Source organism: Primulina tabacum, chromosome 18, assembly GCF_025594145.1.
Source record: "Primulina tabacum isolate GXHZ01 chromosome 18, ASM2559414v2, whole genome shotgun sequence".
Lineage (NCBI taxonomy): Eukaryota > Viridiplantae > Streptophyta > Magnoliopsida > Lamiales > Gesneriaceae > Primulina > Primulina tabacum.
Genome location: NC_134567.1, coordinates 3,830,299 through 3,895,294, shown reverse-complemented (window position 1 = coordinate 3,895,294; position 64,996 = coordinate 3,830,299). Strand labels below are relative to the sequence as shown.

General features: G+C 36.4%; 3 protein-coding genes, 1 long non-coding RNA gene and 1 pseudogene across 5 annotated transcripts; 2 read left to right on the top strand and 3 right to left on the bottom strand.

The window, feature by feature from the left end:
- The first annotated feature begins 12,763 nt into the window (after positions 1-12,763).
- On the top strand, positions 12,764-22,573 carry LOC142532579 (uncharacterized). 2 transcript variants are annotated; one of them, XR_012816561.1, is made up of 3 exons: positions 12,764-12,909; positions 12,989-13,093; positions 21,733-22,573. It is a non-coding gene; the product is annotated as an uncharacterized LOC142532579 (long non-coding RNA). The 2 variants fall into 2 exon arrangements; XR_012816560.1 differs by lacking the exon at positions 21,733-22,573 and adding an exon at positions 13,822-14,038.
- LOC142532577 (histone-lysine N-methyltransferase ATX4) lies at positions 13,599-21,349 on the bottom strand. The gene is made up of 23 exons (XM_075638880.1): positions 19,631-21,349; positions 19,429-19,484; positions 19,119-19,332; positions 18,813-18,935; positions 18,646-18,714; positions 18,471-18,539; positions 18,276-18,364; positions 18,090-18,185; positions 17,850-17,985; positions 17,543-17,648; positions 17,329-17,428; positions 16,854-16,978; positions 16,556-16,701; positions 16,231-16,335; positions 15,911-15,975; positions 15,626-15,833; positions 15,385-15,468; positions 15,193-15,249; positions 15,017-15,106; positions 14,397-14,483; positions 14,172-14,246; positions 13,976-14,076; positions 13,599-13,890 (listed from the first exon to the last, which is right to left on the bottom strand). Exons 1-23 carry the CDS (start codon positions 20,528-20,530, stop codon positions 13,800-13,802), a joined length of 3,192 nt encoding a protein of 1,063 aa, XP_075494995.1. The 5' UTR covers positions 20,531-21,349; the 3' UTR covers positions 13,599-13,799.
- Positions 22,574-23,237: 664 nt separating the features above from the next.
- LOC142533950 (uncharacterized) lies at positions 23,238-26,727 on the bottom strand. Its single transcript, XM_075640885.1, has 4 exons — positions 26,414-26,727; positions 24,148-24,657; positions 23,721-23,867; positions 23,238-23,622 (listed from the first exon to the last, which is right to left on the bottom strand). The coding sequence occupies exons 1-4, from the start codon at positions 26,516-26,518 to the stop codon at positions 23,554-23,556; spliced, it is 831 nt and encodes a 276-aa protein (XP_075497000.1). The 5' UTR covers positions 26,519-26,727; the 3' UTR covers positions 23,238-23,553.
- Positions 26,728-38,277: 11,550 nt separating this feature from the next.
- On the bottom strand, positions 38,278-41,486 carry LOC142533337 (protein BOBBER 2-like). Its single transcript, XM_075640077.1, has 6 exons — positions 40,920-41,486; positions 39,643-39,815; positions 39,506-39,554; positions 39,004-39,170; positions 38,734-38,817; positions 38,278-38,645 (listed from the first exon to the last, which is right to left on the bottom strand). Exons 1-6 carry the CDS (start codon positions 41,323-41,325, stop codon positions 38,607-38,609), a joined length of 918 nt encoding a protein of 305 aa, XP_075496192.1. The 5' UTR covers positions 41,326-41,486; the 3' UTR covers positions 38,278-38,606.
- Positions 41,487-64,268: 22,782 nt separating this feature from the next.
- LOC142532882 (GDSL esterase/lipase At4g10955-like) overlaps positions 64,269-64,996 on the top strand; it is a 2,059-nt pseudogene continuing 1,331 nt past the window's right edge.

The following is a 64,996-nucleotide window of genomic DNA, read 5'->3' as shown; positions in this document are numbered from 1 at the left end:
GCAAATCAATATTTCAGTCGAGCCTTAACTTTGCATAAAAAATTCAAGGAAAAAAAGTTGATAAAGAAGGTAATAGACCATATTTTAATACAAATCATATTTCATAGGTTTTTTCTAATACGCATCATTTAGAATTGTCTATTAGAAATGATTTTACTGAAATACCTTAAATATTTGGAATAGGGAGTGTGAGGTTGCGGTCTACAATTGAGAATGTGCTAGGAGCTTCAATTAAATAATAGATAAATCATACAATTAAATATGCATTGTTGAACCATTTTATGTATTCTTCAAATACCAAAATATTACATACCAAGTGTTTGATAAAATGCTTCAACCAAATTTTTTTTTACCATTTAACTTGCATATATTTAAAATGCTTTACAATTTATTTATTCGGTTTCTACAAAAATTATATTGATTGTCTTCCTCTTGGCTTGAAAACCAAACTCGATTTAATTCATCGGTGTTCAATATTTCAAGAACCGATGTAACGCCCCAAAAATTTGAAAGTCTACGCGAACCACATGCATGCAATTATTAAATTCTTTGTGTATTTTAATTAAATATTTTAATTGCATGGATTAATTATGTGATGCATATTTGCATTTTTAAAATATATTTTCTGCATGGTTGAATTAAAATATATTTTTAGGGATTATTCAAGTTGCGATCGAGGAACGGAGACCGAGGGCTGAAAAAACGTAAAATGTTTTTATTAAATAATTGTTTTTAATTATTTAAAATATGGGTGTTGGTTTTTCATATTTTTTAAAATAAGGAGTTTTGAGGTGATTTTATACGCCGGGACGTAAATTTTATCGGTGTTGGTTTTTCAACAAAAATACGAACTTTTTAATAACCCGGTTATTAAATTGACAAACTTATTTTAACAAAACTATTTTATATTTTTAATTAAATCCTAATTAAGACTAATGGGCCTAAATTATGAGCTTATTAGGCCTAAAGCCTTGTTAGTATTTAATTAGCTATATTATGTAAATCACCCAAAACCCTACACCATTCAATTCACGCCACTTTTCAGAATAGACACCCCAACACACACGACACACACACCACACTTAGAAAGCAAGGAAAAAATCGAGAAACTTCAAGGGAAAATCCTAGCCAAGGTCTTGCTCTGTTCTTCGCCAATCATCAACGAACAATCGTGCGTTTAAAATGCAAAGGCACGTCATATTTCTTCATTTTTTCATCTTTCACACCATATTAATTATTTAAAATTTTTTTGCATGAAAAACAAGGAGCACTTGGATATATTTTCGTTTTTCAAGCATATGTGATTTTTAAAGCATGGATTTTGATCCAAAAATCATGAATTTCATGTAGCTAAGGGGCTGCCATGATTAGGAATTGAAAGGGGTTGATTTTATACAAGTTACATGGTCCTAGATCACACATGAAAAGGCTGCACACAAGGAATAATAAACTGAAGCCGTGGGCCTAAGTATGGAGAGAACCGTGAGTTTGTTTTGGTGTGTCAAGGTGCAAGGTTCTTATGCATGAGGCTAGGTGGCTCGACCAGGGCTGGTTCAGGGGCAAAGGTGGTCTGGGTCTAGGGCTGGGTTGGGTCCTAGGGTGCCTAGGGTTTGAGCTTGGGGCTGGGGAAGAGTCCACGTGAAGTGGGACTCTCCCCCAAGGTGCTGTACGCTGCTGGGCTTCGGGAGAAGGGGCAGCGTGGCTAAGAGCGAGTCAGGGTAGGTCCATCAGTGTCCAAGGGTCATGGGCAGGGGTCGAGCTAGAGGTTGGTGCGGCTGGGTCGCAGCTGGATCGAGGAAAGCTGTAACCGTGAAGAAGCTCAAGAACGCGCAGGTTGCTTCCTAGGTTCAGAAGCTTCGTGCTTGAGTTTTGGAGCTTGGGTTGGTCTGGATATGGTCTGGGAGTGGTCCAGGGAAGGTTAGGGACAGGTGGGCTCGGTGGTGGCTTGTCTGGGAGAGTCCTAGTTGGGTTAGGAGTCCTAGACACAGGGGCGGAGACAGAAATATGGCTCTGCCTGGGCTAGAATTTTTAACTCTAGAATCTTTTAATATTTTAAATTGATCTACCCGCGCTAATATCATATTATTCCAAAATTATACAAAATTTACATATAAATTTTTTTAAAAAAATTGAGCCGCCCGGGCTAAAGCCCGGATATATAAGTACATAGCTCCGCCCCAGCCTAGACATACAAGGAAGCACACTCACACACATGCAGAAACATGAGTCGAGTTCCAGCAAGTATTTGAGCGGGTTAGGTTCATGTTCTTTGGGCTGGGCTTGGTCAGGAGGGTGCCTAGATGGGTTGGCTAAGTTTTGGCTCAAGGTGGCTCGGGCGTGGCTCGAGTAAATTGGGAGATGGCTCGGTGTGTTCGATAAGGTGTCTATTTCGAAAATTAAAAGGCTAAAAATGAACCCATGGGTCCATGGGAGTGGCTCATGACTTGGAAGGGTAGAATAAATCATAAAAATGCTAAGTTTAAAATTTGGGATCAAAATAACAAGTTTTAGATTTACTCGGAATTTAATCACCGCACGGAACGTTAATTAACGAATTTACTGAAAAGCCTAGTTTTAAGCTTTATAAAATTATGAAAAATTATAGTTAAGGTCAAATAATCATTAAAAGGCTAACTTTTTAATTTGGGAATTGTAACGCCCCGAAAATTTAAAGGTCCACGCAAACCACATGCATGCAAATTATTAAATTCCTTTGTATTTTAGTTATATGTTTTAATTGTATAAATTAATTATGTGGTGCATTTTGACATGTTTAAAAAATATTTTTCTACATGATTGCATTAAAATATAATTTTTAAAGGTTATTCGAGTTGCGATCGAGGAACGGAGACCGAGGGTTGAAAAATAGAAAATGTTTTTATTAAATAATTGTTTTTAATTATTTAAAATATGGGTGTTGGTTTTTCTTATTTTTGAAAATAAGGGGTTTTTAGGTGATTTTATACGCCGGGACGTGAATTTTATTGGTGTTGGTTTTTCAACAAAAATACGAATTTTTTTGACAACCCGGCTATTAAATTCACAAACTATTTTTACCAAACTATAATAATATTCTAATTAAATCCTAACTAAGATTAATGGGCCTAAATCGTTAGCTTATTAGGCCTAAGCCTTATTTAGGGATTTAATTAGTATATAATATGTAAACCCTTCCCAAACCCCACACAAATAACACGCCACACACGCCTCACTTTTCTGAAAATTCACCAAAGTCACGGCACACACACACCCTCAATTTGGGAAGGAATTTTCGTGAGGTTCAAGGAGAGTTCAAGCCAAGATTCTTGCCCCGTTCTTCGTCATCGTCAACGAATAATCGTACGTTAAAAACGCAAAGGCACGCCATATTCTCCTTTTACTCATCATCACACCATAGTAATTGTTTATGCATAATATTTGAGGAAAAACATGGCACACACGTTGAATTTTCGTAACTTCATGCATATGTGTTTTAAACTTGTGTTTTTTATTTCAAAAATCATGTTTTGTATGTGTTAAGGGACTGCCATGATATAGGTTATGATCAAGCATTGTTTTATATGAGTTTTGTGCCCTAGAACATCACCATAATGCTGCACACGTGAATTAAACAAGCTGGACTGAATTCTGGTATGGGTTGTGAGCTTAGGGGTTCGGTTGTTTGGGTTTTGTGGCTTTTCTGGGTCTTGGCTTGGGACCAGGGCTAGCTAAGGACGTGGTTGAGTCAAGGAAAGAGTCCTAGCCATGCTAGGACTCGAAAACCAGGGGCTGGGAGGAGTCCTTGCCAACAAGGACTCCACCCGAGAACAAGCTGTGGAAGTTGTGCAGGTTGGCAGCTGTTGCAGGGAGGAAGGGGCTCGGCCTGGGGGCTCTGGGCTGGGCTAGGTCAAGTGGTTAGGGTCCTAGGAGAGTGCCTGAGGGGATGTTTCAAGGGCTGGCTCGATGGTTGGGTGGCTAGCAACAGAAAACAAGAGTCCTAGCAGGAGTGAAATTTGTTGGGATATCAGGGAAATAAACGAGGTAACATCGCAGCGGAACATCATAAGTGATATCAACAATGAATAAGATGAACACCAATATTTATAGTGGTTCACCCCAAGATTGGGCTACGTCCACTCTAAAACTCTCAAGGAGATCACTTCTTTATTAATGACAAAGAAGACAAGAGAATTGAGAATACAAAATATTTCACTCAAAACACTCTGATTTTAACACACTTTCTCTCCACTAATCATATTCCTTCCAAGGATAAACACTCCTTAAGAAATCTCACACTAAATCCTTTGTCTCACTTCTACACTTATGATTGTAGATGAGATGATTTTGTGTTTTGATGTGTTTTTTAAATGCAGAATGGATGGGTATTTATAGGTGAAGTTTAGGGAAGAAAACAAAATTAAAACATCATGGCTTACCTCATAATTTTTTACTAATCAACACATGTGTTTAAAATTCAAAAATGGTGTTCTTTGAATTCAAATTTAGGTGGCTTTGAATTCAAAGATTGCTTGCTTGATTACATAGCAATTCTCCCCCTCAAGCCCATTATTTGAATTCGATCAAACCTGCAACAGCTCTACAGTATTCCAACTTCCATTTCCGCAATGTCTTGGTCATCATATCAGATCCATTTTCATCAGTGTGAATCTTTTCAAGCTTTAACAATTTCTTATCCAATACATCTCGTATCCAATGATAGCGAACATCAATATGCTTTGATCTTGAATGCATTGAAGGATTCTTTCCAAGATGAATTGCACTCTGACTGTCACAGAACAATTTGTATTGATCTTGCACAAAACTTAATTCATCCAAAAACCCTTTCATGCATAACATTTCCTTGCATGCCTCAGTTGCTGCAATGAACTCTGCTTCAGTGGTTGATAATGCTACACATTTTTGCAACTTTGACTGCCATGACACAGCTCCCCCTGCAAATGTAATCAGGTATCCTGATGTAGATTTTCGGGAGTCAACATCTCCTGCCATATATGCATCTGTGTAGCCTACAAGCTCAAGTCTGAATCCTCCAAAACTCAATCTATGTTTAGAGGTTCCCCGTAGATATCTGAATATCCATTTTAGTGCAGCCCAATGTTCCTTTCCCGATTTTGAAAGGAATATACTCACTACACCTACTGAATGATCTAAATCCGGCCGAGTACATACCATGGCATACATCAGACTTCCAACAGCTGAAGCATATGGAACACCTTTCATTTATTCTTCCTCATCCTCTGTAATAGGACTCTGTTTTGAGTTCAACTTGAAGTGGTTAGCAAGAGGACATCCAACTGCTTTGGCCTGGTCCATGTTGAATCTCTGAAGTATCTTTTCAATATACTTTTCCTGCGACAACCAGGTCTTCTTGGCATACCTGTCTCGATGAATTTCCATTCCAATAATTCTTTTTGCTGGCCCCAAGTCTTTCATAGAAAAAGTCTTGCTTAGTTGCTTTTTTAAGCCTTTGATTTCAGAAGCATCTTTGCAAACAATCAACATGTCATCTACATAGAGCGGAAGCACCATCAAATCATCATCAGAGGTATCTTTGACACACACACAATGGTCTACAGTGGTTTTCTTGAATCCCTGTTGAGTTATCACTGATTCAAACTTTTTGTACCACTGTCTTGGTGCTTGTTTGAGACCGTACAAACTCTTCTTTAATCTGCACATGAGATCCTCTTTTCCCTTCTCTGCAAACCCCTCTGGTTGCTCCATGTAGATTTCTTCCTCCAAATCCCCATGAAGGAATGCGGTCTTGACATCCATTTGTTCCACCTCCAGATCGAGCTCTGCTGCTAACCCTAGCACAATCCGGATGGATGTCATCTTCACCACAGGTGAAAATATTTCATCAAAGTCGACCCTATGTTTCTGTCCGAAACTTTTGACGACAATCCTAGCTTTGAATCTTGGTTGACTACTGTGTTCTTCGTGCTTCAATCTGAACACCCACTTATTCTTCAAAGCTTTTTGCCTTTCGACAACTTCACCAACTCAAACGTATCATTATCATGCAATGATTGCATTTCTTCTTGCATAGCCTCCATCCACTTATCCTTGTGTTCACCGGTAATAGCTTCCTCGAAGCTCTCTGGTTCTCCCCCGTCAGTTAGCATGATATATTCATTGGTGGAATATCTGGTTGAGGGTCGCACTTCTCTTCCAGAACGTGTGGTCATTGTACCACGAGAACTTTCTGCTTGTGGTTCACTGTGAACACGGATATCATCATCCTCATGATCGTTCTGTAATTCTTCATCTTCAACCGGTTGTGGATTTACCGTTGAAGGCCACCACTCCAGATCATGTTCAGATCCAGAATTCTCCTTTTCCGTAGTCTCCAAGAATTCATTCTCCTGAAATATGGCATCACGACTTCTTATAGGCTTTTTGAGATCTGTATTATAAAACTTGTAACCAAGTTGATCCTCGCCATAGCCTATAAATATGCACTTTCTTGTTTTGACATCCAACTTCTGTCTTTCATCCTTTGGTATATGAACATAAGCAACACAGCCAAATACCCGCAAATGATTATAGGAAACTTCTTTGCCTTGCCAAACCTGCTCCGGGACATCATAATTGAGAGGAACACAAGGTGAGCGATTCAATATATATGCAGCAGCAACCACGGCCTCACCCCAAAATTTTTTAGTCAACTTTGCATGTGAGAGCATGCTTCTGACTCTTTCTGCCAAAGTTCTATTCATCCTCTCAGCTAATCCATTGAGTTGTGGTGTCTTTGGTGGTGTTGTTTGATGTCTGATTCCGTTCCTTTTGCATATCTCATCAAAGGTTCCAATGTATTCTCCTCCATTTTCTGTTCGAATACATTTGAGTTTAATGAATGTTTGCCGTTCAACCAAGTTTAGAAAATTGTTGAACGTTTCCGCAACTTGGTCCTTGGTTTTGAGTGTCCACACCCAAATTTTCCGAGAATGATCATCGATAAAAGTGACCCAGTACCTCGCTCCTCCGAGCAACAATGGCATCGGACCACATAGATCTGAGTGCACCAGATCTAGAATTTTATCGGCTATGCTAGGAGGTGAACTTTTGAATGATATTCTGTTTTGTTTTCTGGCTAAGCAGTTTGTGCATTGTTTCATATGAACCTGCTTTATACCGGGTAGAACTTGCTTGCTTACAAGGCGTGTAAATTCTTTTCACTTATGTGACCAAGACGTCGGTGCCACAACTCTGTTGAGTTTTCTTCCCCTGCGTAGTTCACTCCTTCAGAATGATTTTCCTGAACTACATATAGCTTTGACATCTTTAATCCCTTTGCCACCACAAGTGATCCTCTTGAAATCTTACATACCCCATTTCGGAAGGTTGTACAGAAACCTTCTTCATCGAGTCTTTCGACCGATATCAGACTCAGGCGCATCTCTGGCACATGCCTGACGTCTTTCAGGATCAGTGTAGAGCCATCCACGGTAGTCAAGCTCACATCTCCTTTTCCCACAACTCTGGATAAGTCGTTATTCCCCATCCTCACCACACCAAAGTCCCCTTGTGTGTAGGATGTAAATCATTCTCTTCGAGATGTGACGTGGACTGTTGCTCCACTATCGATCACCCAACTAGTTACTTGAGTTGCCAAATTTACGGACTCCTGCTCTAGCTCGTGAACAACATTGAATTCATCAATGACGTTTGTTTGCTCATCATCAGTTTCATGTTTGTCTTTCGATTTTCGGCAGTATTTTTTAATATGTCAGCTTTCTCCACAGTGATAACACTTTACGTTAGCATATCTCCCCGAGGACTTGCTTCTTCTTGGCTTCTGATTTGTGTTTTTCTTGATCTTGCTTCTACCCCTTGACTCAGCAGCCAAAACATCTGACTGTGAGGTAGAGGAACCTTGAGATCTAAGCCTCATCTCTTCATTTAAGATGTCACTCTTGATGAAATCCATACTCACGACTCCTCCTGGTGCTGTGTTCGTGAGTGATACTTTTAGAGTCTCCCAAGACTCTGGCAATGAAGCTAACACAATCAGTGATATGACCTCGTCATCAAGTTTTATGCTCATACTTGATAACTGCTCCACGAATCCTTGAATCTCGTTCAGATGATCTGCGACCAGAGTTCCTTCTTTGTATTGAACCTGGACAAGCTTGCTCAAATAGAATAATTTGTTGTTGACACTTTTGGAGGCATATAGTGTCTCCAACTTCGTCCAAAGTGTACGAGCATGCGTCTCGTTACAAATATGATTGTACACGTTGTCATCGACAAATTGTCGGATGTACCCACAGACTTGCTCGTGCTCGAAGTTCCATTCGGCATCTGATTTATCATCTGGTTTAGACTCGTTGAACACCGGTAGGTGCATCTTGGTGACGAATAAAAGATCTTTCATCTTACTTTTCCAAAGTTGATAATTAGAGTCATTAAGACTAATCATCTTGCTTGTGCGTACCTCCATCTTTTGTGACTACTACCAACGAATTAATTGTCAAAGCCTGAACACAAAAGAACCACTTCCCTAATACTGTCTAGAAAGCCTTTTCTGATGTGGAAGTTCAGACTAAGCTGCAACCACAGAGCATACGAGGACTTACTATAGTATTTGAGAATCTAGCTCTGATACCAGTTGTTGGGATATCAGGGAAATAAACGAGGTAACATCGCAGCGGAACATCATAAGTGATATCAACAATGAATAAGATGAACACCAATATTTATAGTGGTTTACCCCAAGATTGGGCTACGTCCACTCTAAAACTCTCAAGGATATCACTTCTTTATTATTGAAAAAGAAGACAAGAGAATTGAGAATACAAAGTATTTCACTCAGAACACTCTGATTTTAACACTCACTTTCTCTCCACTAATCCTATTTCTTCCAAGGATAAACACTTCTTAAGAAATCTCACACTAAATCCTTTGTCTCACTTCTACACTTATGATTGTAGATGAGAGGATTTTGTGTTTTGGTGTGTTTTTGAAATGAAGAATGGATGGGTATTTATAGGTGAAGTTTAGGGAAGAAAACAAAATTAAAACATCATTGCTTACCTCATAATTTTTGACTAATCAACACATGTGTTTATAATTCAAAAATGGTGTTCTTTGAATTCAAATTTAGGTGGCTTTGAATTCAAAGATTGCTTGCTTGATTACATAGCAAAATTCTCGGCCATGACAGGTGCTGCTGGTGTAGCTTCAGTTTTAGGGGCTTGGTTCGTTTCAGGGCCTGAGGCAGTGGTTATGGTAGTACCTTAGGGTCCTAGGTTGAGTCTTGTGATGGTGTTTCATGGGCTGGATGGTCGGATAGAGCGCTAGAACCAGAAACTCGAAAGCTGCACAGAAATTGGCCTCACATGAGGGGCTGTCACGTTTCTGATTTTTGGGACTTAGGCGCTGGTTCTGAGTAAAAAAGGGCTTAACCATGGTCTTAATTTGTGTCTAAGGGTAACATCTAGGGCCTGGTTTGGGTCCGGTTCGAGTCGGTTTAAGCATGAAGTGGTTAGAAGCATGTATGTCTCGTTTGCTCAAGGGTGCCTAGGTGGGTTTTGGGCTGTTTCTTCAGCTTAGGTGTTGCTTCGGTTTTGGAGCTTAGGTTCAGGTCCAATGGGTTCTAATGGTTCAGTAGGGTCCCTAGGTGGGTTGGCTAGGTTTTGGCTCAAGGTGGCTCGGGCGTGGCTCGAGTATTTTAGGAGATGGCTCGGTGTGTTCGATAAGGTGTCAAAAACGAAAATTAAATTGGACATTTAAAAGATATGTTGCATGCTTGGTTTCAAAATTGGATGATATTATATGCATGTTTTTATTAAGTGATGAAAATACGAAATGTTGAAAAACGTGAAGAGATTGTGACTACTACATGTTGGAGATATTGTGAGGGTTATGGTCCCAGTGGGAGCCCGACGATCGTGTTTCCTTGGATACGGATACGAATACTAATACGTGATACGAATACGAATATGTTGATACGTTGGCCAAGGCCCAGTTGACGGGTGAGAGCGTCGCTGGTGTCCCCGTCGCCCAGTACTGTGGTTTTCTTTAGATGGATCCATCGCCCAATACGATCAAGAATACGAGTCACAATCACGATCTGAATTCAACAAACACGAACATGAACATGAATATGAATATGAATATGGACACGAATATGGATATGAATATGAATATGTTTATGTGATATGTTTATGTTTTTTAAAATGTTTAAGTTTAAATTTTATGCATTATTAAGAAAATGATATTTTAAGTACAAGTATTTTTCACTGTTATATGTTAACTGTATTACGTATTACTTGTTATCAAGGGTAGGACGTGTTGAGCCTTTAGACTGACTAGGTGTGTATGATGAAGGTAATGCTAATAACTATGATACTGGAGGTCTTGATGAGTGACTTGCTGGACTGTCGGTGCACATAACCCGAGGAGCAGCGCTTCTATTTCCTCAATTAAGTTTATGATTTTAAGTTAAAAATTTTTACGACATAGTGTTGCTGGTGTCCCCCACCGCCCAGTACTGCGGTTTCATATAGATGGATTCATCGACTTTTGAGGTTTAAGGAAAGTCACAATTAACGATCTGAATTCAACAAAGGAAAAGGAAAATGTGTATGATCATGTCAAAAGGTTTTATGTTATGTCATGTTGAGAAAAAAGAAAAAAGTTAAGGTTTATTTATGCATGTCATGAAATGTTATTTTTTCGTAAAAGTATTTTCACTGTTGCATGTGGTTTTATACGTATTATTTGTTCTAAAGATTATGGTGTGTTGAGTCTTTAGACTCACTAGGTGTGATGGATGCAGGTGAGTTTGATGGAGGTCTTGATGGATGATTTGACTGGACTGAAGGTGCACACAACCCGAGGACCAACGCTTCTACTTCTTCCGCATTTACGATTTATGATTCATGATTTACGTTAAAAATTTTAAGACTATTTATTTATGCTTTTGAGAGATTTTTGAGAGGTTTAGTATGAGCTATACTTTTCAAATTTATTGCTTTTTAGGTTTGGTAAAACAGTTGACAATTTCATTTTATGACTATTGCACTTGATACTTGTTGGTTGGTTTATTTAAAAAAAGAGTGCAAAATATTTTATAAAAATATTTATGCATGTGTGAGGTTCGGTCGATGGTGCTTAGTTTAAAAAAAAAATTCTAGTACTTTTAAAGCAATAAAAAGGACAGACGTTTCAACCGAACTATTGTAACTCAACGATGATCCCACAAACGTTCGGATCACATGGTTTGGTTTAGTTTGGAATTCTGTAAAAACAAATTAAATATGGTTTAGTTCGAATATATCTAAATCCGAACCAAAGGGGTTGTTTTTTCTGATATAACCAAATCGTAGTTGAACACTCCTATATGCACGTATTAAAATGAATTATAATAAAAAAAAATTAAAATATTGTCATTATATACAGACAATATGTAAATCTCCCAGCTAGCTTAACAAGTTGTTAAACAAAATACCTTACAATAAAACTTTTGGTGTGAAAATGAGTTCAAGGTATACTAACCATAAAACTAGTTGCTCTCATGAGCAAAAATCTGCTTTAAAAAATATATCAGATTCAGATTATCCGTCATCTATTAAACTAATTAAGAAATGCTTACTATATGGAAAAAGTTTTGAAGTGAATTCAATGTTTCCTTATCTAAACAAAATATAATAATAATACTTTTAATAAATATATATAATCAAACGTGATACTCACGGGAAATTTAGGATCCGATTCCTGCAAGCGTCACTAGTACAGACGCAGGGTTTTGAAAGTGTCATGGGCCTGAAATCGCGAAGAAGACCGTTAGAAGGGGCCGGGAGGGTGTCCTGGCGTAGCCCCTTCGACGCTCAAGTCAGTGACCGATGATATATGGGGGGAGCAGCTAAGGGTGCTCCTGAAAACAATATATTGAATCCATAATCATACGCTCAAACCTGGTATTTATAGGAGAATACATGGGCTTGTTATGGGCCATTCACCTGTGGGCCTTAGAGATGGGCCAGGAGTTTGGGCCGGATCTTGATGGGTTCATCCCTGGGGTATCACCAGTCTCCCCCTCCCGAGTTGAAATGAATCGTAGGTTCAAAGTTCGATTAGTTGTGTTGTCCTTGGTTTATCGACGATGAGGACGTACCGTACTAGAAAAATCTACTTCGTTTGCCGTTAACGAACGATGTTCACCGCTGCGAAAATTACGGGGATCGACCTGCCCGGTCAGGTCGTGGGGGTGTGGGGGCAACGCCCCCATAAAAATTTTGGTGATACCCCAGGGATGAACCTATCAAGATCCGGCCCAAACTCCTGGCCCATCTCTAAGACCCACAGGTGAATGGCCCATAACAAGTCCATGTATTCTCCTATAAATATCAGGTTTGAGCGTATGATTATGGATTCAATATATTGTTTTCAGCAGCACCCTTAGCTGCTCCCCCCATATATCCTCAGTCACTAACTTGAGCGTCGGAGGGGCTACGCCACGACACCTTCATGGCCCCCTTCTAACGGTCTTCTTCGTGATTTCAGGTCCAGGACACTTTCAAAACCCTGCGTCTATTTTCCGTGAGTATCAAAACGTTTATCACTTTATCGAAAATTATAACCGACAACACTGTAACTTTAATCTTATAAATTACATTATAGCGCACATATCACGTGTTAAAAAATTGTATCATATCGAAATATATGTTATTTTGGAAAATATTTTTCCTTTTCTAACAATAATCAATTCAATATAAATCATTAAATAATATAATTTACGATCAACAAAATTAAAAAAAAAAAAAAGAAAAAGAATTATCAGATTCCTCAGTAAATTGGTACCAACCAGTATATCATGAGGAAAATGAGCTCTGCAATTGTAAAAGAGCAGCAAAACGACCTCCTCCATCTCTGCTGCTAAAACACCAAAAAATACTTTTTCTGGTCATTTATTTTTTCATTAATTATTTATTTTGGATAGATCTAAGTTGTGGATCTTTGGGTTATATACGCAATTATTTAGGTGATGATAGATGAGTGAAGCCCAAAAAATTCGAAAGAATTGGACGCGGCGGCGGCGGCGGCGGCGGCGGGAATTCACGGCTACCGGCGTACTAAGAACATACAGGTGAAATGAAAGCCTTTTATCATCATAACACTAATTAATGCTGCAATTGTGAATTTGCTCATTTCCTACTCCAGTTCGTGCAATAATATTATTTTAAATCAATAATATTTGAATTTTTGGGGTGTTAAATGCAAAATTGTAAAGATAATATTTTTCGATTCTAATGTAGCAGGCTTTACGATTATTTTGTTTTTTCGACGGAAAACTTCTGGTTTGACACAGATTTCCGTACTATGTGTAATATGATTATGCAAAACAATTTAATCGAATCTTCTTTCTTTTTTTTTTTCAGAAAAATTTACTTCTATCCATGGGTCACTTCTACAAGTATAATTCACTAATTATTATTTAAATAATAAAAATATCGCGAAAATTCGACCACAGTTGTTCACTTATCAAGCAGTTGCCTGCGAACATTTATTTTTCTTAAAAAATAATTCATTGAATTGGTGAGAAGCATATGCGGCGTATTTGAGTGACATTACAGAAAAAGAACACGACTTTGAATCAAGAATGCCATTTTGAACTCAAATTGTATGCTAGAAACTAGTGTTGCCTATTATTTAACTATTATAAATATTCTACATTAAAAAAATTAAAATTTCCTACGGATCAAGAAAAAAATGAATAACAAAGTTATCTCAGGTCTGCTGGCAGAGAAGGAAAATGGTTAGGATCCCTTTCAGTTATAATACTATGTTGTAACCTAATTCATGAACTTTCGGCAGCTTGAAGCTTTACACATGCAAGGGACTTTAAACTCGTCGGGTTCGTCGGGGTCGAACAAATAGTCGTACCTGTCACAATGACCAAGAAATACGTAAGATGGTGAATTATAGTCATTAGAATGTGCTATTGCCTCCTAGAGAGAGAAAGATGTACGTTAATTCGTCACCAGCAGGCACGTCTGCCTTGGCGATGAGTACAATCCGGCTTTCATCATCACCTACACTCATGATCCTCGCATAGCAATTAGGCATACACTGTAAGAAATGGCAGTGGTGTCAACTAGAATCAACTCGAACAACGCGTAAAGAAAAGGGACGGATAGATGGGTGAAATCTTGGAAGGGACTTACCGAATGGTTGATCAACCGAGCGATATTTCCCGTGTCAGTGGCATCAACTACTACTTCTTCACTAATTTTGAATAACTGGAGCAAAAATAAACGAATTATAACTTGACAATGTTGCTTTGAAGAAATGAGGTTGGGTGGGAAAGAAAACAGCGGTAGAACCAGTAAGGAATATAGAGGATGACTATTGAATATCAATTTTTTATCAGTAAATTTTCCAAAACTCACGTAGCAGTCTTTGCCCTCTGCTCGATAGAGGGCTTCTCTAAGATCTGCAACGCTGCGCCTGACCTGTTCACCGCGATATTCCACAACCTGGACATAGAAGCACAAAATTTTATATAAAAAATACATATGCAGAACAATTTGGAAATCTAAAGAAGTAATGGCTTCAAAAGTTGGAAGAATTCAAGGAAAATGATGTTTTTAGATCATTTGCCAAGCTATAACTACAATAATATCAGTCAACTGAATTAGTTTTGCATGCATTCCATCACTGAAGGCAAGAGCCTTTGACCAAATGTTTGCAGTTCTAATCCAACAGCAACTGTAATGGTCATGTGTCTATCCCTTCTAAATTTATTGTGAAATACCTTTTAATAACTATGCTTGCCACAAAAGAAACAGATTTCTAGTTTTATACCATTTAATATGGTTAGTATACGTTCCACATTTACCATTTGAGAAACATGTGAGAAAGCAGGACAGTAACCAAACACCGAGTTATTAAACATGACGCAAGTACTAAGAATCACAGTAAAGAGATGAAATCTATGTGATTAACCCCAACTTTGGGATCTATTCGGTGTTCGCTAGTTATAGATCATATAAGAAGTCAGCAAAGATACCATTTCTCCTTCAAGGATATTTCTTCGCGCAAAGAGGCCCCATCCATGGATTTCAGATCTACCAAAGCATACTCTATCATTTTCTGTTCTCTGGAGTTATAGATTAACATTTTAAAACGTTAACATAAGTTCCAACAGCAACAACCACAAAACTCTAAAAACTATATAATACCAACCTGTAAATGGTTAAGCCGTTCTCTGAAGGTAGAAAAAGTCTTTGGCTTCTCTTTTTTCTGTCCCAGATAAGAAAGGGGACAGAGATTAATTTTCAGTTTTTCCATTCTCTTTCATCAGTAAATTTTCCTATTCTAGTTTCACTCTACTAGATGAAGCACACATCGAAAAGAAACAAAAAACAATATATTTACTCGGTTAATATTCAAGCTCAATATTGCACTTATAGAATGACGATGAGCTCCCATGATTCGATGGACAACTGCCTCCTTCCTCGCCTGATAATAGAAAAGAAATAGTAAAACATTAAGAAGCTGCTACTTCAAAATCTCGAGTTACCATAAAAACTATTGGCTAATATCTTTTACTTTTACATTTTCTTTTGAGCTCGAGTTTGTATTTATATGTAACGTACTAATATTTCATAGCATATACCTTTTTGCAAGTTCTTTTGAATACACGGCATCTTGCTGCGGAGAATGGGTCGACCTCTTCATTCTCAACTGAAGTGGATTCCTCAACTTTCAATCGGCTAGTTGAGAATAGCCTCGATCCTGTTAGCCTTTTGTTATGGAGCAGGCTTTTAGTCGAGAAAGTCCCCTTTGGAGTCTCCACAATTAGAACCGTGTCTGGATTTGGAGCCCTGCACAAATGACACCTCTTGTGAGACCCCATACGCAATTAACAATTTAATCACCAATTTAATATAGAGAGCAGTACCGATGATAGGCGCAATACGAAACCATTTTTGTCACTTGTTTCCCATTCTTTTCCAGAGAATGCAACTACATTTTTCGCCACATATTAGATGAAATGCTATGTCAGTACATACTTAGCATGGTTATGTATATATAAAAACACAGAAGTCGTGAATCCATGTTAACCAGCAACTTGATAACTCGAAAATAACCAGTCATAAATCAGATCAGATCATGAATATTAGAATCTAAAGCATTGAAATATATATGTCTCCGTAGCATATACAAACTATTTCAGATAATTACGCAAAAATATATATATAGTTAATTAAATCATCTCACCTCCATGCGAAACCCTGCCCTTGATGCACACATGGCATGATAATACGTGGAACACTTGCAACATTGTGTGCAGGAACCATGAATTTGCTTGCAAACTACACAAATCTGAAATGTAAAAAATCAGAGGAAACCGCATGTTTCAGTCAAAAATTTCTTCCCATAAGCACTCAATCAAGTACATGAATTGAACAATTAATGACACCATTTTCTTAAGGATTAAGGCCAGTCTCCATAAAAGAAATACAGCAAACTAGAATAATCAAACATATAACCAGTCACGAAGTGTATAAAAGTAAACCAAGTCGTGAATGAGAATAAAAAGTACCTTCACAAAAGAGCTTGAAGGAATTCTCAAGATTCCAAGTGCAGGCTCCATCTTTTCGTCGCTTGCAAAGGAGACTTCTGGTTGAAACCAAGCACAAGTAACATGAACCCATAATGGGGCAACATCTGTAGGCTTCAAAGCACCCCCTGAATTCCCAAACAAATATCAACGCCAAGGACAATGTTACACACATGTTGCATGTAAAAATTTATGAGTCCATAATTTTGATACGACAATGATAAATAGTCAGTTTATCATATTAAAAAGGTTATGGTGCTAGAACTATCTAAATGCATGCCTTTAACAGGACAGAGGCAACACTCCCGCTCAATATCAGGTGTCTCGCAGGCCCGACAGACCCATGAAGTAAAATCACGAACATTTCTCGCTCCATAACATTCTTGATGAACAGCTATCTGACACCTGAAACAACAAAGAAGCATCATATAATTTTTCTTTAAACAAATTTAGTAGTGCATTTAGTAAGTTCGCATATCAGTCCAAGTAGTCCAACACCTATGCTACCTCAATTAACATAAAAGGGAATGGAAGATTTTCTAAAGTAAAATCAGTCAAGGAGACGTGAACTCCCAAGGTTGCAAAAGAACAAATTAACATCCCAGTCACACAATACTACCAGAAACCATACACGAGGATTGCGAACATATATCATTGGATGGTAACAAATGCAATTTAAGTTCTTCATATAAGCACTAAATTTTCAGAACTTATCTTCAAACGACGACGGTTAAGAAGCTCAAATTTGACCATACCTGATGCATATAATTATCTTGTTGTAATCCCAATCTTCGACCCAACGACATACTGCACATCTCTCTGTTGTCCAGTTTGCAGGAACAGGTTCATAATTTTCTATCCAATCAAAGAACTGCAAAGTTAATCCCTCAATTCATGCTACAGCCAAATGTATAGGTGATAGAATGAAGCAACTCATCAAATTTTATAAGTCAGGGATAGGATGAGAACCTTGTAAGAAACTAAGCAACTTCTGTCGCCGTACTTTAATAGAAGGACGCTTGAGGGGTTTGGCAGGTACAAGATTTCGCTCATGATAATCTGCCATCTGTAACATCTGTCAGGACAAAAAAATATGTTCTTGATTAAAATTAATCATAAGCAACAATAAATTGTGAAAAAGGCAAGTAATCATCCGAGTAAAACAACCATGATCACTAAACAATGGATACTCACAGAAGAAAACGCAAGTACTCATTGACACATGCAAATTGAAATAAACACGATATCAAAATATAAAGCCGCTTCAGGAACAAACCCATTGTTCGAGAGGTATCAAGGAACCTTTCACCCTGACACTAGACTTCCAGTTTTTGGTTTTAGAACCCGTGTGCCTTTCCCATTCATTAAGTTGCAGCTTCTCTATTCCACAATAGCCGCACTTGCAGACAACTCTGTAACATTAAAAAAGATAGCATTGTCGCTACTGGTACATGAAACGCCTCTAAGGAGATGAAATTTCGAGGGCCGTGTAAATAAAAAGGCGACCGAGACTTACAAATGAAGGCTAGGAAAATATATTCCCTCCACACCTGAGCACACAACAGCAACCTTACTAGGTAAAATGGAGTTCGAGTTGCTCTTTTTGTTATAGCTGCGTCAAGAATTATATATGGAAGCACAAATAAATTTTCGAAAATTACATATTTGAAAACTTTTTAGCTGAATGTGTACCAGCACTTACCTATGCTTAGCCTGTAAAATTTCTGAATCGGATAGCTCAAAACTAAACCGAGCTTTGCATTCAGGGCAGTAATAATCAGTTCCCAGATCCTAGAGCCACGGTAAATAAAAGAGATCACAAAAACAAAACATCAATTTCTATAAATAAATCAGCAGTCATATGGGATAGAATAAGTAAACATGCTTGAAAGAATACCTTGAAATTGTTTTTTGGAAATTTGTCACATTCTGCATGGACCCAAACTTTACAGCCATTACACCGCACCTTAATCATATCATAAAAAGAAATGTTAAGAGAATAAAACAATCACATATTCAGAGGAAATAGTTAGAAAATAACAGTATTAACGAAATCATAAAAATTGTCCCACCCAAGTTCCATTGTCTGTTTTATTCCAAATCTTCTTGCATATGCCACAATAGTGCTTTCTTTTTTTCAACTGAAACAAGAGTAAGTGGTCATTAATACAGACAAGCTGCATAGTGGAATAATTTTGAGGAAGACTTTATTACATCCAACACAAAGAAAACGACAAACCTTGGCACAGGAAATACACAATCGATTGGTCACAACAGCTGAATCCTTTGATTTCCTTGAATTCGGAATAATGCTCATGCCACAGGCTTCACAAGATTTTGTTTCTCTCTTCATAAATGGATCCTGGTAAACAAAATAAAAATTGAACTTCTTTCATACAAGAGGGCATTTAATTGTTTTTACTATGTTGGTTTCCATAGAAAATCAGATACATAAATATTAGCGGTCGAGAAAACTTTCCAATAAGTATAAAGAATCTTAATGCTCCAACGAGAACAATATCGAGTAAGCAACAGTGGAGCTTACCCCTTTTGCCAAGTTGCAACCTTGATTATGATTAGTATCTGAAGTCTCACAGACTCCTCCAGTAACAGATCGAAGATAATCTGTGTTGCCAGAAGCTGCATTTAGTTCGATCGTCAACATCTCATTGAAGCCATTTTCAGCCAGAAATGCCTCCTCTATGGCAGACCGAAGATTACCCGGATTTCTATCATTCAAATCAGTCTGCCCCTGAAACCTAAATCAACAAATTCACAGTGATATTGACAAACATCAAAGACACAGGCAGTAATGAAAATTAATAGAAAGAATAAATGAGACAACTACTAAGCACCTGTCTACATAATCGATAAATGGAAATATCATCCCAGGTTTAATCCAAGCATATTCCTGCACATAAAAGATTAGATTAGATTCATAATATTCATAACTGCAATCCCGTTTATTGTACACCAACTTGATAGAACAAAGAATAGATAACTCCATCAAAAACATAACGCTAGGTATTAAAGGATAAAAAGTAAAATATAGTTTACCCGTTGTGTCCCATTCCCTGAATAACCAAAAAACATAACACAAACTGCACCAGCAACTCGAAAATTCAAAACTTGTTGGGGAACTTGTGAGAAGAGATTAAGAACAATAGCTGGCCAAGAAGGGCACTTCTTCCCGGATATTGCCCACACTATGTCACCCTCTTCAAAATCTTCGAAACAGTAAGATCTATTGATGCCATATAATTCCATCAACTCCTCCAACTCCTCCTCATCCTCCAACCCCTCCTGCATCGAGGTCATCGAACTCCTTGAGCTTGAATACTTCCTAAAATTATAACTCCTCAATCCGTCAGACCTCAGCTCTTCTATCTCATTCTCTGACAAAGGTGAAAACTTGCGGCATTGGTTGGCAATCTTATCCTCTTTCCGCTTCTTATTAACCGCAGCATGGCCACGGATTTTCGGGGTCTTGAGGATGAATTTATTATCCTTCTCTTTAATTGGTAAATATTCAGAGTCCCCAGCAGAATCTTTCGCCTCATTCTTACCGTTGCTTTTCTCTTTCTTCCAGTTGGCAAGAACTGAATCATTAAATCGAGACGGCAGTACCTGAACCCTCCCACGAGAAGTTCTCACCAGCGGCGGCCGCGGATTTTCCTGCGATTTCGGAGCCTCAGCACACCATGATATTTCCGTCGCTCCTCCGCAGTCGTCGGCAGCGGAGGAGGACGATGAAGAGAGAATTTTATGCAAACCATAGCCATTAAACGGGATTATTCCGGCGGCAACGTCGCCGAGCAGACGCATAGAATAATAACCATTGGCAAGTTTGCGTTTCTTCCGATTGGCCGAAGATTCATCGTCGTCACCCGCCAAGTCTCCGACCCGATATCGTTTCAATCTCGGCATTACTGTTTTCAAGCTCTTCTTTATTATCATCCTACTCGGAAACTCCTAAATTCCCCTAATCACGCAATCCAAAACCCTAATCTTGTTCACACACTCCCCGGCAACGCAAGAAAACGCCACACTCAGTCAAAACCCATTAAAATCATTCATCCCAATTAGCTAAAATCGATTGAAATAAACAAAATTCAAGGAATTTAATCGTTCCCACGAAAAAAAAATAATCAACCCTTTCCCTTGAAGTTCGACTAGAGACACAAAAATAGGGGATCTCTGTTTCAACACAGAGACTCTCTCTCTCTCTCTCTCTTTCTAACTGATCTGCGTATCGATGAGAGAGATAAATACACAGTAATACAAATTTATATTATATTCGGCAATTAGATACGGAGTGCGTATGTATATATATATATGCGTGTGAATCAATACAGATTGGTCTACATTATTTTATTAAATCAAGAAAAAAATTTGGATGCCGCAAGTTTCCTAAATAAAATTGGCCTGGTTATATATATATATATATGTGTGTGTGTGTGTGTAGAGTGTATGTATGGACTGAGGAGGAGATTTGGGAAGAGAAGTTTCGGCATACCGAATGTGAATGCAAGAGTGGAGATTCTAACTTGCGCCGTGCGTTTTGAGCGCCCCTGAAGAACCAAAATTGAGATTTGTAGGCATGGTGGCTACTTCCTATGGACATGGCTCGTTTTCTGAATTTGGGTTTCCTTAAATATTTCTACTTTTTTTTTTGTTTGCAGAGGTCGAATGAAAAGAAGAGTGGGTTCGAAGAAACTAGTTGCAAACAAGTGTTATGGATAATTGGATATATATATACACACATATATGTGTGTGTGTGTTTGTGTGTGTGTTTGTGTGTGTGTGTGTATATTTACAAAATTATGATGATGAATTCATTCTCGAATTTTTTTTCAATTTTTTTGGTAGGTTGGGGGTTGAGGATTTGGTCACTTGAGAGTTGAGATTTTAGTATAAGATTGTGGGGTAGGTAGATTCTTGAAATTATTATTAATGTAAAATTTATGTTCAATTAAATTTCGCCCTCACGATTTTGGTTTCGATTCATAGAGAGGAGGGTGAAATTTTCCATGAATTCCTATGGAAGATTTTCAGGGTGAAGAGGGGAATTTACCTTTTGTTGATTTCTTGGTGATGGGACGAGATTTGTCGGGATCTTTGAAGGCAACAATCGTATATAATTTCAATAGTCGGTGTAGGTGACAAATTTTAAATAAAAAAAAAGGTCAAATCGGGGGATGGAGAAGTTGAGGAGAACAACCCATTTCGACCACCATCGTGGCGGTGACAAGTTGGCGGTGGAGGAGGAAGTGGCAGGCACCACCTTGTGTCTTGTGGTGGCTATGGCGGAGGAGGCTCAAAGGAGTCTCATTTGTATTGGCCATGGTTGAAAAAATTACTTTGTCTTTGTCTTCGTTGCTCTTCTTATAATGGGCATATATATATATATATATATATATATATATATCGAAGAAGACTGTGTAATGAATCGTGGTGTTACAATTTCTGTAAATTTGGGAAATACGTTTTAGATTGTTTAAATCAATGAATTCGAAGTCAAAGGGTGAGACCCGGATATAAAATCGACCATGTTTAATTCTATGCGTTTGTTCAGATTCATTTTGATAGAAAATCATATAAAAAAATAATATGATTTTATAATATATATTTTGCTAAATTTATATATTAATGAATCGGAGAAGGAGAGTAGAATTGTACCTCTTCGAATTTTGGTGGAGCAAGAAAATTGTGGTCTTGTCTCAGTCTACGCATGGATCTTTTAGTGGCCAAAAGTTGAAGATAATTTTGATGCAATTTGTGGGCATAGCTGCTGCATAGGCGTCTGAATCTGATGGCCGACGGGTTGAGAAATACCACCGCGGTGGTGGAGGAGAAGAATGGAGTGGCAGTGGAACCACCGCGCTCACTTTTTAATTTGTGGTGGTTTTGGGGAAGCATCAGACGATTTCGTGTTTGGGTCGATTTTGTTCCTTTGTTTATTTCTTAGTTTTTTTGTTGGTTCTTTTGATAATGTGAATGGAGTTTCTAAAGGTGTAATGATGGGTGAGAATTAATTGATTAATGGCTATTTCCCTATTTTGTGACGAAAACTGTGGAAAAAGGTGTAATGAATATTTGGTATTATTATTTATATCATATCAAAATATATTACTACGAATGAATGTGGGATTTTTTAGGTCGTTTTTCAGTTAATTTCGTTTTATATTATAAATTTTTAATAATAATAGTGATATAGTAAAATCTTGAAAATTGATAAAGAGGAATGACAAAGAAGGTGAGAAATAACAAGTTTTGTCCAGAATCTACGAGTCTTTTATGTTTTAGGCAATAATTTACATATAACTTATTTTACTTCCGACTATTAAATAAAAAAATATCAATAAATTTTAAATTTTTATTTTTAAGTGAGAAGATAGTTCTTCTGATATAAAATAAAAATCAGAAGATCTATGTAATATTGACTCATCCTCTGCATGTTAATGGAATCTAGCGATAGTTGGCTGCCAGCCTGCCACCAACTGAATAGAGGAGCAAACTGCAAACAGCAAAGAAATACATAATATTATATATATATATATATATTTCTCAAATCTTTTGATTCTTTGGGAATAATTATACAGAAGAAAATAAACAAAGAGGTTCAAATAATAATTCTGGAATACGATAAACAGAAGATTGAATATTATCTAAGCATTTTATCATCTTCTAAAGCCTATAATATTAATAAGATAAGTGTATTCAAACAGTTTTAACATAATACTCCGCACAGATCTCTCTTATTCAGCTGTACATAAAAATATGTACGTATTTTCTATGCCATTTGATCTACATCACAGGTTATTCTAGTATTCAAGAAACATAGCAGTTAGCAAGCAGATCCATCCTTCAGCTTCAACTCTGCCATCTAAAGTTACCACAAATTCGTTTTCTTTCCCACGTCATGTCTAAGATCTATGATAGTATGATACCATGCCTTTAATGTTTACTGCTTTTTCTAGTTATTCAATCTTTGCAAATCGTCCACGGATTCTTGGCTGGCTGTCGGCCAAAGTCTTCCTGCAAGCATACTGAAACAAAAAACAAGAAATGAATTCTGTAAATATGTTGTCCTTAATAGTCTGGAAATGCAATTTCTTTTCAGGTTGAAGTATGGTTTTGAACTCGCCTTGACTTTTCGGCCAAAGTTTCTTCTGGACTTCTTACTCCTGTATCTAGAGAGCTTTTCCTTGCGATCTTCGGAAGGGCAACTGCTGGTACTTGTTGGTTGCCCCAGAGGAGATTTCCCCAGGTTCATGTTTCCATCATCGGTAGTCTGTCATAAAAATGTAGAATCGATAACCATTCCCTGTCCTGTTGAAGTGGGCATGAACATCTATGCATGTGTTTCGCAGAACAGGCTTAGACACAAAACTAATGGATGAGAATTCAAAACAGGATGTTCTTGATATTTAGATGGTATTTCAAAGTTTCTAGAGATATTGAAAATTAAATGGGTTTAATCGAAGTGTGTAAGAAAAACTGGAAGTTGAGAATTATGTATTATAGGTAAGAATGTCAAGAAAGATATATTAGAGCAATAAGCAAATTCAAACCTTTAAGTCTCCTTCGCTGAACGATCTTCGAATCCCATTAAGATCCCCAAAATCCATAGCATGAAAATCAAGAAAACAAGGCTTTGATGGAGCCTCTTGCACATTTTCCAATGAACTCAGACAACTTGAACTAATACTCTTTTGGAACGAAATCTCTTCAAGCAATTTTTTATCCGCATTATTGTTTTCATCGGTCATGACAATAGGACTCCTGATTCTGAGGACTTCAGATAGATGCGTTTCATCTCCTTCCTTAGCCAAAATATCCTTCTGGCACTCATAGAATACCTCATTGAGAAGGGTTTCACTCTCAATTGATGATCCGATATCTAACTCAGTCAATGGTTGTTGGGAGATGCCATTTTCTCCACAAAAAATGGCAGCGGCCACTGGATCAATTCCAATTACTTGTTCTTCGATTACAGGATCTGGAGCCTTGAAAAGATCCCCGTCTTCTTGAAGGTAGTATTCAGATACAGTGGACGTCGGAATCAGGTTGCCTTGTACATCCTACGTTAACAATCCAAAACACAATTTTGTATAAGTTCAAAAATTTCCAACTTGGAGAAGTGGACACACTGATCATCAAAATTAAACTAAACAAGTGAATCCGCAATCGCATCTTCATCCATTTTAACAAGTTTCACTCTATTGAGATTAGTCACTGGGATCAACGTACACAAGTCGAATAATACATAAATGCCAGTATTTAACATCGGAAACCAGGGAAATCAAGTTGAGGAGACAAAAGACATTCACCCCTTCTAAATGATAAAGATCTACAAATTTTGTATGCAACTGAATTAATAACAATAATAAGTTTTTCTGCTAAAAGACCTTTAACCGTCCCTGAGTGAAAATTTCCAAGCCCACCTCTATTAGAACCTCAGCTAGTAGGTCCAAAAGATAAAGACGGTGAAGATTATTTTGAACCACTACTAAAGCAGAGGTTATCTTGTGATAAACTTAATGAGACATTCTCCACTATAGGATCTAGATGTCTATTCAAGATACCTTGATACAGATCTTTGTATTACTGATAAATCATCGGACATGTGGCTGATAGGTCTTTCTTTCATTTTTTTTATCAGTATAGGTCTTTCATATCATGGAACATGGATGAAGTTCTAACGTAATGGAGCGAGCGGAAGATTTGAAAGTCGGTAAGCTGGCTCACAAACACAAAGAAGCAGTAAAAATGTGGTCCAAATGGGCATGGAAAATACTATAAAATAGTTCCAAATGCATGAAGAAAACCGTACAGATCACATATATAAAATTTAATTGTAAAACAAGGTGGCCTTCCAGAAAATTCAGACAAAAGAAGCCAAAAAGCGTGAACAAAGTTACTGGTCACTAGACGTTATCGTCACCTACTTGAGATTTTATATAAACCATGAAATACTAACAATATTATAGGTCACTACACGTTGCCACTTTCTAGAAATGTTGGGTAAGAACCAACTCAAACACAAAAGATTGAACTGTAAATTAAACCCTCTAGCAAATGAAAAAGAAAGAAAGGTAAATATACAAAAAGCTTCTCCAAGAAATGGAGATTCCCCCTGAAAAATGGAAAATCATTCACAATATTGAAAACCATGAAAAGTAGATTAGCTTGCTTGGCATCGGTGTTAACAAATTTTACAAAGTGGAATTATGTGAAATAAAAAGATGAGACATGGCATATTTCTTTCATTTTATAATGGAAGAATAATGAGAAGAATATATAAATCGAAATGCTTTCCATTTTAGCCCAGTTTGATCAATTTTCGCCCAGTTTGATCGCAATTTAAGAAAAAAATTAAAAAAAGGTCAAATCTTTAAACAAAGGTAACTTTTCTTTTCTTCTTATTCAATTGCCTTCTTTTCCAGTTTTCTTCTTCTCATGGTAGCAGCATCTTTCTTTTTCCCTCATTAGAATTTGAGGATACGTATACACAAATTCAATGTAACATCAAACCACCAAATAAATAAGGAAAAACAAAATTTTGCAATGCCCGTTTACTTCTCCCCTTGATTTATCAATCAATAAGGCAACAGAAGTAAGAAGTTGGTGCATTGCAAATTAACCCAACTTGAACTTCAAAAAAATACATTCCATTAAAATTCCCCTGAACAAGATATTTAGCATTACACTACGAACCAAAAACACCCACCCCAAATAAATTAAAACACACACACACACACACACACACACAAAACAAAAGAAAAAAAAAACAAAGAAAGAGAGAGAGAGAGAGAGAGAGAGAGGGAGATCATTTACCAACGAAGCATTGGGCTTTTGCGAGCAGGAAAACTCGTCAAACTGCTGTACTTCTTGAGGGAAGTCTTGAAAGCGCTGGAACATCAGCTCTGTTTCTGCATACATTCACTTAACAGTACTACTTTTTTTCTTGTTTCCCTCTGTGAAAACTAAAATAAATAGAGACACAAAAGACACACACTCCGTGAATCAGATGTATGGGTAGACTGAGAGAGATGGGGCATTGATGGTGGAGAGGTGTATGTGTTTATTTATTATGGGCACCAAACAGAGTCGCTGCACGAGGGAGCTGAAAATTGAAGGAGAAATTTGATTTTACTTTCTGCCTCATTCTCTACATTATATTATATTATTATTAAAGGAGAAATTTGGTGAAAATAGTTTTAATCATTTGTTTGGTTTTTAGTGGTGATGATGAAGAGTCATCTTCTTGAGCTTATTTAATATCATTTTTTAATTGTCGATGTGTTCAAAATTTACAAGAAATATATATAAACTTGTTTAGAAAATAAATAAGTGTCATTTTGGAAAGAAAAAAAAATTAATATTATATATTATTTTGATTTAGGAAAGTTAGGGTACATAAAAATTTAGATCATAAATCATTTTTTGATGTTTTGAAATAAAGGATATATTTTTTAAAAAAAATTGAGAATGAAGTTTGTTACAATTAAGTATTGAGTCTCCAATCTGATAAAGCAAAAACTTGATCTCTTATTTGAGTCATCCATGAAAAAATATTAATTTTTTTATGATAAGAGTATTACTTTTTATTGTGAATATCGGTAGGGTTGACCAATCTCACAGATAAAGATTCGTTACACCGTCTCACAATATACTTATTCGATTGAGAATGATGTTTTAGATGAGCTATTACAAGTCATCAAAAAGTAATATAATTTTAAATTGAGTAAAATATTTAAAATTTGTTTATTTTTTACATAACAAACCTGAAACTGAAATATTAAATGTCGCATTTTTCAACATTTAAAAAAAATTATAACGCAATTCAATATAACCTTATTCTTTTATTAAAAAAATTTATATTACAAAAGTTTCTACATGGAAAAATACTTAATTTGCTTTAGAAGCTACGAAAGAAGTAATTGTTTCTTTATTTCCTTTTTAAATAAAATAAAGAAATGTTTTTTAGTTATCGTCATTGTTGAGAAGTTACGAGTCTTCCTAAAAGAAAAACGAAGAACTTACGAGTCAGCAGTGATATTTACACTAAAATATTATGTGAAATTTGTACGCACGATTGTGATGGAAAATTATAAAATAATTACTTTTTCTAGATTTTTTTAATATAATAATAGTCAATTATAAATAGATGATTAATATCTCAATGACAAGGAAAATTTTTTTTCATTGAACAAGGAATATTTGTTAAGATAACTATTTGTTATTAGACAAAAAAAATATAATTGTTCGTGAAAGTATAATTTATTTTTTTAATATCTGGTGCACACACATACAAAACAATATGTGAATATCATATAAGATATTGCACCTACTTGGGTGTCTGTGGATCGATCTGTTAAGCTGATTTGTCCGAGAATGACGTGACTCACTGTTGGTGTTGTTTCATATCCCGTCGAGAACAGTGTTACCATTTTTAACGTAGGTTATATCCTCAACATAGACAATATTACTTGTTCAAATTTGACGTGTCTCTTTTACGAATCACTTAGTCAACCAGATCAAATGGTGTAATGTCATAACTTAACGCACAGGAGCTTTTCAGGAAGTCATTTATCTCAATACTCATATCACCCATAAACACTAAACCCAACACAAATCATGATATATTCCTAAATATTCACCACAATGTTTGTAATCTTATTCTATATTTGTCATCAACATACTAATATCAAATTTGATGTTATGTATCTAACAATTGAACCCAACATATATAAGCATAAAATTGCTTCTGATTTGAATCATCTTGAATTTTCTACTCATTAATAAATGGAAAACTCAACTATAAGATTTTGAATTATATCGTACAACTGCACCCAGATCACAAGCCAAAGTCAGTTCACATCATTTCTTTTTAAAACCAACAGTAAAAAAAATAATGCATAGATTTGGATATTGACAAACATCAAAGAATAATATGGACATTAATAGAAATCAAAAAGCTTGATACGTCATTTAAGTAATTATGCACAAAATTCAAATAACTGATAAATCATATAATATCACATACTATGATTCACATTGAAAATTTGTGCAATTTTTCTAAAAATCATTACTTTATTTTTCTCAAAATCAATTCTTATAAAAATACGCTATTTCATGCTAAAAAAATAAAATTCTATAAAACTTTTATTACTAATATAAATTAAATAAATATATAATAAAATATGTAATAACTGCATAATTATATTATCGTATTAGCTCAATTTAATATATTTGTGTGTTATTCTAAATATAGTCTAAAAATATATTTAGAACTTAAAGGTAATTTTAAAAATCAACTTACATTAAGTTCTTCAACCTTTTGAGCAAAATACGAGCAAAAGTAAAATTTGATTATAGGTATTTGTAGAAGACCATTTTAAAAAATTCCTCATCAATAAAGTAAAGCTAAAAAAACTCAAAAATAAGAGAGAAGCAAAAAAAATACTGAAAACCCAAAAAACAATTGTAAAATTTGGGTGGGGCTAGCCCAAGGGTGGCTCCCAAATTGCTCCCAACTGACATCACACTCTCAATTGAAACTTTTAACACACATTCAATTAGTTCCAGGACAAGTCATAAATAATCTTCTAATGAATCAGAAAACGATATGTTAATCATGTTATTTCTACAATCATTCATTTTCCACTAATTTATTGAATTGTTGAGAAAAGTTGTGTTGATTTATGGAACACTAGTAATCGTAATTTTGATGATAATACAACTTATTATTGTATTTCTAACATATTTCATTAAGTGTGTAGTTTGTAGATCATAATTTGGAAGTTTCAAGAAGCCGAAACTCGAATTCAGCTTAGCTGAATCTCTGACACAACTGATTGTTTCGAACATATATTGTTATTCGGCTTTCAAAATGACAAAAAAATAAAATGGTTGAACAAAAAACTAAAAATTATATAAATCATACTTCAGACAATCATGTTGGATTCAGACGCCATCTAGTTGAAATATTATTCGCAAGATCCAACTGGATGTAGTTGAAATAACAACCAGCTTTATACAACTAGTTTTGATATTTTGGTAATATCTTTCAGCTATATTATTGAAATGAAACGTATCATCATGAGTTACGAAGCTAAAATAATGATATACAAATCATAATTGCAAGTTGAAGTCTAATCAACACTTGAGATAAAGAAAAATTGCATTGAAATTTTCTGGTTTTGCACCCAATGAAGAAAAAGTTTCAGCTTTCATATAGTATCGTATTTCGTACATATCTATCTTTTACTAACTTGAAATTGAGTGGTTATAGTTATGTGAAAAGCTATATGTTTATTACTTTTCTCATAAATTAATGAATCGAGAATTATAATTAAGAAAATTTAGTAGCAAGCTTGGACCAACCAGCCTGAACCAACCGGTCAAAGCTGCCCGATCAACTAGCACAATAAAATTGGCTCGGTTGCGGAAAATATCTAGCAATGCGAATATGACCGTTTTAAATTAGAAATTACACGGAACCTTTCGAAACAATCATATTCTTGTTTCTAATGTTTGTGTCATTCTTAGCTACAATAAAATGATAAATACAACACTTTGAAAATCAAACAAGAGTTTTGGACAAGGATTCAAAACATAGGGCAACTTAATTGAAGAAAACCAATTAAAATAAAATCCCCAAGAAAAGAATGTGAGGAACAAAATGAGATACAAGTTGTTAGGATAAATGGAGGTATTTAAAAGGGAATGAATAAACAACTCACAAAATTTTTTATTTTGAGTCTTAAGGGTTTTTAACTATTGTTAACACTAACACCAGTCAAGAACAAATCTCAATACTTCTGAGTACATTAGACTACTTGGAAATCGAAAGTGCAGAAATAGTCCACTCAAACTGAGTGAACAACAATTCCAACAAAAAACAATAGATAAAAAAAAACAATAGTGCAAGTAAAATTGCTAAAAATAAGTAATTCAAGAATTGTTTTTGGATGTTCAAATGTTAAAATCCTTTAATATCTCTATTTCTTCTGTTTTCGGAAAGCACAACTAGAAGACTTTGGTCAATACAATACTTTTTACATCCCACTTCGGGGGAAATTATACAAATATGTACTGACACTCTTAGTACAAAATCTCACTACACAATATGAAACTTGTGTGAAAAGACTCATTCGTACAGTTACACAAACTAAGATAGAAATTCTTTGAAATCACTAGTGAGTGTTTGAGTAGCACAAAACAATCATTCAAAATGATCGAATAATACTTTGAGCGTGTGATTTACAAATCTCAGAAGAGCTAATTCAAGTGTGGATAGGGTTTAAGACCCAACTAGTTTTGGGTACCAAAGGTTTGTTTGACTGATTGTAGGCTTCAAAGAAGAAAATCATCAAAGAATCAATCTGGTTTCTGAATAGTGGTTGCTCCAAACACATAACTTGTAATATCAAGGTGTTATATGAAGTTATTGATTACAAAAGACAAGAGTCACATCTGGTGATAATTTCAATGGTAAAGTTGTGAGCAACAATAAGATTATTTATAGTTAGGCAATTATTAAGGATGTGTTACTAGTTGAAAATATTTTCTACAATATAATTAACATTAGTCAACTATGTGTAATGGTTACTCGGTTGAGTTTGACAAACATACATGCACGACTAAATCTGCAAATGGTAAGGTTATGCTAAACCGACCTAAGAGAACAAAATACATATAAATAAGTTGAAATGATGATAATCTTAATGCTCCAACATGTTTTGTTACTTTGCATGGTAATAAAAATTGGTTATGGAACAAATGATTCATTCGCTTAAATTTCAAATCTATTGTCAGGCTGTCAGCTTGAGTAAGTAGAAATTGGCATTAATGTTACCTAACATTGATTTTACCAAAAATAAGATTCTTTCTGCATGTTAGTTAGGTTAAAATATCATATCAACATTGAAGAATAAAGGAAACAACTCAACGACTCGATATTTGTAACTTCATCATATGGATCTCTTTGGTCCAATATATGTAATGAGCCTAGGGGAAAATAAGTTAAACTTGGTAATTATTGATGACTTTTCAAGTTTTACCTTCCAGAGTTTTAAAAATCAGATAGTTGCCCAGCTTATCCAGATTCTTAAAAAATTTCAAAATGAGAAAACTTCAGTGGAAGATAGGATAAGGAGTGACAGAGGAAATAAGTTTACCAAGAATATACTTTCAAATTATATAGATGATAATGGAATCAAGCATGAGTTTTCAGTTGCAAGATCATCTCAGCAAAATGGAGTTGTTGAGAGAAAGAACATAACACTCAACGAGGGGGCTTGAACCATGTTAGATTGAATCTGGTATCTCTCAAAGATTTTGGCAGAAGCTGTGAACATTTCATGCCATATATAAAATATATCAATGATTAACAAGAATCATGGAAAAACTCCCTGAGATATGAAAATAACAATCAATCTGATATCTTATATTTCCGCATATTGGTTATACTTGTTTCATTCACAATAACTATTAAACACATTTAACCGCTTTTGATGCTAAATCTATGTTTCTAGGCTATTCTTTTATTAGTAAAGAATATATGGTTTATAATTATAGAACTCTAACATTTCAATAATTTGTGCATATTGTATTCGATAAATCCTCAATTTGTCAAGAATATCAACATAAAATTATAAAATTGTGTTACTTTAAGAGCATCCATTAATTTAATATAAAATATTTAATAATAAGTTGTGCTTTTTGAGAAAACTGTCGGCAATATGCATTAAATGTCAAACATGAATGATTCAATGAATGAGGAAAAGTCATAATTTGCAGCAAAAGAAAATTCAGACGGAAATATGAATACGCGTTTTTCATACAGACAAGGGGCTCTATAAATAGAGCTCCTCCTTTCATTCTGAAATCATCTCTTCTTCGAGTTTTTTATCATCTTATAAGCATTTGAGTGCTTAGTTCTATAATATTTGTGAGGTGTTTTGTTCTCCTGTATTCAGAGAGTATGTTCTCTTTAGAAACACAGTAAGTGAGTTGTATACCATAAAATATTATAGTGGAATTCTTTTCATCTTGCCCGTGGTTTTTACCCTAATAATTTTTAGGGGTTTTTCACGTAAATCTCGGTGTCCAGTTTATTCTTTATTTTCGGGTTTTATTATCTCAAATTACCGCACGTGGGACCAACAAGTGATATCAGAGCTTTGGTTTAAATTTTTTAAAATTCTGAGTATGCTCTGTGGTTACAGGTTAGACTGATCTTCCACATCAGACAAGATTTTTTTGAGATTTTAATGCGGGATTATTTGGTCCAATCTACTAAAATTATTGTAGACATAATGTCGGTAAGGTACGAGATAGAAAAGTTCAATGAAAGCAATTTTATGCTGTGGAAAATAAAGATACAAGCAGTTTTAAGAAAGGAAAATTGTTTGGCGGCTATTGGAGATAGACCGGTGGAAATTACGGACGATGGAAAGTGGAATGAGATGAATGATAATGTTGTTGTCAATTTACACTTGGCTATAGCAGACGAAGTATTGTCAAGTATCTCTGAGATAAAAACAGCAAAAGTTATCTGGGATACTCTGACAAAGATGTACGAGGTCAAGTCGCTACACAACATGATTTTCCTAAAGAGAAGGTTTTATACTTTTCGGATGGCGGAATCTTCATCGATGACCGACCATATCAATACACTAAATACTCTATTTGCCCAACTCACTTCCATGGGGCATAAAATAGGGGAAAATGAACGTGCGGAGCTTCTACTTCAAAGTCTACCAGATTCATATGATCAACTTATCATCAACATTACCAACAATATTCTTATGGACTTTCTAAGATTCGACGATGTCTTAACTGCAGTTCTCAGAGAAGAAAGCTGGCGCAAGAATAAGGAAGATAGGTTGTTAACATCGAAGCAAGCAGAGGCTTTACCGATGATAAAAGAAGATTTATAGACCATGACTCCAGTGGGAGCCAAAGGCGAGGTAGATCAAAGTCGAGAAGTAAAAAGAAAAATATTTACTGCTTTAAATGTGGCGGTAAAGGGCACTTCAAGAAAGAGTGTACGAGTATCGATAAAAGTTCTCAAGGAAATGTGGCCAGTACTTCAGGCAGTGGTGAAATATTATTCAGCGAAGCAATAACAGTTGCAGAAGGCAGACAAAAATTTTGTTATACATGGATTATGGATTTGGGAGCGACGTGGCACATGATGTCTCGAAGAAAATGGTTTGATCATTATGAACCAGTCTCAGGAGGATCTGTATTCATGGGAAATGATCATGCCTCGGAAATCGCTGGGGTCGGTACTATTAAAATAAAGATGTTTGATGGCATCATTCGCACCATACAGGAGGTACGACATGTGAAAGGACTGACGAAGAATCTTTTGTCTTTGGGGCAATTGGATGACATCGGGTGCAAAACCCGTATCGAGAACGAGATCAAGATCGTGAAGGGTGCACTTGTGGTTATGAAGGCGGAAAAAGTTGCTGCAAATCTGTATGTACTTTTGGGAGAAACACACAAAGAGGCAGAACTAGCTGTTGCATCAATTGGTTCAGGAGAAGAATTAACAGTGTTATGGCATAGAAAGCTCGGACATATGTCAGAACTAGGGTTGAAAATTCTCTCAGAATGGAAGCTGCTGCTGAGACTTACAAAAGTGTCACTACCCTTTTGTGAGCACTGTGTTACCAGTAAAAAACACAGATTAAAGTTTGGCACTTCTACTGCCAGGAGCAAAAGCATATTGGAGCTGATTCATTCGGATGTTTGGCAAGCACCGGTTGTATCCCTAGGAGGAGCGAAATACTTTGTCTCGTTCATTGATGATTTCTCTAGGAGATGTTAGGTGTATCCAATCAAGAAGAAATCAGATGTTTTCCAAGTCTTCAAAGATTTCAAAGCGCAGGGTTGAACTTGATTCTGAAAAGAAAATAAAGTGTCTGAGGACTGACAATGGAGGAGAATATAACAGTGACGAGTTTGATGCATTTTGTCAACATGAGGGCATCAAAAGACAATTCACGACGGCTTACACACCTCAACAGAATGGAGTGGCGGAGCGGATGAACAGAACCTTGTTGGACAGAACAAGAGCTATGTTGAGGACTGCGGATCTAGACAAGTCATTTTGGACGGAGGCAGTCAAAACCGCTTGTTATATTATCAATCGTTCTCCTTCATTGACGACTGATCTGAAGACTCCGATGGAGATGTGGACTAGAAAGCCGACATATTATTCTCATTTGCATTCATTTGGAAGTCCTGTGTACGTTCTGTACAATAAGCAAGAAAGATCGAAGTTGGATTCGAAATCCAGAAAATGTATCTTCTTGGGTTATGCTGATGGAGTAAAGGGGTTTCGCTTGTGGGATCCTACTGTTCTTAAGCTTGTCATCAGCAGGGATGTTATCTTCGAGGAAGATAAAGTAAAGGGAGACAAAGACTCATTGAATTCAGAAACTACTATATTTCAGGTGGAAAATAAGACGGACGAATGTCAAGTTTCTTGTGAAGCAGTACCAGAGCATGAAGAACAAGAACATGTTGAGTCTGAAGTTTCCAATGTGAGGCAGTCAAAACCAGGTTGGCTTTCAAATTATGTCACTGAAAGCAATATTGCACATTGTCTATTATCAGAAGATGGTGAGCCATCAAGTTTCCATGAGGCTACTCAAAGCTCAGATGTATCTTTGTGGATGATAGCAATGCAAGAAAAATTGGAGGCATTAGACAAGAATAAAACTTGGGATCTTGTTACACTACCACGAGGGAGGAAAGCCATTGGAAACAGATGGGTCTATAAGATCAAGTGCGATGACAATAACCAAGTGGGCGGTGTCATGCTAGATTGGTAGTAAAAGGGTATGCTCAGAAAGAAGGCATTGACTTCAATAAGATATTTTCTCCTGTGATTCGGCTTACAACAGTCAGAGTAGTGTTGGCATTGTGTGCGGTGTTTGATCTACATCTAGAACAGCTAGATGTGAAAACGGTTTTTCTTCATGGAGATCTTGAAAGAAGAAATCTATATGCTCCAGCTAGAAGGTTTTGCGGAAATAGGTAAAGAAAACTTGGTTTTTAGGTTGAAGAAATCTCTGTACAGTCTCAAACAGGCGCCGAGGTGTTGGTACAAGAGATTTGATTCCTATATCATGAGCATTGGATACAACAGACTGAGTGCAGACCCTTGTACGTATTTCAAAAAGTCTGGTGATGATTATATCATTTTGATGTTATATGTGGACGACATGTTGGTAGCAGGGCCCAACAAAGATCAGGTCCAAGGATTGAAGGTACAGTTGGCTAGGGAATTTGATATGAAGGACTTGGGACCAGCAAACAAGATTCTAGGGATGCAAGTTTACCGAGATAGAATAACAGAAAGCTCAGAAAAATTATTTGAAGAAAGTCTTGCAACGCTTCAACATGCAAGATAGCAAGCCAATATCGACCCTTCTTCCTGTTAACTTCAAGTTATCCTCCGAGATGTGTCCTAGCATTGAAGCAGAGAGGATGGAGATGTCTCGAGTACCATATGCATCAGCATTGGGAAGTTTGATGTTTGTCATGATATGTACAAGACCAGACATTGTTCAAGCAGTGGGAGCAGTTAGTCGGTATATGGCAAATCCTGGACGAGAGCATTGGAGCACTGTCAAGAGGATCCTTAGTTACATTAAGTGTACCTCAAATGCTGCATTATGTTATGGAGGATCAGATTTTACACTCAGGGGCTATGTTGATTCAGATTATGCAGGTGATCCTGACAAGAGGAAATCTACTACTGGTTATGTGTTTACACTTGTAGGGAAAGCAGTAAGCTGAGTTTCAAACCTGCAGACAGTTGTGGCGTTATCTACAACAGAGGCAGAATACATGGCAGCTACTCAAGCTTGCAAGGAGGCAATATGAATTAAAAGGTTATTGGAGGAGATCAGACACAAACAAGAGAATGTTCCTTTGTTTTGTGATAATCAGAGTGCCTTGCACATCGCAAGGAATCCAGCCTTTCATTCCAGGACGAAACACATTGGAGTACAATTTCACTTTGTGCCGGAAGTAATAGAAGAAGGAAGCGTGGATATGCAGAAGATCCATATAAAGGACAACATAGCTGATTTTCTGACCAAACCAGTGAACATTGATAAGTTTGAGTGATGTAGATCCTCAAGTGGCCTAGCAGAAATGTAAGCAGCAGAGAATGACAAGATTGAAAGGATAGGTGGAGATGTGTTTGATTCTCAATCAAATCTCCAAGTTGAAGAAATGTCGGCAATATGCATTAAATGTCAAACATGAATGATTCAGTGAATGAGGAAAAGTCATAATTTGCAGCAGAAGGAAGTTCAGACGGAAATATGAATACGCGTTTTTAACGCGTATTCACACGGACAAGGGGCTCTATAAATAGAGCTCCCCATTCATTATGAAATCATCTCTTCTTCGAGTTTTCTCTCATCTTATAAGCATTTGAGTGCTTAGTTCTATAATATTTGTGAGGTGTTTGGTTCTCCTGTATTAAGATAGTGTGTGTTCTCTTTGGAAACACAGTGAGTGAGTTGTACACCGTAAAATATTATAATGGAATTCTTTTCATCTCGTCTGTGGTTTTTATCCTAATAATTTTTAGGGGTTTTCCATGTAAATCTCTGTGTCCAGTTTATTCTTTATTTTCGGGTTTTATTATCTCAAATTACCGCACGTGAGACAAACAAAAACAAGTTCAAACGAAAAAGTATTTGTGTTGATAACATGTTATAAAAGTAATAAAAAAATATAAAAGAAAGAAAAGAGAGTTCGGAGATTGACTACAAATTATTTTATTTATAACTGAGAATCCATATTTATAGACTATAATTACATGATACAAATATGTAAATAGATAAAATGAGCTATCTATATTAACCGAAAATCTCTTGATAACTATATTAAATCCATATCATAACATCATTTTCCTGCAAATTTAAATCTTCACGTCCAATTGCAATCTAAATAAATCTGAACTTATACGATGCACTATATTTATTGCGTACATAAAATAAATTCAGTGATCACATGTTGGTCCAAATTTTTTCATGTTGGATCAAACAAAAACCCACGTACTCACTCAGTCTACAAGAAGACTATAACATCTCAATCAACTCGGCTAAGTAGTATTTTAAACTCTTGCAAAAAAGCAATAACCACAAATCCTCTATATAAAATTAATAGGTTTTATCTGTGTATTAAAACATTAAGCATATTTAACCGTTGTTTTTTTATTTTTTAAAACTCAACCACGTTTATACCATTTGCAATTAGTTTTATTGCCCGACTTTTAAAAATATAAGGATTTAAATATATTTCCTTTTATTTTACCTTTCTTTCCCCCCTTCAATTTCGAGTAGATGCTAATACAACTTGACCCAATTAAGCTGTCGCCTCCACCTCAAGTTTTTTCATTACCGTCGTTCATTTCTATTTCAAAATGAAAGTCCTCAATAAGAATAATTTACATATTAGTTGATAATTTTCATTCAGCGCGCACACAAGATTTAGCTCAAGTAAAACTTTAGCTGCGAGGAAGTCTTGAGAGAAGAGAACTCAGACTCCGCTGACCGCAGAATCAAGAATTTCACGCGGTGCACACAAAACAAAAACTCTAGAAGATACAACAAAAAATAGCACTAGTGGATGGCAACGGAGCTTGACACCACATCTAACAATAATCCACTGGACTAATATCATCAGTATCATAGTTTTTCATGATAAAAGCTTCCAGCTAGCTGATCACAAAGGTTCTTCGCATGAATCCAGTAACTACCGCGCTTCAGGCCATGTTGTTCAATATTCAGGCACTGACGCTTACTTGCGGTCACATGTTCATTAACTTCCATCAAAGTAAGTCGTGCCTTTCTTGGAATTTGAGAAAGATGAAATCATATACATACATGTTTTTTCGCATTTGATACGTAGAAATATAAAAGTCTATAAGAGGGAAGAGTGCGCCACAACCAAGACCAACCCACGTCTGGCGATGTAACTAGACTTAGCTAAACTTGGCCTTTGAGAAATCCATTTCTGGATGCTGCAAATCAAAAACTACCCATCAGCAAATGCGAGAATTTTTTAAAGAAAAAGATCAATGTTAGCGTAGAAGATTAGTTTGTTATCACCTCAGACATGAACTTCTTCATTATCTCTTGTTTTTGCATTTCATCACTTGAGGGAAGGCCCATTTGCTTCTGTCGTTGGTCGAACTGACAAGAATAGGTCAAGTGTTAACAACATTATATGAAGCAATAAAGATGATGGAAAGATGAGGTGACATGCGTATTGGTACTGTGGATAAAAACTCCTAAAATGGTCAAATGACAAATGAGGCCTTCGATTTTATGACCATTAAAGCAGATGTAAAGCACATAACAAAGTCATTAAACGTCTACCATCATTTTTTCGACAGTGGACCGTGTTTCAGGATCAAGATCAGACAATTTGCTGTTCTCAGGTTCAACTTTCTGGGTATCAATCTCAGGTTCTCCCTTCACCAAGTACTTCCACCATTCCATCTGGTTTTGCTTTGTTAAGAGAATGGAGATGGATTTCTGGTCCTCTGCAAGAAGTTGAATGATTATTGACTACTAGCGACTGGGTTTCAATAAATGCTGAAATTTTTAAAAAATCAGCAGACATATGGTAAACTTTTCCATAGATTAATATGACGATAAATAAATCAGTGTTGTAAATGGCAGTAGGTGGTGGCAGGGCGGTGAGTGACCGCCTAGACAGTGTATTAATATATGTAATTAAATGATGTTTATGCATAGATGAGCTTCATAAAATTCAACACAATACAATACAATTATACAAGATGCAAATAGATATATAAGTGTATTAATAATTTATACAAGATGCAAATAAATATATAACCGTATCAATTTTACCTACCTAAACTCCAGAAGCAGTCATCAACCTTGACAGACTGAAAAAGCTCTCCCTGCAAATTAATAAAGCTCAAAAGAACACTTAAGCAATGAGCAGCGAAGAGGATATATGTGAATTACAGAACAGCAAGACAAACTTACTTCAACCACCGGCGGTTGACCTTTGAGCCCAACTTTAAGATATTTTTTCTTTATTTCGCAAGTAATGAATCTTGACTTTGTTCCAGGAGGTACAGGAACAATAATGTTAACCTCCTGCAAAGATTGACCCCAAGTGTATTTCTCCATGTCGAGGCCATTCCCTTTGTTAGGTGCTGCTCAGGAACAAATAACAATCACCAATAAAGAGGTGGTATGTGCAATAAATAATGTAAGAATCGAATTGTGACAGCTAAAGAAAGTGCAAGTCGTAAAATTGTATTGTGTTGCGAAACATTACCTGGTTAAAACATATATAAAAAATAATAAAAACCAGATACAAAATGGTTGTGGAATCGTGTACAAAGATAACAAATACATATTAGAAGTGCTGCTCAGGAACAAATAACAACCTCTGGTAAAATTGTATTGCGTTGCAAAATATTTCCTGGTTAAAACATATATAAAAAATAATAAAAACCAGATACAAAATGGCTGTGGAATCATGTACAAAGACAACAGATACATATTAGAACTCAAAAATTATTAATGAGTATTTTTTCATCCTGGGATACATATGCAGTCAATATATAGTTCAGTTTCCTCCTCCCGTTGATAAATCCAGGATCCTGAGGTGTATAAAATGATTCTCTTTAATGTAAAAACATGTATTTCAAAGTGTATCCAGCACCTTCTAATAAATTCTCTACACCTAAATGCTCGACACCTCATCCTCGGGTGCAAAACAGATTTCTATTTAGCATGCATATTATAGGGTGTCAAGAAGTTGGGAATTCATAAATAAATTTTGTTCCATATAAAAATAACCATTTCGACTCATAACATGCAAATGCCAAACAGAGATAACATTAATCCTAAGAACTCTGTCCATATACAAAAGCAGCTTTGGATGATGCCATGGCAAATGTAACCCATGTCTAAAGTCACGATAGACATGTATACATCAAATCCAAATAACAATAAAAATGACTTCAGAATGAAGATTGAAAACAATTTTAAGTAGCGTAGGATCAAGGAATTATGATGAACATGGAACTTGCACAATCGATGCAGACAAGTAGAATAGTTCATCCTCATCGAGTTATCAACTTTTCTTGCCCAAGTGCAGGTAAAATTTAAAAAAAGAGAAACAGCACTACAATATCACGATAAAACATCAAGCCATCTCAAAACAAAGTAAACGACAGAGTTTTTTCTACTCAATGAAGTAGCAGAAACACAATTAAGTATACAATAATGTCGAGGAAAAAAAGGCATACCTCGAAGCCCATTCTTCTCCATTTCAACTTCAGTCTCACTTCCTTGCTCTACCTTTACCTCCTCCGTCTTCACAGCCGTCGACGTCGAAGGCTGAGGAGGAACCTCCTCCTTAACACTTTTCTCAACTTTTCTATCTACTTCCACCTTCACTTCTCTACTCTTCTTCTTCTTCTCCTCCTCCGATTCAACTTTATCTTTCACCATCTTCAACACCGCATTCACATCACTCACCAACGAATCGCTCCTAAACAAGTCGCTCTCTCTCGCGACGAACTCGAACACCTTCTCCAAAAACCCAAACGGATCCGACGGATCGAGGGCAGCGTTGAACTGTTTCCTCGCTGGCGGAGCCGATGTCGCCGGCTTCTTCTGGTCGTCTTCCTCGTAGTCGGAGAGTATCGCCATGAGCACACTGATCCAAGATTGATGATAAAATTGAACTAATTTTGAAATTCGGGGAAAATGTTGTTGTCAAAGCCTACCAAGAGTGAAGCAATTTGCAGCAGAAAACTGGGAAACCGTAGGTTCAGGAGTATTCTAGTCTAGGTTATAATTATGGGAAATTAGAAAACGAACCCTAATATGTTCATTTCAAACACCAATTGCCCCAACCCAAAAAGTACTCCACGGTTATTATTAAATTTTAAAGGAAGATTTAGTCACTCTATCAATATTTTTTAAAACGAACCTGTTACACAACTATCAATATTTTTGGAACAAATTTGTTGTACAAAATTTACTTAATACAATTTACTTGAGTATCGTGTTTTACAGATTATTACGTTAACGATCAAGTTTACCTAGTCTATAAAAATATTGATACTCACGGGAAATTTAGGGTCCGATTCCAGCAAGTGTCACTAGTCCAGACGCAGGTTTCGAAATTGTCCTGAGCCTGAAATCACGAATAAGACCGTTAGAAAGGGGCCAGGAGGGTGTCCTGACGTAGCCCCTCCGATGCTCAAGTTAGAGACTGAGTATGTAAATGGAGAGTAGCTAAGGGTGGTGCTGAAAAATAATATCGTGAATCAACTAAACACTCAAACTTGGTATTTATAGGAGAATACATAGGCCCTTGATGAGCATGTCTTCCATTTGGGCTAGGGATGGTCTGAAAAATAATATCGTGAATCAACTGAACACTCAAACCTGGTATTTATAGGAGAATACATGGGCCTTTGATGGGTCTGTCTTCCATTTGGGTTAGGGATGGGCCAGGGGTAGTGGGCTCATCTATGGGGTATCACCAGTCTCCCCCTCCCGAGTCGAACTGAATCGTAGGTTCAAAGTTCGATTATTGTGTTATCCTCAGTTTGTGTTGTTCTCGGTTTACCGGACGCGAGTTGTGCATTTTCTTCCTGCCGCTCGTCAGTCTCCAAAAATTCGGAAACAAATCAAATCGTAATCTCGTCCTGAATGGCAAGATTTGGTTTGAGCTCTATAAATAAGAGTCATTTCTTAACTCCATTTCACTTCTCCCCTGCATAATTTCCTCTGCAACTCACATACGCTCCACCATCGCAGCCCACCCGCCCAGCTGAGCCCTCGCCCCAGCGTGCACACTCGAGCCCTCGCCGTGCACACCTACTCGCTCAGCCGAGCTCTCGCCCCAGCTTACACACTCAAGCCCTCGCACGCCCCCTCCTCCTCGCCCCGAGCCTCGCCTGCTCGCCCACGCCTAGCCCTCGCCGTGCGCCCCTACTCGCCCAGCTGAGCTCTCGCCCAGCCGCGCGCACACCCCACCCACACATACGCCTCGCCAACCTCCTTTCTTGAGCACACCCTCGCCCGAGCTCGCCCTCGCCCATGCCAAGTCCTCGCACGAGCGCTCGCCCAAAAGCCCCCAAGCTTGCCGCCTGCCCGCTCGTCCCTCGTCGAGCCGCGCTGCCTGCGCACGCCCAGACGCCCTCACGCTCGCCCCTTGCCCTGCTTCACGCTCGCCCAGCGCTTGGCCGTCCACTCGCCCCTGCCGAGCCCCAGAGCCTTCAAGCTCGCCGCCTGCCCATCCATCAGCACGCTTGCCCACGCGAGATCGCCCCACCCATGCACGCTCACCCACGCGAGATTACCCCTGCCCTTCTTGCCCACGCTCGCCCAGCGCCCGAACGCCTTGCTCGCCACGATATACCCTCGTCGCCCCCATCTTCAAGGTCCTCTACTAAGCTTTTGAAGGAAAATAATTTCCACTTCCCCGTGCCCTTGACTCCTCTGCTAGAATAGTCCTTAGCAGGAAAAATAAAACTTCAACCTCCTCACCCTCTAACTCCACTGCTAGGCGATGCCTTAGCAGAAAAATAAAACTCTCACCTCATCATCTCGTAACTCCTCTGCTAAGCCGGGCCTTAGCAGGAAAAATCAAACTCTCACCTCATCATCTCATAATTCCTCTGCTAAGCCGGGCCTTAGCAAGAAAATAAAAATTCTCCACCCTCACACTCTAACTCCTCTGCTAGGCGACGCCTTGGCAGAAAAATAAAAATTCTCCACCTTCACCCTCTAAATCCTCTGCTATGCGACGCACTAGCAGGAAAATAAAAATTCTTCACCCTCACCCTCTAACTCCTCTGTTAGGCGACGCCATAGCAGGAAAATAACATTTTTCTCCTCCCAAACTCTGCTCCTCTGCTAGGCGATGTCTTAGCAGAAAAATAAAATTTTTCTCCTCCCCAACTCTGCTCCTCTCCTAGGCGATGCCTTAGCGAGAAAATAAAATTTTTCTCCTTCCTCACTCTGCTCCTCTGCTAGGCGATGCTTTAGCAGGAAAATAAAATTTTTCTCCTCCCTAACTCCGCGCCTCTGCTAGGCGTGCCTTAGCAGGAAAATAAATTTTTCTCCTCCCCAACTCTGTTCCTCTGCTAGGCGGTGCCTTAGCAGGAAAATTTAATTTTTATCCCCCCTAACTCTGCTCCTCTGCTAGGCGGCGCCTTAGCAGGAAAATAAAATTTTTCTCCTCCCCAACTCTGCTCCTCTGCTAGGCGGTGCCTTAGCAGGAAAATAAAATTTTTCTCTTTTCCAACTCTGCTCCTCTGCTAGGTAATGTCTTAGGAGGAAAATAAAATTTTTCTCCTCCCCAACTCTGCTCCTCTACTAGGCAGTGCCTTAGCAGGAAAATAAATTTTTTCTCCTCCTCAATTTGCTCCTCTGCTAGGCGATGCCTTAGCAGGAAAATAAAATTTTCTCTTTCCCAACTCTGCTCCTCTGCTAGGCGATGCCTTAGCAGGAAAATTAAGTTTTCTCACTTTCATAATACACCAACATTCATGAACTGGAAGTAAGAACTTGATTTTATTAAATTCCAACTGATTACATGTGAAAATGCAAAGATGAAATAAATCAACGATAAAATTCAGAATGATATTCCCTAAGGTGGTAAGCATTTCAGGGCCTCTTTAAAGCCTTGCCTTGAACATTCTCCAAGTAATAAGCTCCAGAATTAAATTTCTCAATCACTCTGAAAAGACCCTCCCACTCTAGGTCCAACTTTCGATTTGCTCTTCTTGCACCTTCAACTGAACAATGTCACCCACTTCTTCCTTTCCTAATCATGTTAACCTCCACACGCGCTCCTTTTCCCTCTTCCCTCACTACCCCTTCATAACACCGACGCGCGACTTTTTGGTCCCCGCACAAGACTCCAACTCCTTTTCCCATAGGAAACTTAAGCTTCTGATGACAAGTGGAAACTACAGCTCTAAAATCCTTCAGGGCTGGCCTTCCTAGAATTCCATTATACGCTGACGGAGTATCTACCACGGTGAAGGCTATCATTTTTGTTACCCGCGGAGGATCAATCCCCAAGGATAGGGGAAGAACAATCTGACCCAAAGGCGGGATGGCGTGTCCTACAAACCCATACGGCGGGGTGGAGACCGGCTCAAACTCGAATCCTTCCACCTTCATTTGATCCAACATGCTCTTGAACAAGACGTTTATGGAACTTCCATTATCAATAAATATCCTCGCCACATCATAATTGGTAATGATGATCGTCACCACTAAGGCATCGTTATGTGGAGTCACGACGCCTCGAAGGTCTTCCGGCCCAAAGCTGATGACGAGATTTTGTGGTAAGTCTGCACCCCTAGATATCTCAAAGTTCTCCAACCTTCTCCCATGTGCCTTCCGAGCTCGCCCAAAGTCTCCATCAGTAGCACCCCCCGAGATCATATGAATCATTCATCTCGTAGGGTGGTTATCCTCATTCATTTCCCTCCTCAGTTCGACGGGCTCCTGAGGGACATCTTGACCTCAACCTTCCCCTCTCTGCTCCCCGATCCTCTAATTTATCCATGGAGGGCCTTGACCACGCTTAGGGGACGAGCGAGACCTCTGTCGACTCATGGATGAGGATCCTTCTCGTCTATCCCGCGAAAGCAATCTAGCAATGCACTCAACCCTTTGCGACTTATCCCACCTCCCCTCGAGCTCCCTCACTTCCATCACCTTGTCACGACTCCCATCCAGAGGAACATGGGATGAGAATTGTCCTCTGCCCCTAGCCTTATCATCCTCCTCTCGCTCGTGCCTCTCTTCCTACCTCCTCTTTCCGCTCCCTCAACTCTACTTCCCCCAGACCGCTGCTCCATCCTCTTATGCCGCTGGGCATCTTCAAGATTTACATATTTTTCCGCCCGAGATAACAGATCATCGTAACTTGATGGATGTTTCTTCACTAACGATTTAAAGAACTCTCTTCCTCTAAGTCCCTGGGTAAAGGCACTTATCATGATGTCAGGAGTGGCCGCTGGTATCTCCAGTACTGCGTTGTTGAAACGCTGGAAAAACTCTAGTAAAGTTTCAGCTTCTTGTTGTTTCACAAGAATAGGCTCAAATAGTTTTTTTGTTGTTTTTTTGCTGCTAGCGAATCTGTGCAAGAAAGCAGCAGAAAAATTCTCGAAAGTTCGTATGGAGTTGGGCTGCAAGGTGTTAAACCATTGCTGGGCTGACCTCACCAACGTGCCCAGAAACACCCTGCACCTGACCCCATCGGAATATTGATGTAACATGGCAGCATTCTCAAACCTCCCCAAGTGTTCCTCAGGGTCAGTATGTCCATCGTACTCTCCCACATTCGATTGTCGAAAATTTGGAGGAAGCCCTTCTTCTAAAATGGCTAGTGAAAAAGGACTTCCTCTATTGGGTACTGGCGCTCTGCTTCTCAACTGCTGCCTCAACATCTGTATTTCCTTCCACATTTCTCCCATCTCACTAATCTTCCCAATTTGGTGGGGTTGTGTCTCTTCAACCCTACTCTGGTGACCCTCATCATTTTCCTCTCGCTCCTGGCGAGTGGCCTGCTCTTCAGCAAAAATAGACTCTTGGTTCTTTTTCATGACTTCCTCTACTGTCTGTGTAATAAATCGGCCCAATTGTTCCAGGGTCAATTTCCCCACATTCTCATTGTGAGGGGGTTGCTCGGCCTCGGTATCGTGACGAGGGTGTTCGGATCTTGTCTCCGGACGAGGTTGTTCGTCTCTTGTCTCTTGACGAAGTTCTTCCTGTCTAGTCTCAAGACGTGGTTGTTCTTGTCTCGTCTCAAGACGCGGTTGTTTGAGTCCCATCTGAGGATGCGACGATGTTGTGTTAGTTCTTCTGCTTTCCTCTCCTACCTGCCATCTCTACGTGTCAGCTCAAAGTTCTCACAGACGGCGCCAAGTGATACTCACAAGAAATTTAGGATCCGATTCTAGCAAGTTTCACTAGTCCAGATACAGGTTTCGAAATTGTCCTGAGCCTGAAATCACGAATAAGACCGTTAGAAGGGGGCCAGGAGGGTGTCCTGGCGTAGCCCCTCCGATGCTCAAGTCAGAGACTGAGGATGTAAATGGAGAGCAGCTAAGGTGCTGCTGAAAAATAATATCGTGAATCAACTGAACACTCAAACCTGGTATTTATAGGAGAATACATGGGCCCTTGATGGACTTGTCTTCCATTTGGGCTAGGGATGAGCCAGGGGATAGTGGACCCATCTATGGGGTATCAAATATAATAAACGAGTATATAAAAAACGAAGGGCATAGAAAGCATGAAGCATGGCGATGTATCAAATTCAAACTTTAAAATTTAGAAGTTTATGTGAAATTAGTATAAGATTAATTGTGAATAAATATTTTAGTTATATCAAGTTATTCAGTATAACGTATACATACAAATTTTAAATGTATAAATCTTAGTGATTATTCTACTATGAAGAGTAACCATTAAAACATGTTTAGGCGTATATAGATTTTTTTAAATACACTTTATATTATCAAGGGGAAATTTGAAATTACTCCATTTTTCCAAACTCAACTTTCTCCTTACATTCCTACCTCTCTAAATCTTTGTTTTAACTCCCCATTTTTTCAAAATTTTCAAACACATCCTTAATTCTTATTATTTCGGTACAAGGTATTGTTATACCTATCAAGCATGTGCTTGAAAGTATATAGCCCCAAGACATGCAGCTATGCAAGGTTTTCAGCCTATATATCATTCTCAAATGATCGATTTTTTTAATATATAAAAAGCCCATCATGCTTCCATATTATAAATTGAACTATTTACCTCTTTTACCTGAATGTCGTCGGTTTATATCCACCGAGTTTTACAAACTGCTCCTCACAGTCTAACCACGCAGTTGCAACAGATGGTTCTTGACATAGATTCCTCTAACAGCACTTAGCACAACCCTGTTTCGTTTCCTACCTCAGGGTGTATAGTAAAATAGTCCAATCTGAAACTAATACATGAGAGGGGCAAAAGTCTTGGTTCTTTTATTCTGACATACAAAGTATTATTACATAGTAACCTCCTGTAGAGGAGGAGAAACTTGTTTAGCTACTAATAGTAGCTGAACTTACAGCACACATAAACTTGAAAGAGAAAATATTACAAATATTTTGAAGAAAAACGAAGAGGTTGAGTGATGTCTTCATCTTCCTTCTGCCTGATTATTTATAGAAGTCCCTGGCGGATTTGTATTTCGGACTTCAAACTCTTGCTATAATATGATGTCTTCCAGCTGTGGTTGGTCCTATCTGGTTGAGTGGTTGAATATTCCCTCCACTCAATTTGTCTTCTTCCTAGATTATTAATCTAGAAACAGCTCGTTCTTCTGACTTTATCTCCTGGCATAACCAGTAGATATGTGTATGTATTATATCAACTGAGATCTTGTTCTTTCTTTTTTTAACAGTTTATAGAGATCTTTAGTATTTACCAGCTGTTTTCTTATTCTCTTGACACGTCTTTGAGAAACCTTTAAATATGTATAATACATTTTTCTTCAGGTTTCGACTTTGTTCTTGTGTATTTTTACTGGTTTCCATTTACTCTATTTATAGTTGTAATTGGGTCCAACTTTCCTTGTTCATTTAGTGGGTGAGTCACATGCTCACTATCTTTTGTTGGGGAATCTTTTGCTTTTGTTATCCCCAAGGAAAAGTGATTAGGTTCACATGTCCATTTATTTTTGTCGAGAAATCTTAAACTTTTGAAGTCCCCGAGGAAAACGTGATTGTGGTCCTTCACCACTTGGTCATGTTTTGCAAGATGCTTCCAGTATGACCGAGGTCTGAAGCCCTTGCCGAATTCTGGCTCTTTTTGATTCGGGCACTCTGGACAGATCTGTTCTGACCATACTCTCACATAAGTTATATTGCAGAATTTTCGACGATTCTCTTTACTCCCCGGCAGCTTGATATTCTACAGAAGATTTCTTTTCTTTTCAAATAGATCTTTTGCAAAACTTGTGGTTTTTCCTGTCATAGTATTTAACAGGAATGATCTGTTTACCGAATTATGATAAAATGTAAATGGAAACTTGACTTTGTCCATTTCTGTTAGACAGATCCATAAACCCCATGCTCTTCTGGTAGAAATATCATATTCAGTAATTGAAGCAACAAGGGTGTTTCTTCCGACAGATGATCCTTGATAAATTTATGAACATTTGTATCTGGCCTCTTTAACTTGATAAATGAAAGGTTTCGTGAGAGCCTTTTCCTGCTGATTCTGGTGCTGTACTAAAACAGTATAGTTCCAGAATGTCTCATCTGGACAAATAATCGTTATTTTCCAAGTTTCATGAACAGCTTCCTAGATCCATTTTTTTAGACCTGAAATTTCTGGGAAGCTTGGTGATGTGGTATAAACTGAGACAAGAGCCCCGAATTCATATCAAGCTTTGACCTCCTTTGGATTTGAATTTGGTGTCATCCATACCCTAGGATATTTTCCTGCAACATCAACCCTGATAGTGGCTGGGTTAATGCCTACTCTTGTTTTTAATTTCTCCCAATTTTTTTGGTACACCTGTAATGGAGAAATTAAAGTTTCATTAGTACCAACCTTATATTTACCCTTGTCAGTATTTGGTCTAAGGTTGATCTTTCTCTCTTCAATCCCCGAGGTGAAAGGTTGACTTGAGTACTCGAGATAAGGATCTGGATTCTCAATTTTTGTTTCAGCCGATTCATCTGGAGATGATCCCGACTTAACACTTGTGCTAGGGGTATTTGAATCTCCTGCTCCAGGTATAGAGTCATGTACTCGAAAACTCTATATTTGGGAAACCAGTGGCTTCTCAATACCTTGGAGGATAGGTCTTTGCATTACAGACCATAACTGAGTATAAGCCTATAATCATCATGTGATTCGATCAGAGACAATTGTCTTATCGGCCTGTTGTAGTCTTCCCGCAACTTCTGCATTTAAGACCAGTTTGTTAAACTCGTTTTGAAGCATTTCAAGGTGTTCCTTCAAATGCCTCAGCATCTTGATGATGTCATCGATATCACCGATGTCCATTTCTTGTTAAAAATCTGCAAGAATATTTTCATGAGATTTGATTATCACAATATCAAAAATATAATTCTGACATAGTGCTTGCCTTCTTAATAATCGGACCTTCTTAGGTTTAGACTCAATTCTATTCCTTAAGAAAGCTTTTACCAGTGTATTTTCAATTTTTAAAGTGAATTTATTTGCAAGTAAGAATAATGACCATTTTTCAAAAGACCTCTTTACTGCATAAAATTCCTTTTCGTTGATATGTCATCTTATGGATCCTGCATCTGATAATAGTCCACCGCAATATCTGCATGGTTGTTCTCCATTTGGAGTGAGCTTTGTTAAGACTGCTGTCCACCAATGATCAGTGACATCCGTATATAATACCAGATTATCTTCATCTTGAGGAATAGCCATTTTTGGAAGATTTTTACAAATCTCCTTTAGTTGACTAAGTCCATGTGTGTGTTCTTCCGTCCATATAAATTTTGCATCTTTTTTCAGTAATGGACTAAACACTTTTCTGTGTTTTCCTAGGTTTTTAATAAACATCCCAACAAAATTAACAACTCCTAGAAAACTTTGAAGTTGTTTATTTATTTTTAACTTGTTTGGAAAATTTTGCATTTTTTCTACTATATGATCTTGCAAAATTATTCTTGACTCATCGATCTCTATTACAAGCAATCTTTCTTGTGGCAATGACTAGAACCAGTCCTTTTTTGCAAACATAAGAGAAAATCTCTAAATGTTTAATATGTTCCTCTATATTTTTAGATGCAATTAACACATCGTCAATATAGACAAACATAAACTTAAAATAATCTTTAAATAAATTATCCATTTTTCTTTGAAATATTTGGGGTGAATTAGTCAATCTCATTGGTAATACTTCCCAAATATAGTGTCCTTGTGGTGTAGAGAAAGCTGTGAATTTCTAGCTTTCTTCATACATTTGAATCTGGTAAAATCCAGGCTTACAATCGAATTTAGAGAATATCTTTGCGTTGCTTATGCAACTATTTAGATGTTCTCAGCTAGGTATAAAATACCCATCAAAATCCAGAATCTTATTAATTTTTTCATAATTAATAACTAATTTGGGTTTGTTCCTTTTTATTCCCCATGATTTCTTACCAAGAATCCTGGGCTTCTGTATAGTGAAATTCCTGATTTGATCAAACCAAGGTCCAAATGTTCCTTGATTATAATCTGCATATCCCTTTGATCAATTATATCCATTGGGATAGGCTTGCAACAGACAAATTCATACTCTTTGTCTTCCATAATTTTAAGGCAAGTTTTGAGTTGATTTTTGTCCCACCATGCCAAGGGATCTTCATTGTAATTTTCTTTGTTCCTTTTCTTGACATCTTCCAATAATACCATAGATTCAAACTCTACCTCATTCTTATGTAGAACTATCTTAAGACATTCTATTTCTTTAGGTTGGAGCTCTTTATCTGCTCTTAGTTGGAACATTGTTTCTCCAAACCGTCTAGAATCTTTCATTTTTGGATTCAGAAGTTTTCCTTCATCACCACGCTTGCTGCGAAATTGAATGGACAATTTTCTGTAAAATGCCTTTCTTAATCACTGGACTATGATTTTATGATCACAGGGTGTTGTGAATACTAATCGTCTAGTTTCATTTTCTTGAGTATATGACTTGAATATTTGTAGGAAATTATTTCCTAACAATATGTCAGCTCCTGTATCATGAAGATAAATCGGTGGTGTTTTTACCTTATACCAAGGTGTTTTTCCAGCACCTCCGATTACGATCTCGGTCATCTTAATCCCCTTACGTAAGATTAAGATTCTTCTAGAGAAATCTCTTCCAGCAATCTTTGGTAGTTCTTCTTCCAAATTATTTGGAAAAACTCCTCTTTTGGCTGTACAGATTCCAGCACCTGAGTCAATATAAGCAGTAAAGTATTCTGCTTTATATTGTTCATATAACATCCCTACTGGAATGTATATCGAGAATGGACTTGTGGTCATTGGATTTTCTACATTCTATCATCTGCTATAAACTCCATTCCATACTCTAGACGTTTCCAAGTTTATGTTCCTCGAGAAACTCTAGTCCAAGAACCAATCGATCTGGTTCTTTCCCTGGAATCCCTTTGATATGAACTTCCAATTCTCCGATCTTAATCATTCATTGGTAAGTTCCTATCATAGGTGGTTCTAAATAGTATATGGTATTATAAAGAAATTGATTCCTTTGTTTTGTAATATCAAATACTATTTCTACTTTCTTCCACCCTTCTGGGCATCTGAGCTTTCCTATTGTGGAAAAGCTTTTTAGCTCCTGTTGAGTTTCCTGGACATGTGATTTTCCCCACCTGTAACTTGTAATTCTATCCTCTTGAAAAGATAGTCTTCTTGACTACAATCTAGGACTTTGATTCATCTGTAGAATCGGTTTGTCTTGTATTTGGATATATGTTTTCTGAATTAATGAAAACTCAATCCTTTCTGGATAAATTGCCTGAGCAACTTTTCCGAATATTTCAGGTATTTCAATGAACTCATTTCTAATAAACAATTCTGAATGATGTGTATTAGATATAGCATATGAAATTTGATAGATAATAGAATATGGCCTATTACCTTCTTTCATCTATCTTTTCTCCTTGAAATTCTGATGTAAAGTCAAGGCTCGACTAAAATCTCGATCTGCCAGGTTGTAGGCAATTCTCGGATAGATTACTCCTACAATCTTTCATGCGTTGAGGTTTCCTGAGATAGTTCCTAGTACTGAATCTTGAAAGTTCCCCATTCGTTTATCACATATAGCAATATCAATGGGTGAATCTATTCTTTCAAGTAGCCTTTATCATAATCTGGATTGCTCCGATATGAATCCAGGACATAGTCCTTGCTACTTCTATCTTGAGTTTTTGTAATTCACCCTTAATTTCTTCAGAAGGAATTAATTACATCTCCATTCTATTTCCTGTAAGTTCCATCGGGATTGCCATTTTCCTTCTAGAAACTTATAGATTAGATGATGATTTCTGTTTCTTAAGCCAAGACTTCCTAAGAACTTTTCTACCTGTCATGCAGAGAATCCTTGATATCTCTGTAGACTAGGATTTTCTCTCATAATTTTTTGGACCATATTATGAGATATTGTTGTCTGGCTAAAGAATCCAGACAAATCTTCATGTGATCATCTTCAGTCAGATTCCGATTCACTTCCATCAGATTCTCCCTTTTTCTTCTTCATATATACTTTCATCTGAGGCAATATCATCAAATCGGTATACCTGAATAAGATCTTGGTAATAAATTGCTTCTTCAATATGGATCGAAATATTTAATACCTCTTTTTTCATTTTCTGGATAATTGGTTGAGATATGACCTCTTGCTCCACATGTCCAGCAATTACAATCTTTAAAACTTTCATTAGCTCGACTATGATCTTTTCTAAAAGTTTTTTTTGTAAGTGTTCTTCCTGTGCTTCGAGAGGTACTCGATACTTGAGATGATATCCTACTTCTTGATGGTTCACTTCTTTGTCCAGATTTATAAGATCTGACTTTTTGTCTAGACCAAACTGTTCTTGGTTTCCAAGCTCTTCTTCCACTTCGAGCATAAGGATGAGTCTTAAAACTTTTCCTCTTATGCTTTTGTGGTTTACTTCCAATAATTGTTGGAAGATCATTTTCTTTACAACACAAATGAGTTCTTATATTGATACCCCTTAAGCGTTTATAATTCTTTTGTACAGCTGTCCATATGAAACTATTCTGCCAATTTTCCTTTGAGAAAAGAGACTCTTCGTGTCAACGTATCTGGATTGCCAAGGACATATTCCTTTATAAGCACTTCTCTCCAGGGACTCGGCATTTGGCGAAGAAAAGCTGAATAGCTATATTTTCTTCGACTCCTGAATTCCATCTATATTTAGTGAAAAACATAATATAATTATCCACTAAACATATGTCATGTAATTCAAGGCTATACAGAGTGAAGGGAAATATAATTTCCATATTAAATTGATTTCCCTAATATTACATTTTCCTTGTTGATTTGATTGAGTATAATATTTAATTATGGTTTTGCCTTTCTAGATAATTATGTTAAGATTTTATTGTGATATAATATCTTCCTTAAGTCTAATTTCATTCTTGATAAGATTATGTGGAATATTGGATTTGACTTTTCTAGATATTATATTTATGATAAAGATCTTGACGATATTATATTATTGATTTAACTCTTGATTTATTTATTTTGTAGATTTCCTTGTGAGATGAAGTGAATTATAAATAAGATAGATGAAAATTAAAAAGAAGTGAGAGAGTTTTAGTGGAGGAGTTCACGTGTAGGATTTTCGTGGAGGTGATTTTCTTGGAAGCTTAAAAGAAAGAATTTTCGTGGGAAATATTCAGAGAGTTTGTAGTGTAGAATTTTCGTGGAGTCGAAATGTTTTTCGTGGGAAGTTTTCGTGAAGAGTTTTCACATGAGAAGATTTTCTTGGAGTTTTTAGTGAGAGTTTTTCTTGCGGTTTCTTCCCGGTCAATATTCACTTCTGTGTGCACGTTCAGAAATTCAGAGAAAACCCTTATTCGAGAAACGTGCTGTGAAGAGGGTTAGAGTGTTGCTGTGAATGTTGAGAACATCTGCGGACAACATCTGGGAAGAAGTTGACCGAAGATTGCTTCTCGTGGATCTACTGTTTGGAAACAGGTTTTTGCTTTCTTGTTTTAGTTTTATTCTGGTTGTTTGTTTTACAAAGCATTTGTTTTCTCAACTTATTGAGGAAATTGATTTTTGTCATAATCACTAGTGTTAGGTTTTTGTAAACGATTGTTTTTTCTAGTGATTAATTTTTTCATAAGGCACCGCACAAGTATTTATACTTGTGCATATTTAATCTCGTCCATTTAGTTATTGAAAGTGAATTTGTGTTGCAAAATATAATATTCCGCTGCATGTTGTCCGAGATGTTGTAACATCTGGCACAACATTTAATTCTGATAAAACACGAATTTACTATTTTAAATCATATTCTGACATTCTTATTATTTCGATCATCTGTCGGACAAAATAATCCTAACAAGTGGTATCAGAGTCTACTCTTTATATACTAAGTGCTGATTTTGGTTTTTGTTTTGTTTGACAGAAATATTTAATGGACACATAACTTGCAAACGGAGCACTTCGACCACCAGATCCTAAATCTCATGTCCAACTACAGTTTCGACCAAGGAATGAAGAAAAACGCTGGTTGCAAGTAAATCCTTTAGGTGTTGCCTTAGGTGTTGCCACTCCTGGCCGCAACATCCGCAAAAATTCAGTGTGCTTGAAATCCACAACTTCTGAAAATTTGAGTGGAGATGACGAATCAGGAGCTGATGATGAAGAAATCACTCTTGAGAGTGTGCAAAAGCTTTATGAAGAGCTGTTTGAATATTGGACCAAAAGAAACAAGATGAACTCAAGTCTCATGAAGGAGAACGTTGAACTAAAAGCCGTAGTTGCCAAACTTGAGGTAATTTTGAGCAAAAAGGATTTGGAACTTGGCAAGACCAAAGAAATGCTTCACAAGGCAACAGAAACTTTGTCCAAATTCAATTCAAGCACATCCAAGCTTGAATCCATACTTTTGATGGGAAGAGATGACAAGAAAGGCTTAGGCTTCCAAGACAGTGTGTTTGAAATAGGTGAATCTTCCAAGTCTACTGTTTTTGTGAAAGGAAAAGCTGACATATCTACACAACCACAATCCAAGTCACCAATCAAATGCTCTCCATCAAAATACAACCTGCTGCACCCATTCCTAAGAGGAAACGTAGGTATGTATGTCATTACTGTTTTAAGCCTAGTCATATCAGGCCCTACTGTTTTAAACTCAGGGATGATCGCATGAATCAAAAGTTGATCCAGATGTTGCCCCGAATGTTGTCCAACATTTCCCGCAACACCTCCAACCACCGACCTACAGTAAGACAAATTTGGGTACCAAAGGTAAAAACTCACTGTAATGTTGTCTATACTTCTTTGAAAACTAACACTGCAGGTCATTGGTACTTTGATAGTGGAAGCTCTCGCCATAGACAGGACTACGAGAATATCTCACTGATTATGTTGATCAAAAAGGTGGTAGAGTAACCTATGGAGGGGGAGCTAAAGGAAGGATTGTTGGAAAGGGAACATTAAATGTTGAAGGACTACCAAAGCTCCACAATGTGCTTCATGTTGAAGGATTAAATTCGAATTTGATAAGCATAAGCCAACTGTGTGATGATAATTTGCATGTCGAGTTTGATAAACATACTTGTGAAGTTTTTGATGAAACTAACATGTGTATTATGACAGGTACAAGGTCTTCGGATAACTACTACCAAATAGGTGAGGAACTTTCATCCAAACATGCACAAATCAGTGAACTCATCCTTTGGCATCAAAAACTCGGTCATGTAAATTTCAAAACCTTGAAGAATTTGAGTAAGTACGATGTTGTACGAGGTATGCCTAACCTATCATTTAGTACACCATATGTTTGTGGAGACTGTCAAAAGAGTAAGCAAACTCGCTGTGTCATATCACATGTTGCCCTACTTTGGGACAACACGTTGCCTCGAATTGATACACATGGATCTTATGGGTCCTATGGAAGTGGAAAGTTTTGAAGGTAAGCAGTATTTCTTTGTTTGTGTTGATGATTTCTCACGGTTTTCATGGATAAGTTTCATTAGGGAGAAATCAGACACTTTCAATGTGTTTAAAAAATTGGTCACAAGGATTACAAACTTTCATAATTTGAAGGTGAGAAGGATAAGGACTGACCATGGTAAGGAATTTGAAAACTCCTCATTCTCATTTTTTTGTGACAAGAAAGGTATTTCACATGAATTTTCTGCTCCAAAGCAACTACAACAAAATGGGATAGCCGAATTGTGAAATAATCATGGGAAAGAAGCCTAATTTGAAATACTTTCATGTTTTTGGTTGTATTTGCTATGTTTTGAATGATAGGGATCAACTTGCAAAGTTTGATTCAAAGAGTAATAAGTGTTTATTTTTGGGATATGCCACTAATAGTCGAGCCTATCGCATGTTTAATTTAAGAACTAGGACTATTATGGAATCCATTAATGTTTTTTTTTATGACCTTGCAGATCTCAAAAAGAAAACAGCTGAAGATGATGTGGATGAGTTTCTGGAAATTCCAATATCACTGGAAAATGCAGATGTTGCCCCAGATGTTGCAACATCTGACACAACACCTGACACTGAAGTCACTGAAGCTGCGGACGAAACGAATAACGATGATGACGCAGTAGATGATGGACAAAATATTCCAAGTAAAATTCAGAAAAACCATCCATCATCTCAAATAATTGGAAGTATGCATGAAGGTGTCCAAACTCGAAAGAAAGAAAAAATGGATTACCGAAAGATGGCTGTACTTATTTTCATGAGCTCCTTATACTCACAGATTAAGTGAATATCTACTGGAAATTGGCTTCAAACGAGGTGAGGTAGACAAAACTCTTTTTATTAAGAAATCTAAAGGTGAGAGTCTTATTTGTCAAGTTTATGTTTATGATTTCTCACAATTTTCATGGGTTAGTTTCATTAGAGAGAAATCAGATACTGTGATAATTCTAGTACAATTGATATCTCAAAAAATCCAGTAAAACACTCTCGAACAAAACACATTGACATTAGACATCACTTTATTCGAGATTTAGTAGAAAAATGATTGATTCGAATTGAATTTGTTGGTACAAATAACCAAATGACTGACATATTCACAAAAGTCATTAGTTTTTGAGAGATTCTCCAACCTTAGGAAATTTCTCAGCATGTGTTCTGCCTAATCATACATAGATGTTGTCTCAGATGTTACAACATCTCGGACAACACCTAACATGCATGTGCATTTCTAGGACTTAGACATACTGCATCTGCATGCATACTGTTATATGATGTGTTATCACTATATTGCATAAATCTTCTGGTGCACTTACAATTTCTTGTTATATCTAAACTTAACACACTTGGATATGCTTAACAATCTGATTAAATCACAAAATAGTTGAAGGATGATCATGTACTACATGACATTGTCTCATACGAAAAGTGACTTGAAAAGATTGAGTACAAAGAAAAATCAATTATGCATATGCTTTGTATCAGAAAAAAAGATGGGAAAAAGCTACCTAAAAGAGTCCAATGAAGACTGTGCTTTTAGTGTGGGAGCTACCTCTTCTGGATTTAATACAAAAGGCAAAAATAGAAGAAAATGGAAAAAGCTACCTAGAGGAGTCCTAAAGAAGACCGTTCTTCTAGTGTGGGAGCTACCACTTCTATGATCAGAAAGTTGATAAGTCTCTAAGTGTGCAAAAAAAATCAAAATTATTTTCTGGAATTGGACGTGTTGTCAGAAGATGCTGCCAACATTTGTGAAAACACCTCATCTGTAAACATATCTCAGATTTTTTTCATGTTTTTATTTCTGTTACATTCTGTTATTAGGCATAAATAGGTCATGCATAAACATAACATTGTGAATATTGTTGGTCAAAAAGGTATGCGTATTTCAACAGAGAAAATTCGACTAAAATCCAGATTTTGCTAGAAATCTAATATTTGTGATTTTTGATGGTTCAGTGGTGTTAAATCGATGTGGGTTTCAATTCTGGAAATTTTTTTGAAATGATTTTTGACGCAATTATCTAGGTATTCTTGGAAGGTGATAACAACTAAAAATATTTCCCATTAAATTTTTTTTACCGTTAAGGATCTTAGGATTGTTTGAGTAAATCTTGATTTTGTTACCGTTGTATGCATACTTATTCTTTTGATTTACACTGTTTTCTCTTCACATTATTAACATAATTCATTCTTCAAGATTTCGTGATATAGCCTATTATTATAATCTTGTTGCTGACTACAAGCTGCTATTGGAGGTTAGTGTCCATTTGGACAAAAAGGGGGAGAAGATGCGACTCAAACTCAAGGGAGTGTGAATTGAAAGGATCCAATGATACGTTTTAATGAACTACTAATGATTTTTGCAGGTGTTGTCTCAGGTGTTGCCAACACAACGAACAACACCCGTACTAACTTGATTTTATTCAGGGGGAGAAAAATTCTCATATTAAGGGGGAGTTAACTAGAGTTCAACTGAGAAATTGAGTTTGATTTGATTTTGTCCAGGAAGGCAAAAAGGGGGAGATTGAAGGGAAATATAATTTTCATATTAAATTAATTTCTCTAATATTATATTTTCCTTGTTGATTTGATTGAGTATAATATTTAATTATGGTTTTGCCTTTCTAGATAATTATGTTAAGATTTTATTGTGATATAATATCTTCCTTAAGTCTAATTTCATTCTTGATAAGATTATGTGGAATATTGGATTTAACTTTTCTAGATATTATATTTATGATAAAGATCTTGACGATATTATATTATTGATTTAACTCTTGATTTCTTTATTTTGTAGATTTCTTTGTGAGATGAAGTGAATTATAAATAAGAGAGATGAAGATTAAAAAGAAGTGAGAGAGTTTTAGTGGAGGAGTTCACGTGTAGGATTTTCGTGGAGGTGATTTTCTTGGGAGATTAAAAGAAAGAATTTTCGTGGGAAAAATTCAGAGAGTTTGTGTGTAGAATTTTCGTGGAGTCGAAGTGTTTTTCGTGGGAAGTATTCGTGAAGAGTTTTCACGTGAGAAGATTTTCTTGGAGTTTTTAGTGAGAGTTTTTCTTGCGGTTTCTTCCCGGTCAATATTCACTTCTGTGTGCACGTTCAGAAATTCAGAGAAAACCCTTATTCGAGAAACGTGCTGTGAAAAGGGTGATAGAGTGTTGCTGTGAATGTTGAGAACATCTGCGGACAACATCTGGGAAGAAGTTGACCGAAGTTTTCGTGAAGAGTTTTCACATGAGAATATTTTCTTGGAGTTTTTAGTGAGAGTTTTTCTAGCGGTTTCTTCCCGGTAAATATTCACTTCTGTGTGCACGTTCAGAAATTCAGATAAAACCCTTATTCGAGAAACGTGCTGTGAAGAGTGTGATAGAGTGTTGCTGTGAAGAGTGTGATAGAGTGTTGCTGTGAATGTTGAGAACATCTGCGGACAACATCTGGGAAGAAGTTGACCGAAGATTGCTTCTCGTGGATCAACTGTTTGGCAACAGGTTTTTGCTTTCTTGTTTTAGTTTTATTCTGGTTGTTTGTTTTACAAAGCATTTGTTTTCTCAACTTGTTGAGGAAATTGATTTTTGTCATAATCACTAGTGTTAGGTTTTTGTATACGATTGTTTTTTCTAGTGATTAATTTTTGCCATAAGACACCGCACAAGTATTTATACTTGTGCATATTTAATCTCGTCCATTTAGTTATTGAAAGTGAATTTGTGTTGCAAAATATAATATTCCGTTGCATGTTGTCCGAGATGTTGTAACATCTGGCACACCATTTAATTCTGGTAAAACACGAATTTACTATTTTAAATCATATTATGATATTCTTATTATTTCGATCATCTGTCGTACAAAATAATCCTTACACAGAGTTTGAGTATATTTCTCCATCTTCTCTGTATCTTGACTGTTAAAATAGTCTATTCCTATAAATTGTGCTTTAAATAGGGTAACCATTTTTCCATCTATCTCACTATGAGATTTTCCAGCTAGAACTGACTATTTGGTTTCCAATGAAGTCATATCCCAAGCAATTTTAACTGATTTCATAAGACTCATTTCTAAAAGTTTAATGAATCATTCTCTGTTGAGATCTAGTATTCCCGCGGTGAATCTCATAGCAGATGTCCAATCGTCTATGAGATCTTCTCTGTTTTTGAAATCTAGTACATCAAGGTTAAGCATAACCCCCTAAGGATGTTTAGGTTCTAAAACAGTTTTCCCATAGGGTGTTTGGTGCAAGAGAATTTGATTTCTCCTTGTCTTGGTTCCCGACGGGTGTGATTCTCCACCAGTATGGAAATCGGGTTGAGATTATCTCATATTTATATTCTGAGATCCCACACTTTCCCTTGGTGGTTCTAGAGAAGATGACCAGGTTATAAATGGTGATTCGCCTCTCGTTGTGTTCATCTTTAGATCTACAACTTTGAGATTTGCAAAAAATTCTGCAAGTTTTTGTAGATCATCGAGACCAATCCTTTCTAAAGTTGTCATCAGATTAATTTTTTTTCTGAGATAGATTTAATTAGATTGATCATTTTTTCTTCTTCAGTCAAAGGTTTTAACACTACTTTGGTCTTCCCTTGTTGATGTAACAAGTGTTCAATACCAAAGCATGATGATAACCTTCCTTATGAAGTTCTTTTACTAGAACTTGGTTGTTGTTCTAGGATTTGAATTCTTGTTTGAATATCCTTTAATATTCCAAGAATTTCTTCTTGGTTTTCAAGGATTTTCTCCACATTTTGTGGTACAAAATACAACATATTGCCATAATTTTGTACCGTCTTTTGAATTTCTCTAAAATCTCTCTAGAGTTTAGAGGAATCCGGTACTATTTCTAAGAACATGTTATTTTGAATCATAAGTTTATCTTAGGATTCTGATAAGTTCATTCTTGATATCTAACATTGTTTAGATATTTCTGTTTCAAATATTCCAGAGTTGTAGAATAAATAGTTAATCTCGAACCTGGGTTCGGATTCATGTTAATTGAGAAAATTCTCATTCTCAAACATTTAATTACACCATAATAATAAATTTGTATTTTTGAAATAATTTTACCTCGGCTCTGATACCATTTTACCCAGAAAAATCAATCATTAAAATATGTAAGGGAATTTTTGTCAACTTTAAACTTTTAGGGAGTTTGAGCAAATTTTTCTAGGTGTAGGGAGTTAGGATAAAGATAAGTTTGGATATGAGGATTTAAAACCAATTTTCCCTATTATCAAATACTTAATATTTAAAATTTAATTCAATAAAAAATAAAATAAAAATTGAATTAAAATTTAATCTAAAATTCTTAGATATTTATTCTCGATTTTCGTGCTTTTTTCCGTGATCAACGTGGTCAATGACCTTAGGCTGAAAACTTTTTTCGTGTATTTACTTGAATCGATGATTTGTTGACGCTTAATCCATGCTTTTTAAAACATTTATAAAATCATGAAAAATAGCGATTGATATACAAGCAATTTCTGAAGTTACGTTGTTGCACCAAGACCAAATTTTAATTTAATTAAACTACCAAAATCCAATTTGTTGCCCATTTACAACGTCAATTTTATTACTATATATAACTGATGAATTCAATTGAAAAAGTGATTAAAAACGATAACGATAATGAGAATAATGTCAGTTGCGATTTACTCTCAAGTTTTTTCTAGTTGTAAATCGAAATTTTAACTCATATATTTTCTGGTTTAACTTGTTAAAATTTAAGTTATTTTAATATATCTAAGACTCTTCCACGCTTTGAAAAACCTTTTAAAAGTAGTTCAACCACATCCAGCCAATAGAAAAAAAATGCTTATATAGCCAACAACTTTTACGTCCGAATCGAGAACTATTTTGAGTTTAGAAAACTTTTAAAACACTATTGTCCAAACTCTAAACTCTAAACTCAATTCTAACCACTTTCATCGTAGGATATTTGACCCAAAAAATTCAATTGTATGATCAAATATAATTTTATTAAAAAAATTTCATAATTATTATTTTTTAACAAAAAATCTATTCATTCAGTTTAAACGAAATTTTATAATAATAAATTAAATCGAACCAAATAAAATGAATTATTCATTTTTTTAAAAAATAAAACCAAATTTCCGAATTAACCAGATGATCTTTCAGAATTAAATCGGTTTGGTCGGACTTTTGTTCATCCTTAAGATAGAGATAATCTAAAAATAATTTGATTTGTATGCATCCAAATAAATCAAAAAATAAGAATACATCACCACAAATGCTTTTCTAGGGTACCCATTGCAGTACGCAAGTTTTCTCGTAGAATCTGAATCTGTGTCCAAATAAATGATACTGGGATAAAAGTAGGGGTGAGCATTCGAACGAATCGAATTAGCCATGATCGAACCGAACCGAACTGAACCGAAACATTTATCCATAATCGAACCGACCGAATTAATTTTCATAACCGATGAAAACCGAACCGAATTAAAATCGGTTAATTAACCGATTAACATTCAAAAAATTTGTGATTTAACTTTAATTATATATGTAATTTTTTTTGAACACTATAGTATATACAAATGCATAAAAATATAAAATCACACACATCACAAGTGTATAAGTTTTGTTTGAACACAATTAATACATGTTTTTTTTATAAAATAACATAATATGAGCGGACGACGTCTCGACCGATGACGAGAGATGGGTGGACGGCGGATGAAGCCAATAGTGAAAAATAGATAAGTGAGAACGAGAAAGTCAAGACGTTTATAATTAGATTAGAATTATGGTTGAATTTAAAATTAAAAATTAAATTTATATAAAAAGTTGATAAATAATAAAAATTTATTGAATAATAGTATTTATTATATCAGTTAATTCGGTTAATCGATTTCAAAATTTTGAAAACTGTAATCGAACCGAATTACCTGATATAATCAGAGTTCTTTTTCAAAATTTTAAAATTGAATTTTAGAAATAATCGAACTGAATTTACGAATTGACTCGTCTCGAATCGATTAATTCGATTTAATCGCAATAGTTCTTCACACCTAGTTAAAGTACCATGCGAAAAAAAAAAAGACATAAGACGTAGAGGAGAGTGTTGGACACAAGCTCAATCGCATGTGGGGTCCACGCCTGCTGGATGTGGCCTGTCGGCCAGATTATCTTTTTAATCTTTTTAAAAAAAAATTTCGTATTTTCAACTACTATTATTTTCGTAAATGAAACTAGATATTAAATGAAAACTTTTAGATATAAATAATTATTAGATATTAATTATTATATATTGAAATGTATTATTAATTTATTAAATTAAATTAGTATATACATTATTAATAAATTAATTAAGATGATTTATGATAGTAATTATTATATAAATGAAGATAAAATATAAATGAGTAGATCTTTTGTGAGACGATCTCACAAATCTTTATGAGACGGATCAAGTGGGATATTCACAATAAAAAGTAATACTTTTAGCATAAAAAATAATATTTTTTCATGAATGACCCAAATAAGGGATCTGTCTCACAAAATACGATCCGTGAGACCGTGTCAAACAAGTTTTTGCCTATAACTTTTGATATGACAACGATGTTTTGTGTAATATATCTTAAGTTTACATGTTTATCGTCGACCTAAATGATCAACTTGTTACCCATATACATTAATCTCCATTGAAGGAGCCATGTAAGTTTCCTCTACATGTATGATGAGCTTGACCAAGTCTTGGTCTACTGCTTTATTCCATTTATCAATTAATAATAACAATAAAAAATAATAATACTATATCTCAAATCTTTGATTCACTCTGTCTTATTACAGCAAGTTGCAACTTTGTCGTAGAAATCGATGTGATTTAAATATTTTACATTTATTGACTTTGAAAAATGGTAGTTGATTTGCAAATGTATGTTCAGTAGTTGTCTGTCCTATTTACAAGGTCAACTTGTAATGAAAGTTGACTTTCGTATACAAGTTCAGATTATATATATCAGTAGCCATACATCATCACAAGTTGAAATCCATCAATTTGTAAAGAGGAAAAGCGACGTCTCATCTTCGAGGTAATTTTGATTTCTGAAGTTTAGGTCGTTTACATGAATTTTTTGTGATATCTTCGAAAGAAGAAAGCAGACTCTGAAGATGGGATAGTCCATCATCGACAGGATTTCGAGTAGGCGGATTTGAAGAAGAGTGATGTTAGTAAAAAAAAAGAACTATTTTTAGTGTAAGAATGAGCGAGATATCAAGAGTCAAAAGAGAGTCTCTCTGTTTGTATATGCCCATTGGTGTCCCTAATACCATTTTGTTTATGTTGCGTTTGTAATGAAAGGTACAAATGAATTTGATTTCAAATCCAGACATCAAATTCATTGTATCCATTTGAAAACTTTTATATTAGTTAAATATATTTTTTTGCTCCAATTTCAATTATCAACTTAGTTATTTTAAATCCTTGAACCAAAGGATTTGAAATTATCTTGTAAATTATAATTCATCTGTCAAAATACAACCTTAATGAATTGGTTCGATAGCTTAGCGTTGGTACAGTAGAGTAGGCTTGTGTCTAACTAGGCTAGAAATTGTCTGAATGTGGTGCTGTATAACTTTTCGGTTTTGCATGAAATTGTTTGAATCTTTTT

What these genes read in the sequence shown, in the direction of transcription:
- LOC142533337 (XM_075640077.1), bottom strand. Translation starts at nt 41,325, where the DNA reads ATGGCGATACTCTCCGACTACGAGGAAGACGACCAGAAGAAGCCGGCG. An exon ending in CCACTGTCGAAAAAATGATG is followed by an intron (nt 38,818 to 39,003) that starts GTAGACGTTTAA and finishes TATTCTTGTCAG; the next exon opens with TTCGACCAACGACAGAAGCA. An exon ending in TGAAGAAGTTCATGTCTGAG is followed by an intron (nt 38,646 to 38,733) that starts GTGATAACAAAC and finishes TTTGATTTGCAG; the next exon opens with CATCCAGAAATGGATTTCTC.
- LOC142533950 (XM_075640885.1), bottom strand. Translation starts at nt 26,518, where the DNA reads ATGTATGCAGAAACAGAGCTGATGTTCCAGCGCTTTCAAGACTTCCCT. An exon ending in TCAGCGAAGGAGACTTAAAG is followed by an intron (nt 23,868 to 24,147) that starts GTTTGAATTTGC and finishes TTTTTATGACAG; the next exon opens with ACTACCGATGATGGAAACAT. An exon ending in ACTTTGGCCGAAAAGTCAAG is followed by an intron (nt 23,623 to 23,720) that starts GCGAGTTCAAAA and finishes TTTTTGTTTCAG; the next exon opens with TATGCTTGCAGGAAGACTTT.
- LOC142532577 (XM_075638880.1), bottom strand. Translation starts at nt 20,530, where the DNA reads ATGATAATAAAGAAGAGCTTGAAAACAGTAATGCCGAGATTGAAACGA. An exon ending in GTTGCAACTTGGCAAAAGGG is followed by an intron (nt 18,936 to 19,118) that starts GTAAGCTCCACT and finishes TTTGTTTACCAG; the next exon opens with GATCCATTTATGAAGAGAGA. An exon ending in TGTGTATTTCCTGTGCCAAG is followed by an intron (nt 18,715 to 18,812) that starts GTTTGTCGTTTT and finishes CTCTTGTTTCAG; the next exon opens with TTGAAAAAAAGAAAGCACTA.